The 72089-nt window shown below is 50.1% G+C and overlaps 1 protein-coding gene across 1 annotated transcript; it reads right to left on the bottom strand.

The window, feature by feature from the left end:
- Positions 1-16342: 16342 nt before the first annotated feature.
- On the bottom strand, positions 16343-49803 carry LOC138677419 (insulin receptor substrate 1-like). Its single transcript, XM_069767524.1, has 5 exons — positions 49648-49803; positions 46245-46653; positions 40177-40469; positions 38202-40020; positions 16343-17515 (listed from the first exon to the last, which is right to left on the bottom strand). The coding sequence occupies exons 2-5, from the start codon at positions 46567-46569 to the stop codon at positions 17508-17510; spliced, it is 2445 nt and encodes an 814-aa protein (XP_069623625.1). The 5' UTR covers positions 46570-46653; positions 49648-49803; the 3' UTR covers positions 16343-17507.
- Between the last annotated feature and the right edge of the window lie 22286 nt (positions 49804-72089).

Below are 72089 nucleotides of genomic sequence, written 5' to 3' on the forward strand. Positions count from 1 at the left end.
CAGATGGCAGCACTGTCTGATCTCTGCCTATAGATGTACGTTCTGCTGTGTCACCACCAGATGGCAGCACTGTCTGATCTCTGCCTATAGGTGTGTGTTCTGCTGTGTCACCACCAGATGGCAGCACTGTCTGATCTCTGCCTATAGATGTATATGTTCTGCTGTGTCACCACCAGATGGCAGCACTGTCTGATCTCTGCCTATAGATGTGTGTTCTGCTGTGTCACCACCAGATGGCAGCACTGTCTGATCTCTGCCTATAGATGTATGTTCTGCTGTGTCACCACCAGATGGCAGCACTGTCTGATCTCTGCCTATAGATGTACGTTCTGCTGTGTCACCACCAGATGGCAGCACTGTCTGATTTCTGCCTATAGATGTATATGTTCTGCTGTGTCACCACCAGATGGCAGCACTGTCTGATCTCTGCCTATAGATGTGTGATCTGCTGTGTCACCACCAGATGGCAGCACTGTCTGATCTCTGCCTATAGATGTATGTTCTGCTGTGTCACCACCAGATGGCAGCACTGTCTGATCTCTGCCTATAGATGTGTGATCTGCTGTGTCACCACCAGATGGCAGCACTGTCTGATCTCTGCCTATAGATGTGTGATCTGCTGTGTCACCACCAGATGGCAGCACTGTCTGATCTCTGCCTATAGATGTACGTTCTGCTGTGTCACCACCAGATGGCAGCACTGTCTGATCTCTGCCTATAGGTGTGTGTTCTGCTGTGTCACCACCAGATGGCAGCACTGTCTGATCTCTGCCTATAGATGTGTGATCTGCTGTGTCACCACCAGATGGCAGAACTGTCTGATCTCTGCCTATAGATGTATGTTCTGCTGTGTCACCACCAGATGGCAGCACTGTCTGATCTCTGCCTATAGATGTGTGATCTGCTGTGTCACCACCAGATGGCAGCACTGTCTGATCTCTGCCTATAGATGTACGTTCTGCTGTGTCACCACCAGATGGCAGCACTGTCTGATCTCTGCCTATAGGTGTGTGTTCTGCTGTGTCACCACCAGATAGCAGCACTGTCTGATCTCTGCCTATAGATGTGTGTTCTGCTGTGTCACCACCAGATGGCAGCACTGTCTGATCTCTGCCTATAGATGTATATGTTCTGCTGTGTCACCACCAGATGGCAGCACTGTCTGATCTCTGCCTATAGATGTACGTTCTGCTGTGTCACCACCAGATGGCAGCACTGTCTGATTTCTGCCTATAGATGTGTGTTCTGCTGTGTCACCACCAGATGGCAGCACTGTCTGATTTCTTCCTATAGATGTGCGTTCTGCTGTGTCACCACCAGATGGCAGCACTGTCTGATCTCTGCCTATAGATGTGTGATCTGCTGTGTCACCACCAGATGGCAGCACTGTCTGATCTCTGCCTATAGATGTATGATCTGCTGTGTCACCACCAGATGGCAGCACTGTCTGATCTCTGCCTATAGATGTGTGTTCTGCTGTGTCACCACCAGATGGCAGCACTGTCTGATTGCTGGGTCTCCTGCAGATGTCTTCCTGTGACTACACGGACTACGACTCCCCAGAAGATAATGAGGAGGATGGGAGTGATCCCCTTGGAGACTTTAGGTGAGATGTCACGTGACCATTGTATTGGTCAGTAATAAGTAGGGGGTCATCCCCTTATTTTCAGTGCTGAACCCCCAGTTCTTGTCTCAGCCCTGCAGATGATCCCTTAGATTCTCCCTATCAGCAGCTGGCGCCGTGTGACTCGTCCGTCCTCCGCTCCGTGCACTCAGGTAAGAATCTGCAGACGATCACAAGTCGTTGCTGTCATATACTGACTAATTGGTTGCCATTCTTTACACTGCAGCTCTGTTAGTCTGGTATTAGTGACTGCAGATTAGCTGCATTGAAGAATCTCACGTCCTCTTCCTGTCTCATTGGTCGCTCTGCTGTTCCTTATCTCCCCCATACTTTACACTGCAGCTCTGCTTCTTTACACTAGATAATGTGGCAGAGGACCAGCAGGAAGGCAAAATGATTATGTAACAAAAAAAAGTCAGAGGGGAGGGGCCTCAGTAAGGGGGAGGAGCTTCTGTATTGCGAGGAATATTGGGTAAGTGAAGTTTAAGCAATGAGAAGCCTCAATACAGAATAGAAGTTTCAGTATGAAGGAGCGGCGCTGATAAGGAGCCTCAGTGGGGGAGGAGTCTCAATATAGAGGAGGAGCAATAATAAGCAGGCGGAGTCTCAGTGATGAGGTGGAGTCTTCTCAATAAGAGGAGGAGCTTCAGTAAGAAGGCGGAGTCTCAGTATGGAAGAGGAGCAATGATAAACAGGTTGTAAGACTCACTTGGTGAGGTGGACTCACAAAGCCACAGGTCAGCATGGACACGCGGACCCAGAGTGTTGGCCCAGGAGGCTGGAAGGCACATTGAACAATAGAGAGCGGCCAACGGACTATCCTGGACAGCAGACAGACAGCGAGGCAGAACTCTCCACAGAACCAAGAGGGCAGGAGAGGAAAACAGAAAGTCTGAGACAACACAAAGATGTAACAGTCTGTGATGCTTACAGCAAACGACGCGTTGACCTCAGCACAAGCCGATTATAGAATCCACAGCAGATTGTGACACAGTGATAAGTCTGCAGCTAACAATTGGTGACCAGAAGCAGATGTCCGCACTCGCTCTCCCCGGGGGCTCCCGTGTGGTGTTGTGACACCGGCGCCCAATCAGCGCTCGTGTGACTGTCTCCGCCGTCTGACATTTTGAACATGAAGAGGAAGTCCAGGCTACAGCTAACCCCCTGCTTCCTCTTCCTGCTCAAAAACGAAAAGGCAAATCAAGGCAATTATCTTGATGGGAGTTGGACAAGTTTCTTAGATATTGCTCCATTGACTGATTGATGTCCTGTCTTCCCATTACTTTGGGGTCGATACGCTGAGAAATCTAAAGATTGTTTTTTAATTCTTGCTGAGGGCTCTCCAGAGACAGAAACAAATTACACACTGTGGTCAGAGACTATACAAGCTGGGAGACAGGAGAACCCGAAATTTACTTGAAAAATATTTGACCCAAATGTGGAGTAGATGGAACAAACAAGACATCTTGGAGATACTATGACCCAGTAGTAGTTAACCCTAGTGCCTTAAGAAGATCTCTAGCAAAATCCATAGAAATTTCAGCTCAGGGCTCTCATGTAGGAAGGAACTAAAGAGGCGCTTGAGGGCTTAAACTGCCCACACTGAGGGCTGAAACTGCCCACACTGAGGGCAAAATTGAATTATGTCAAGTCTCCATTTAGGCCACCAGCAGAAGTGAGCAAGGAGTTTGGAAAGAATAATGGGCCCAACATAAGACTTGCATGTGAAGTGCCTTTGAAAGTAGAGAACTTCCTTTTGGTGGCGAAATCGAAGCAAGGATCTTTGCAAGTAACATGCGAGGGTGCAGCTCCAATGGCATCACAAGGAGCAAAGAATCTGGATAGGGCACCAGCCCTGCATATTCTCTCCGCAGGACAGTACATGAGGATGAAGTCAAACCGTAAGAAGTGGAATGACCATTGAGAGTGGCATGGATTTGGCCTATGGCCTGACTGAAGAAGACATTCCAGAATTTTGTGGTTGGTATAGATGTCATGGGGAGCTTAGCTCCTTCAAGAAGATTTTGTCATTCCTCAAGCTATTTTTTTGCTACGTGCTCATGGTCAACAATGGAATAATTCCATTCCACTGGATAAAATTTCTTGGGCAAGAATCCAAATGGATGATTTCTTAGTGTTGGAGCAGTTCTCTCACAAAATTCCCCCAGTTCAATAGCAGATGTATGTATCGTCAGGCATTAACATTCCAGATGGTGAAGGACAGGATGTCACGGCGTCAACTCGCATGCCTCCTCAGGACCCATCCTCTTTATCACCCTATGCCTCAAAACTACTGGAACAACGCGTCCATCTTGAACTGTCCTCCCATCTATCTTCCTGCTCCCTCATCAACCGCTTACAATCTGGCTTCCGGTCACACCGCTCCACTGAAACTGCCCTTACTAAGGTCACCAATGACCTTTTAACCGCCAAGAGCAAGTGACACTACTCTATCCTCCTCCTCCTCGACCTGTCCACTGCCTTTGACACAGTGGACCATTCCCTACTATTACAGACCCTCTCATCCCTTGGCATCACAGACTTGGCCCTATCCTGGATCTCATCATACCTAACAGACTGGACATTCAGCGTCTCCCACTCACACACCACCTCCTCACCTCGCCCCCTATCTGTCGGAGTCCCACAAGGTTCAGTCCTAGGGCCCTTGCTCTTCTCCATTTACACCTTTGGCCTGGGACAGCTCATAGAATCTCACGGCTTTCAGTATCATCTCTATGCTGACGACACACAGATCTACATCTCTGGACCAGATATTACCACCCTTCTAACCATAATCCCCCAATGTCTGTCCACTATTTCATCCTTCTTCTCTGCTAGATTTCTGAAACCTAACATGGACAAAACAGAATTCATCATCTTTCCCCCATCTCATGCGACCCCCCCAACGAACCTATCCATTACAGTAAACGGCTGCCCACTCTCCCCAGTCCCACAAGCTCGCTGTCTCGGGGTAATCCTTGACACTGATCTCTCCTTCAAACCACATATCCAAGCCCTTTCCACTTCCTGTTGACTTTAACTCAAAAATATTTCACAGATCCGTTCATTCCTGAAACAAGAATCTAAAAAACCCTAGTCCATGCCCTCATCATCTCCCACCTCGACTACTGTAACCTCCTGCTCTGTGGCCTCCCCGTGAACACTCTCACACCCTCCAATCTATTCTAAACTCAGCTGCCCGACTAATCCACCTGTCCTCCCGCTATTCCCCGGCCTCTCCCCTCTGTCAATCCCTTCACTGGCTCCCCATTACCCAGAGACTCCAGTACAAAACCCTAACCATGAGGTACAAAGCCATCCACAACCTGTCTCCTCCATACATCTGTGACCTCGTCTCCCGGTACTTACCTACCCGCAACCTCCGATCCTCACAAGATCTCCTACTCTACTCCCCTCTTATCTCCTCTTCCCACAATCGTATACAAGATTTCTCTCGCGCATCCCCCCTACTCTGGAACCCACTACCACAACACATCAGACTCTCACCTACCATCGAAACCTTCAAAAAGAACCTGAAGACCCACCTCTTCAGACAAGCCTACAACCTGCAGTAACCACTAGTGATGAGCGAGTGTACTCGTTGCTCGGGTTTTCCGGAGCACGCTCGGGTGATCTCCGAGTATTTGTTAGTGTTCGGAGATTTAGTTTTCATCGCCTCAGCTGAATGATTTACAGCCACTAGCCAGCCTGATTACATGTGGGGATTCCCTAGCAACCAGGCAACCCCCACATGTACTCATGGTGGTTAGTAGCTGTAAACGAAATCTCCAAACTCTAACAAATACTCGGAGATCACCCAAGCAACGAGTACACTTGCTCATCACTAGTAACCACCGATCCACCAAACCACTGCACGACCACCTACTGTATTCTCACCCATCCCTTGTAGATTGTGAGCCCTCGCGGGCAGGGTCCTCTCTCCTCCTGTACCAGTTATGACTTGTATTATGATTATTGTACTTGTTTTTATTATGTATACCCCTCCTCACATGTAAAGCGCCATGGAACGAATGGCGCTATAATAAATAATATTTGGTCCTGCTGCGTTTGCTGTCTGAACCCGTGTCTCTGTTTTCCCGTTCCCGTCTTGACTCAGTGCTTCCCTTTATTGTGCAGACTCCCTGGTTTGACTTGGCTTGTATCCTGACCTGTTTCTGTCTTTTGGCTTATCCGCTCCTGACCGTTACGGACTCCCTGGCTTGTCTCTGACCGCGAGTTTGCTTATTCCTTTGGTACTGCCCTACAGTCTAGGATTTGACCCGGCTTGTTTGGTGGCCTCACGTCTGCTCTGCTTAGGTACAGACTGGGTTCCTATTTACTGCCATCTAGTGAAGCCTGCAGCTACCTGCATTGCAGCAACATAATGAGCACATTGCCTAATAACAATATGTGATGCTGGAAGCAAACAATGGGAAGCCAGAACAGATGCAAGTGATGGAAATGACAGGAGTCTGAAGATGATAACAGAAGCAGGATAGTGGTGCACCCGATCAGCAACATCTTACAGCGTGAATACTCAGAAACAGGGTATTAGGCATAGTCTGGTAGGAGGGGCCTTTACAAGGGGGAGGGGCTTGTATACAGCCACTAGTGACAGTACGGTGTAGCCCCTGATCCCACTCAGGGCGGAGCATCCACAGACTGTACATAAGCGTGTGGGCTGTCGTGTGGCCGTGACTTTGGTCATTTATAAGCTATTGATGACTACGCAGACTGGTGATGAGGAGGATGGTGGTGGTAGTAATTGACGTTTCCTCCTTCCAGAGCTCGCCTCGGCCCCGCCGTTCCCCCTGACGTCTCGAGTTCTTTTTCACCCCTCATTTGAGGCTTATTACGCTGCTGTCGCCGTTCACCAAAACCTGGAGACTCCGGAGATGCGGCTGAGGCGGGAGGAAGGTAACAACTCTCATCATTCTCGCACCCACAGAACTCACACTCTCCACTCACCTGGCGCCCCCGTATTCTGCTGAAATGTCTTAAAGGGCCGGCGCAGCCCTGTGTAAAGAACATGTGATTAGCGGTTCTGTAACCCTGTAACAGCGGCTCGGGGCTGAGAACCGCTCCTGATCCCGAACATCTCACAGCTGAGTGTTTGTTACAATGTCAGCGGAGTCACAACTATTACCTGCACTGATACATTGTAACAAACCCTTTGGTGTCCGAGTGCCGGATCTTTGCTTGCATCCCTGGAGAACTACAATCACCATCATCCTCTCTCCACCAGGATTCACCGCAAATCCAGGAGATTATTTCTACACAGATCCCGTCCTGGCCCCCGGTCACCGAGTGTATAACTGCCTGCCGCCGGCAAGTCACAGTGTAAGTGTCACCCTGCAGGGGGCGGGGTCACAGCTCCATTATATCTATCACCCTGCAGGGGGCGGGGTCACAGCTCCATTATATCTATCACCCTGCAGGTGGCGGGGTCACAGCTCCATTATATCTATCACCCTGCAAGGGGCGGGGTCACAGCTCCATTATATCTGTATCACCCTGCAAGGGGCGGGGTCACAGCTCCATTATATCTGTATCACCCTGCAAGGGGCGGGGTCACAGCTCCATTATATCTGTATCACCCTGCAAGGGGCGGGGTCACAGCACCCCCTCCTATCTGTATCACCCTGCAAGGGGCGGGGTCACAGCTCCATTATATCTGTATCACCCTACAAGGGGCGGGGTCACAGCTCCATTATATCTGTATCACCCTGCAAGGGGCGGGGTCACAGCTCCATTATATCTGTATCACCCTGCAAGGGGCGGGGTCACAGCTCCATTATATCTGTATCACCCTACAAGGGGCGGGGTCACAGCTCCATTATATCTGTATCACCCTGCAAGGGGCGGGGTCACAGCTCCATTATATCTGTATCACCCTGCAAGGGGCGGGGTCACAGCTCCATTATATCTGTATCACCCTGCAAGGGGCGGGGTCACAGCTCCATTATATCTGTATCACCCTGCAAGGGGCGGGGTCACAGCACCATTATATCTGTATCACCCTGCAAGGGGCGGGGTCACAGCTCCATTATATCTGTATCACCCTGCAAGGGGCGGGGTCACAGCTCCATTATATCTATCACCCTCCAAGGGGCGGGGTCACAGCTCCATTATATCTATCACCCTCCAAGGGGCGGGGTCACAGCTCCTTCCTATCTGTATCACCCTGCAAGGGGCGGGGTCACAGCTCCATTATATCTGTATCACCCTGCAAGGGGCGGGGTCACAGCTCCATTATATCTGTATCACCCTGCAAGGGGCGGGGTCACAGCTCCATTATATCTGTATCACCCTGCAGGGGGCGGGGTCACAGCTCCATTATATCTGTATCACCCTGCAAGGGGCGGGGTCACAGCTCCATTATATCTGTATCACCCTGTAAGGGGCGGGGTCACAGCTCCATTACATCTGTATCACCCTGCAAGGGGCGGGGTCACAGCTCCATTACATCTGTATCACCCTGCAAGGGGCGGGGTCACAGCTCCATTATATCTGTATCACCCTGCAAGGGGCGGGGTCACAGCTCCATTATATCTGTATCACCCTGCAAGGGGCGGGGTCACAGCTCCATTATATCTGTATCACCCTGCAAGGGGCGGGGTCACAGCTCCATTATATCTGTATCACCCTGCAGGGGGCGGGGTCACAGCTCCATTATATCTGTATCACCCTGCAAGGGGCGGGGTCACAGCTCCATTATATCTGTATCACCCTGCAAGGGGCGGGGTCACAGCTCCATTATATCTATCACCCTCCAAGGGGCGGGGTCACAGCTCCTTCCTATCTGTATCACCCTGCAAGGGGCGGGGTCACAGCTCCATTATATCTGTATCACCCTGCAAGGGGCGGGGTCACAGCTCCATTATATCTGTATCACCCTGCAAGGGGCGGGGTCACAGCTCCATTATATATTTCACCCTACAAGGGGCGGGGTCACAGCACCATTATATCTGTTTTACCCTGCAGGGGGCGGGGTCACAGCTCCACTATATCGGTATCACCCTGCAGGGGGCGGGGTCACAGCTCCATTACATCTGTATCACCCTGCAAGGGGCGGGGTCACAGCTCCATTATATGTTTCACCCTACAAGGGGCGGGGTCACAGCACCATTATATCTATATCACCCTGCAGGGGGCGGGGTCACAGCTCCACTATATCTGTATCACCCTGCAGGGGGTGGGGTCACAGCTCCATTATTTCTGTATCACCCTGCAGGGGGCGGGGTCACAGCTCCATTATATCTGTATCACCCTGCAGTGGGCAGGGTCACAGCTCCATTATATCTGTATCAGCCTGCAAGGGGCGGGGTCACAGCTCCATTATATCTGTATCACCCTGCAAGGGGCGGAGTCACAGCTCCATTATATCTGTATCACACTGCAGGGGGCGGGGTCACAGCTCCATTATTTCTGTATCACCCTGCAGGGGGCGGGGTCACAGCTCCATTATATCTGTATCACCCTGCAAGGGGCGGGGTCACAGCTCCATTATATCTGTATCACCCTGCAAGGGGCGGGGTCACAGCTCCATTATATCTGTATCACCCTGTAGGGAGCGGGGGTCACAGCTCCAGCCTCTCTGTGTCGCCCTGCAGGGGGTAGGGTCACAGCTCCTTCCTATCACCCTGTAGGGGGCGGGGTCACAGCTCCATTATATCTATATGACCCTGCAGGGGGCAGGGTCACAGCACCCCCTCCTATCTGTATTACCCTGCAGGGGGCGGGGTCACAGCTCCATTATATCTGTATCACCCTGCAGGGGGCGGGGTCACAGCTCCATTATATCTGTATCACCCTGCAGGGGGCGGGGTCACAGCTCCATTATATCTGTATCACCCTGCAGGGGGCGGGGTCACAGCTCCATTACATCTGTATCACCCTGCAAGGGGCGGGGTCACAGCTCCATTATATGTTTCACCCTACAAGGGGCGGGGTCACAGCACCATTATATCTGTATCACCCTGCAAGGGGCGGGGTCACAGCTCCATTATATCTATATCACCCTGCAGGGGGCGGGGTCACAGCTCCATTATATCTGTATCACCCTGCAGGGGGCGGGGTCACAGCTCCATTATTTCTGTATCACCCTGCAGGGGGCGGGGTCACAGCTCCATTATATATGTATCACCCTGCAGTGGGCGGGGTCACAGCTCCATTATATCTGTATCAGCCTGCAAGGGGCGGGGTCACAGCTCCATTATATCTGTATCACCCTGCAAGGGGCGGGGTCACAGCTCCATTATATCTGTATCACCCTGTAGGGAGCGGGGGTCACAGCTCCAGCCTCTCTGTGTCGCCCTGCAGGGGGTAGGGTCACAGCTCTTTCCTATCACCCTGTAGGGGGCGGGGTCACAGCTCCATTATATCTATATGACCCTGCAGGGGGCAGGGTCACAGCACCCCCTCCTATCTGTATTACCCTGCAGGGGGCGGGGTCACAGCTCCATTATATCTGTATCACCCTGCAGGGGGCGGGGTCACAGCTCCATTATATCTATCACCCTCCAAGGGGCGGGGTCACAGCTCCATTATATCTGTATCACCCTACAAGGGGCGGGGTCACAGCACCCCCTCCTATCTGTATCACCCTGCAAGGGGCGGGGTCACAGCTCCATTATATCTGTATCACCCTGCAAGGGGCGGGGTCACAGCTCCATTATATCTGTATCACCCTGCAAGGGGCGGGGTCACAGCTCCATTATATCTGTATCACCCTGCAAGGGGCGGGGTCACAGCTCCATTATATCTGTATCACCCTGCAGGGGGTGGGGTCACAGCTCCAGCCTCTCTGTGTCGCCCTGCAGGGGGTGGGGTCACAGCTCCTTCTTATCACCCTGTAGGGGGTGGGGTCACAGCTCCATTATATCTATATGACCCTGCAGGGGGCGGGGTCACAGCACCCCCTCCTATCTGTATTACCCTGCAGGGGGCGGGGTCACAGCTCCATTATATCTGTATCACCCTGCAAGGGGCGGAGTCACAGCTCCATTGTATCTGTATCACCCTGCAAGGGGCGGGGTCACAGCTCCATTATATCTGTATCACCCTGCAAGGGGCGGGGTCACAGCACCATTATATCTGTATCACCCTGCAAGGGGCGGGGTCACAGCTCCATTATATCTGTATCACCCTGCAAGGGGCGGGGTCACAGCTCCATTACATCTGTATCACCCTGTAAGGGGCGGAGTCACAGCTCCATTACATCTGTATCACCCTGCAATGGGCGGGGTCACAGCTCCATTACATCTGTATCACCCTGCAAGGGGCGGGGTCACAGCTCCATTACATCTGTATCACCCTGCAAGGGGCGGGGTCACAGCTCCATTATATGTTTCACCCTACAAGGGGCGGGGTCACAGCTCCATTATATCTGTATCAACCTGCAAGGGGCGGGGTCACAGCTCCATTATATCTGTATCACCCTGCAAGGGGCGGGGTCACAGCTCCATTATTTCTGTATCACCCTGCAGGGGGTGGGGTCACAGCTCCATTATATCTGTATCACCCTGCAGGGGGCGGGGTCACAGCTCCATTATATCTGTATCACCCTGCAAGGGGCGGGGTCACAGCTCCATTATATCTGTATCACCCTGCAGGGGGCGGGGTCACAGCTCCATTATATCTGTATCACCCTGCAAGGGGCGGGGTCACAGCTCCATTATATCTGTATCACCCTGTAAGGGGCGGGGTCACAGCTCCATTATATCTGTATCACCCTGCAAGAGGCGGGGTCACAGCTCCATTATATCTGTATCACCCTGCAAGGGGGCGGGGTCACAGCTCCATTATATCTGTATCACCCTGCAAGGGGCGGGGTCACAGCTCCATTATTTCTGTATCACCCTGCAGGGGGTAGGGTCACAGCTCCACTATATCTGTATCACCCTGCAAGGGGCGGGGTCACAGCTCCATTATATCTGTATCACTCTGCAAGGGGCGGGGTCACAGCTCCATTATATCTGTATCACCCTGCAAGGGGCGGGGTCACAGCTCCATTATTTCTGTATCACCCTGCAAGGGGCAGGGTCACAGCTCCATTATATCTGTATCACCCTGCAAGGGGCGGGGTCACAGCTCCACTATATCTGTATCACCCTGCAAGGGGCGGGGTCACAGCTCCATTATATCTGTATCACCCTGCAAGGGGCAGGGTCACAGCTCCATTATATCTGTATCACCCTGCAAGGGGCGGGGTCACAGCTCCATTATATCTGTATCACCCTGCAGGGGGCGGGGTCACAGCTCCACTATATCTGTATCACCCTGCAAGGGGCGGGGTCACAGCTCCATTATATCTGTATCACCCTGCAAGGGGCAGGGTCACAGCTCCATTATATCTGTATCACCCTGCAAGGGGCGGGGTCACAGCTCCATTATTTCTGTATCACCCTGCAGGGGGCGGGGTCACAGCTCCACTATATCTGTATCACCCTGCAGGGGGCGGGGTCACAGCTCCACTATATCTGTATCACCCTGCAAGGGGCGGGGTCACAGCTCCATTATATCTGTATCACCCTGCAAGGGGCGGGGTCACAGCTCCATTATATCTGTATCACCCTGCAAGGGGCGGGGTCACAGCTCCATTATATCTGTATCACCCTGCAAGGGGCGGGGTCACAGCTCCATTATATCTGTATCACCCTGCAGGGGGCGGGGTCACAGCTCCACTATATCTGTATCACCCTGCAAGGGGCGGGGTCACAGCTCCATTATATCTGTATCACCCTGCAGGGGGTAGGGTCACAGCTCCATTATATCTGTATCACCCTACAAGGGGCGGGGTCACAGCTCCATTATATCTGTATCACCCTGCAAGGGGCGGGGTCACAGCTCCATTATATCTATCACCCTCCAAGGGGCGGGGTCACAGCTCCATTATATCTGTATCACCCTGCAGGGGGCGGGGTCACAGCTCCATTATATCTGTATCACCCTGCAAGGAGCGGGTTCACAGCTCCATTATATCTGTATCACCCTGCAGGGGGCGGGGTCACAGCTCCATTATATCTGTATCACCCTGCAGGGGGCGGGGTCACAGCTCCATTATATCTGTATCACCCTGCAAGGGGCGGGGTCACAGCTCCATTATATATTTCACCCTACAAGGGGCGGGGTCACAGCACCATTATATCTGTTTTACCCTGCAGGGGGCGGGGTCACAGCTCCACTATATCGGTATCACCCTGCAGGGGGCGGGGTCACAGCTCCATTATTTCTGTATCACCCTGCAGGGGGCGGGGTCACAGCTACATTACATCTGTATCACCCTGCAAGGGGCGGGGTCACAGCTCCATTATATGTTTCACCCTACAAGGGGCGGGGTCACAGCACCATTATATCTATATCACCCTGCAGGGGGCGGGGTCACAGCTCCACTATATCTGTATCACCCTGCAGGGGGCGGGGTCACAGCTCCATTATTTCTGTATCACCCTGCAGGGGGCGGGGTCACAGCTCCACTATATCGGTATCACCCTGCAGGGGGCGGGGTCACAGCTCCATTATTTCTGTATCACCCTGCAGGGGGCGGGGTCACAGCTCCATTATATCTGTATCACCCTGCAGGGGGCGGGGTCACAGCTCCATTACATCTGTTTCACCCTGCAGGGGGCGGGGTCACAGCTCCATTATATGTTTCACCCTACAAGGGGCGGGGTCACAGCACCATTATATCTATATCACCCTGCAGGGGGCGGGGTCACAGCTCCACTATATCTGTATCACCCTGCAGGGGGCGGGGTCACAGCTCCATTATTTCTGTATCACCCTGCAGGGGGCGGGGTCACAGCTCCATTATATCTGTATCACCCTACAGGGGGCGGGGTCACAGCTCCATTATATCTGTATCAGCCTGCAGGGGGCAGGGTCACAGCACCCCCTCCTATCTGTATTACCCTGCAGGGGGCGGGGTCACAGCTCCATTATATCTGTATCACCCTGCAGGGGGCGGGGTCACAGCTCCATTATATCTATCACCCTCCAAGGGGCAGGGTTACAGCTCCTTCCTGTCTGTATCACCCTGCAAGGGGCGGGGTCACAGCTCCATTATATCTATCACCCTGCAAGGGGCGGGGTCACAGCTCCATTATATCTGTATCACCCTGCAAGGGGCGGGGTCACAGCTCCATTATATCTGTATCACCCTGCAAGGGGCGGGGTCACAGCTCCATTATATCTGTATCACCCTGCAAGGGGCGGGGTCACAGCTCCATTATATCTGTATCACCCTGCAAGGGGCGGGGTCACAGCTCCATTATATCTGTATCACCCTGCAGGGGGCGGGGTCACAGCTCCAGCCTCTCTGTGTCGCCCTGCAGGGGGTGGGGTCACAGCTCCTTCTTATCACCCTGTAGGGGGCGGGGTCACAGCTCCATTATATCTATATGACCCTGCAAGGGGCGGAGTCACAGCTCCATTGTATCTGTATCACCCTGCAAGGGGCGGGGTCACAGCTCCATTATATCTGTATCACCCTGCAAGGGGCGGGGTCACAGCACCATTATATCTGTATCACCCTGCAAGGGGTGGGGTCACAGCTCCATTATATCTGTATCACCCTGCAAGGGGCGGGGTCACAGCTCCATTATATCTGTATCACCCTGCAAGGGGCGGGGTCACAGCTCCATTATATCTGTATCAACCTGCAAGGGGCGGGGTCACAGCTCCATTACATCTGTATCACCCTGCAAGGGGCGGGGTCACAGCTCCATTACATCTGTATCACCCTGCAAGGGGCGGGGTCACAGCTCCATTACATCTGTATCACCCTGCAAGGGGGCGGGGTCACAGCTCTATTATATCTGTATCACCCTGCAAGGGGCGGGGTCACAGCTCCATTATTTCTGTATCACACTGCAGGGGGTAGGGTCACAGCTCCATTATATCTGTATCACTCTGCAAGGGGCGGGGTCACAGCTCCATTATTTCTGTATCACCCTGCAAGGGGCGGGGTCACAGCTCCATTATATCTGTATCACTCTGCAAGGGGCGGGGTCACAGCTCCATTATATCTGTATCACCCTGCAGGGGGTAGGGTCACAGCTCCATTATATCTGTATCACTCTGCAAGGGGCGGGGTCACAGCTCCATTATATCTGTATCACCCTGCAGGGGGTAGGGTCACAGCTCCATTATATCTGTATCACACTGCAGGGGGCGGGGTCACAGCTCCATTATATCTGTATCACCCTGCAAGGGGCAGGGTCACAGCTCCATTATTTCTGTATCACCCTGCAAGGGGCGGGGTCACAGCTCCATTATATCTGTATCACTCTGCAAGGGGCGGGGTCACAGCTCCATTATATCTGTATCACCCTGCAAGGGGCGGGGTCACAGCTCCACTATATCTGTATCACCCTGCAAGGGGCGGGGTCACAGCTCCATTATATCTGTATCACCCTGCAAGGGGCGGGGTCACAGCTCCATTATATCTGTATCACCCTGCAAGGGGCGGGGTCACAGCTCCATTATATCTGTATCACCCTGCAAGGGGCGGGGTCACAGCTCCATTATATCTGTATCACCCTGCAAGGGGCGGGGTCACAGCTCCATTATATCTGTATCACCCTGCAAGGGGCGGGGTCACAGCTCCATTATATCTGTATCACCCTGTAAGGGGCAGGGTCACAGCTCCATTATTTCTGTATCACCCTGTAGGGAGCGGGGGTCACAGCTCCATTATTTCTGTATCACCCTGTAGGGAGCGGGGGTCACAGCTCCATTATATCTGTATGACCCTGCAGGGGGCGGGGTCACAGCACCCTCCTCTCTATCACCCTGCAAGGGGTGGGGTCACAGCTCCATTATAGCTGTATCACCCTGTTGGGGGTGGGGTCACAGCTCCATCCTCTCTGTATCGCCCTGCAGGGGGCGGAGCCGGCTATAGACTGACTGTGTTTTCTGGTTACAGGTGTTCAGCTGTTTCCGACTCCAGACTCCGCCGCCTATCATGTCTTCCTGTGTGTTTCCCTCTGCTGATGAGGACGATCTCTGTGACGAAGAAGTAGATCTGGGGGAAGTTGTGGCCGGACCCTCGCTGCACTCTGAGGACAGAGTGGTCCCACAGTGTCTCCCTTCCCCAGTGTGGGGGTCCCCTCTGAGAACTACTGCCGTCTCTTCCCCAGAATCGGGGTCTCCGCTCAGGACTCCTGCGGTCTCTTCCCCAGTATCGGGGTCTCCGCTCAGGACTCCTGTGGTCCCTTCCCCAGTATTGGGGTCTCCTGTGGTCCCTTCCCCAGTATCGGGGTCTCCTGCGGCCCCTTCCCCCGTCCTGTACTCTGCATCAGAGCTGCAGGCGGCGTCCGGTCTGTTGTGGTTATCATCCCCGCCCCCCATTACATAAGCTCCACCCACTTGTACATATTGAATATCCGTTATCTTTGTGCCCCCCGTGGGGCCTCTGCTGGGTGAGGGCCGCAGACACGAGATGCCGGTGTGTGAAGCAGTATGAGGGCACGGCGTGGCGCCCCTGCAGGCCGTGGCAGAAGGTTGTTCCTCAGGAGCAGGAGAAAAAAAATGCAAATAAGGAAAACAAATAAATGTTATTTTCTTATTAGAAACAGCCGTGCGGTGATTTGCTGTGTGGGGTCCGGGCCGACCACAGCCCCACCCGGCACCCGCAGTGCCCACCCTGCGCTCATTACTGAGGACAATATGGCGGCACATGCCGCGGAGCGACGCACAGAAGACGCGGACGCCGGCTGCGTTCAGACACTTTATTATTAGCTTATACATTGCAGTTTTCCTGTGAGTCGGGCAGCGGACATTTTGTTTTCAGCCTGTCCTGAAGGCGGACGCTTAGGCGTTGCCATGGAGATCATCTACAAACAAACACAGGACAACAAGCTTCGGGCGAGCGAGCTTTCTCATTGGCTCAGATTCTTGGAATGTTCCATTTAAACCCAAAATAAGGGGGGGGAGTGAGACCAGCTGATGTGACGGCCCCCGGGGCGGAGGCAGGAATAGAGGCCGATATTAGCGGTGTCCCCCCCATTATTAGACATGGTACAGCTTTACTCCCTGATATATCGCGGCCTCCGTAACATAATAAAACTCCAGCTTATAATACTCTACGTATAATCTCTATATATTACATCATCTCTATAAACTTCTAATCATAGATTTCATTATTTCCCAAAACAGACAGAACAAACAGGTCCGCCACACACGCGCTACCGGCGGCCATTTTGTAGATGAAGGCGCCATTGAGTCAAGTCACTCGTACCTGGCGGTAACGTCATCAGTACCTGGTAAAGCACCTGGCGGCTTCCCCTCACAAAATGGCCGCCACCCTGTGCGCTGTCTCCCCGACGGCGGCAGAAGTACCACAAACAATGAGGTTTTGTCAGATTTTGGCGTTTGGTGAAAACACTGTAGATCTGGGATTGGTTCCACGCGTCTGACTCCGCCCCCAGCGCAGAAACCAGAGAGCAGCCATTTTGTGGCCTTAGATACGTCGTACCTATGGAGTCTTGAGTGTTTTTGGCGCCCAGACGCCATTTTGTCATCACCGAGAGCATAAGGCAGCCATTGTGGCAGTGAAGCAGTAGACAAGGTTTTTTTTTACTTTTTCCCCCTTTAAGAACATAAAATGGCTTCCTCGGCCGTGCACCATTTCCTGATCGTCTGGTCATGTCAGGGGTTAATGTGCTCAGAAACGCCGCTGACCTTGATGCCGACGGTGTCTGGTCGCCGTCCCGGTTGCTATGGCGACTGTTCTGTGTTTTCGGTGAAAGGCACATGAATATTAGATTTCCGTCCAGTCCTGAAATTTGTGCGAGACGCGAGAAGTCGACAAAGTGCAATTAGTAACGGACATTGTGCGGCCCGGCGAGCGCCGGCGGCTGCGTCATCATCTCGCCGCCATTCAACATTCTGTGGAAAGTAAGAACAAAGACAAAATAAAAAAGCAGAATTATTTTAATCGGTAATAGGCTCTGACGGATGCAGCAAAGTCCAGCAGACCTCCCCTTTAACAGGCTTAAAGGAGAGCAGCACAATAGAGGTCAGCAGGGCGGGGCTTGTGACATCTGCTCCGCCTCCCTGACCCCTCCCAATCCTCACCCGCCATCATCGATACTTGGGGTAGTGATCGGCCAGAAATAACTTCACCCAAAACTGCTTGTGGAGATTTCGGCGGCGATGCCCTTTTACACGGTGACGTGGCGGCGGGTGGGGGAGACTCCATCTGTTCAGGATGTAAATGTCATGGGGGACACGAGGGGCCAGTCACTGCCGGAGGCCTCTGAACTCGCAGCTGCCGCAGACAGAAATATTCCCGACACCATGAAAGTGACTCCACAGCTCGTGTGCGAGCGACACAACATGGACGCCAACATACACCGAGTGACAAGAATAGCAGCATAAAGCCGTCAACCGACCGCAAGCGAAAAGTCACAGCCGGGAAACCGCGCAAAAGCTGCACGGAAACATCAAACGCGGATCCGTATCGGCAACGTGTCAACCGATGTAGCAGAGCCGATACCGGTGAACTATAGGTCATGTCTGTATGTAAAGTGGTAGCTACCTGCAGTCCTATGTAAGGCCACAAACTGATAAATCTGAGTACAGATCATATGGTAAATGTCACCTGCAGTCCTATGTGACACCACAGATAACACAGTGATGACACAGTGATGACACAGTGATATCTCTCTGAGTACAGATAATGTAGATGTCACCTGCAGTCCTATGTAACACGATGTTGCATCATCACAGCTAGTACTAAGTGTTAGCCGAGCTCTGCTATGTCTGTAGTCGCTGTACACTGCGCAGGGGTAATCACTGGGAGCAATGGAAGATAATTACATCACACCATGAGCGCTGTCATGGAGTCTGATGACTGATGAGCGCAGGGGGCGCAAAGCCACAAAGAAAGCAGAGTAACGGGGTCATGAAAACCCTCCAGATAATTACAGGAGTTTCCCTGCCCCCAATTCCCGACTGACCAGAAGTGAAAACAGAGACATCACCAGAACTTCTAGACACTGAAAAAACTTGCAATAAATCCAAATATATCCTCCAATGCTGTAAAACAGCGCTACACTACACCTCCATCCTGTCCTGTATCTACTATTCCTGTACTGTACACACAGCTCTACACTACACCTCCATCCTGTCCTGTATCTACTATTCCTGTACTGTACACAGCTCTACACTACACCTCCATCCTGTCCTGTATCTACTATTCCTGTACTGTACACACAGCTCTACACTACACCTCCATCCTGTCCTGTATCTACTATTCCTGTACTGTACACACAGCTCTACACTACATCTCCATCCTGTCCTGTATCTACTATTCCTGTACTGTACACACAGCTCTACACTACACCTCCATCCTGTCCTGTATCTACTATTCCTGTACTGTACGCACAGCTCTACACTACACCTCCATCCTGTCCTGTATCTACTATTCCTATACTGTACACAGCTCTACACTACACCTCCATCCTGTCCTGTATCTACTATTCCTGTACTGTACACAGCTCTACACTACACCTCCATCCTGCCCTGTATCTACTATTCCTGTACTGTACACAGCTCTACACTACACCTCCATCCTGTCCTGTATCTACTATTCCTGTACTGTACACACAGCTCTACCCTACACCTCCATCCTGTCCTGTATCTACTATTCCTGTACTGTACACAGCTCTACACTACACCTCCATCCTGTCCTGTATCTACTATTCCTGTACTGTACACACAGCTCTACACTACACCTCCATCCTGTCCTGTATCTACTATTCCTGTACTGTACACACAGCTCTACACTACACCTCCATCCTGTCCTGTATCTACTATTCCTGTACCGTACACAGTTCTACACTACACCTCCATCCTGTCCTGTATCTACTATTCCTGTACTGTACACACAGCTCTACACTACACCTCCATCCTGTCCTGTATCTACTATTCCTGTACTGTACACACAGCTCTACACTACACCTCCATCCTGTCCTGTATCTACTATTCCTGTACTGTACACACAGCTCTACACTACACCTCCATCCTGTCCTGTATCTACTATTCCTGTACTGTACACACGGCTCTACACTACACCTCCATCCTGTCCTGTATCTACTATTCCTGTACTGTACATACAGCTCTACACTACACCTCCATCCTGTCCTGTATCTTCTATTCCTGTACTGTACACACAGCTCTACACTACACCTCCATCCTGTCCTGTATCTACTATTCCTGTACTGTACACACAGCTCTACACTACACCTCCATCCTGTCCTGTATCTACTATTCCTGTACCGTACACAGTTCTACACTACACCTCCATCCTGTCCTGTATCTACTATTCCTGTACTGTACACACAGCTCTACACTACACCTCCATCCTGTCCTGTATCTACTATTCCTGTACCGTACACAGTTCTACACTACACCTCCATCCTGTCCTGTATCTACTATTCCTGTACTGTACACACAGCTCTACACTACACCTCCATCCTGTCCTGTATCTACTATTCCTGTACTGTACACACAGCTCTACACTACACCTCCATCCTGTCCTGTATCTACTATTCCTGTACTGTACACACAGCTCTACACTACACCTCCATCCTGTCCTGTATCTACTATTCCTGTACTGTACACACGGCTCTACACTACACCTCCATCCTGTCCTGTATCTACTATTCCTGTACTGTACATACAGCTCTACACTACACCTCCATCCTGTCCTGTATCTACTATTCCTGTACTGTACACACAGCTCTACACTACACCTCCATCCTGTCCTGTATCTACTATTCCTGTACTGTACACAGCTCTACACTACACCTCCATCCTGTCCTGTATCTACTATTCCTGTACTGTACACACAGCTCTACCCTACACCTCCATCCTGTCCTGTATCTACTATTCCTGTACTGTATACACAGCTCTACACTACACCTCCATCCTGTCCTGTATCTACTATTCCTGTACCGTACACAGTTCTACACTACACCTCCATCCTGTCCTGTATCTACTATTCCTATACCGTACACAGTTATACACTACACCTCCATCCTGTCCTGTATCTACTATTCCTGTACTGTACACAGCTCTACACTACACCTCCATCCTGTCCTGTATCTACTATTCCTGTACTGTACACACAGCTCTACACTACACCTCCATCCTGTCCTGTATCTACTATTCCTGTACTGTATACACAGCTCTACACTACACCTCCATCCTGTCCTGTATCTACTATTGCTGTACTGTACACACAGCTCTACACTACACCTCCATCCTGTCCTGTATCTACTATTCCTGTACTGTACACAGCTCTACACTACACCTCCATCCTGTCCTGTATCTACTATTCCTGTACTGTACACAGCTCTACACTACACCTCCATCCTGTGCTGTATCTACTATTCCTGTACTGTACACAGCTCTACACTACACCTCCATCCTGTCCTGTATCTACTATTCCTGTACTGTACACACAGCTCTACACTACACCTCCATCCTGTCCTGTATCTACTATTCCTGTACTGTACACACAGCTCTACACTACACCTCCATCCTGTCCTGTATCTATTCCTGTACTGTACACAGCTCTACACTACACCTCCACCCTGCCCTGTATCTACTATTCCTGTACTGTACACACGGCTCTACACTACACCTCCATCCTGTCCTGTATCTACTATTCCTGTACTGTACACACAGCTCTACACTACACCTCCATCCTGTCCAGTATCTACTATTCCTGTACAGTGCACACAGCTCTACACAACACCTCCATCCTGTCCTGTATCTACTATTCCTGTACTGTACACAGCTCTACACTACACCTCCATCCTGTCCTGTATCTACTATTCCTGTACTGTACACAGCTCTACACTACACCTCCATCCTGTCCAGTATCTACTATTCCTGTACTGTACACACAGCTCTACACTACACCTCCATCCTGTCCCGTACCTACTATTCCTGTACTGTACACAGCTCTACACTACACCTCCATCCTGTCCCGTATCTACTATTCCTGTACTGTACACACAGCTCTACACTACACCTCCATCCTGTCCTGTATCTACTATTCCTGTACTGTACACAGCTCTACACTACACCTCCATCCTGTCCTGTATCTACTATTCCTGTACTGTACACACAGCTCTACACTACACCTCCATCCTGTCCTGTATCTACTATTCCTGTACTGTACACAGCTCTACACTACACCTCCATCCTGTCCTGTATCTACTATTCCTGTACTGTACACAGCTCTACACTACACCTCCATCCTGTCCAGTATCTACTATTCCTATACTGTACACACAGCTCTACACTACACCTCCATCCTGCCCTGTATCTACTATTCCTGTACTGTACACAGCTCTACACTACACCTCCATCCTGCCCTGTATCTACTATTCCTGTACTGTACACAGCTCTACACTACACCTCCATCCTGCCCTGTATCTACTATTCCTGTACTGTACACAGCTCTATACTACACCTCCATCCTGTCCTGTATCTACTATTCCTGTACTGTACACACAGCTCTACACTACACCTCCATCCTGTCCTGTATCTACTATTCCTGTACTGTACACAGCTCTACACTACTCCTCCATCCTGTCCTGTATCTACTATTCCTGTACTGTACACACAGCTCTACACTACACCTCCATCCTGTCCTGTATCTACTATTCCTGTACTGTACACAGCTCTACACTACACCTCCATCCTGTCCTGTATCTACTATTCCTGTACTGTACACAGCTCTACACTACACCTCCATCCTGTCCTGTATCTACTATTCCTGTACTGTACACACAGCTCTACACTACACCTCCATCCTGTCCAGTATCTACTATTCCTATACTGTACACACAGCTCTACACTACACCTCCATCCTGCCCTGTATCTACTATTCCTGTACTGTACACACAGCTCTACACTACACCTCCATCCTGTCCTGTATCTATTCCTGTACTGTACACAGCTCTACACTACACCTCCACCCTGCCCTGTATCTACTATTCCTGTACTGTACACACGGCTCTACACTACACCTCCATCCTGTCCTGTATCTACTATTCCTGTACTGTACACACAGCTCTACACTACACCTCCATCCTGTCCAGTATCTACTATTCCTGTACAGTGCACACAGCTCTACACAACACCTCCATCCTGTCCTGTATCTACTATTCCTGTACTGTACACAGCTCTACACTACACCTCCATCCTGTCCTGTATCTACTATTCCTGTACTGTACACAGCTCTACACTACACCTCCATCCTGTCCAGTATCTACTATTCCTGTACTGTACACACAGCTCTACACTACACCTCCATCCTGTCCCGTATCTACTATTCCTGTACTGTACACAGCTCTACACTACACCTCCATCCTGTCCCGTATCTACTATTCCTGTACTGTACACACAGCTCTACACTACACCTCCATCCTGTCCTGTATCTACTATTCCTGTACTGTACACAGCTCTACACTACACCTCCATCCTGTCCTGTATCTACTATTCCTGTACTGTACACACAGCTCTACACTACACCTCCATCCTGTCCTGTATCTACTATTCCTGTACTGTACACAGCTCTACACTACACCTCCATCCTGTCCTGTATCTACTATTCCTGTACTGTACACAGCTCTACACTACACCTCCATCCTGTCCAGTATCTACTATTCCTATACTGTACACACAGCTCTACACTACACCTCCATCCTGCCCTGTATCTACTATTCCTGTACTGTACACAGCTCTATACTACACCTCCATCCTGTCCTGTATCTACTATTCCTGTACTGTACACACAGCTCTACACTACACCTCCATCCTGTCCTGTATCTACTATTCCTGTACTGTACACAGCTCTACACTACACCTCCATCCTGTCCTGTATCTACTATTCCTGTACTGTACACAGCTCTACACTACACCTCCATCCTGCCCTGTATCTACTATTCCTGTACTGTACACACAGCTCTACACTACACCTCCATCCTGTCCTGTATCTACTATTCCTGTACAGTACACACAGCTCTACACTACACCTCCATCCTGTCCTGTATCTACTATTCCTGTACAGTACACACAGCTCTACACTACACCTCCATCCTGTCCTGTATCTACTATTCCTGTACTGTACACACAGCTCTACACTACACCTCCATCCTGTCCAGTATCTACTATTCCTGTACTGTACACAGCTCTACACTACACCTCCATCCTGTCCAGTATCTACTATTCCTGTACTGTACACAGCTCTACACTACACCTCCATCCTGTCCTGTATCTACTATTCCTGTACTGTACACAGCTCTACACTACACCTCCATCCTGTCCCGTATCTACTATTCCTGTACTGTACACAGCTCTACACTACACCTCCATCCTGTCCCGTATCTACTATTCCTGTACTGTACACAGCTCTACACTACACCTCCATCCTGTCCCGTATCTACTATTCCTGTACTGTACACAGCTCTACACTACACCTCCATCCTGTCCCGTATCTACTATTCCTGTACTGTACACACAGCTCTACACTACACCTCCATCCTGTCCCGTATCTACTATTCCTGTACTGTACACAGCTCTACACTACACCTCCATCCTGTCCCGTATCTACTATTCCTGTACTGTACACAGCTCTACACTACACCTCCATCCTGTCCTGTATCTACTATTCCTGTACTGTACACACAGCTCTACACTACACCTCCATCCTGTCCTGTATCTACTATTCCTGTACTGTACATACAGCTCTACACTACACCTCCATCCTGTCCCGTATCTACTATTCCTGTCCTGTACACAGCTCTACACTACACCTCCATCCTGTCCCGTATCTACTATTCCTGTACTGTACACAGCTCTACACTACACCTCCATCCTGTCCCGTATCTACTATTCCTGTACTGTACACAGCTCTACACTACACCTCCATCCTGTCCCGTATCTACTATTCCTGTACTGTACACACAGCTCTACACTACACCTCCATCCTGTCCCGTATCTACTATTCCTGTACTGTACACAGCTCTACACTACACCTCCATCCTGTCCCGTATCTACTATTCCTGTACTGTACACAGCTCTACACTACACCTCCATCCTGTCCTGTATCTACTATTCCTGTACTGTACACACAGCTCTACACTACACCTCCATCCTGTCCCGTATCTACTATTCCTGTACTGTACATACAGCTCTACACTACACCTCCATCCTGTCCCGTATCTACTATTCCTGTCCTGTACACAGCTCTACACTACACCTCCATCCTGTCCCGTATCTACTATTCCTGTACTGTACACAGCTCTACACTACACCTCCATCCTGTCCCGTATCTACTATTCCTGTACTGTACATACAGCTCTACACTACACCTCCATCCTGTCCCGTATCTACTATTCCTGTCCTGTACACAGCTCTACACTACACCTCCATCCTGTCCTGTATCTACTATTCCTGTACTGTGCACAGCTCTACACTACACCTCCATCCTGTCCCGTATCTACTATTCCTGTCCTGTACACAGTTCTACACTACACCTCCATCCTGTCCCGTATCTACTATTCCTGTACTGTACACACAGCTCTACACTACACCTCCATCCTGTCCCGTATCTACTATTCCTGTACTGTACACAGCTCTACACTACACCTCTATCCTGTCCTGTATCTACTATTCCTGTACTGTACACACAGCTCTACACTACACCTCCATCCTGTCATGTATCTACTATTCCTGTACTGTACACAGCTCTACACTACACCTCCATCCTGTCCTGTATCTACTATTCCTGTACTGTACACACAGCTCTACACTACACCTCCATCCTATCCTGTATCTACTATTCCTGTACTGTGCACAGCTCTACACTACACCTCCATCCTGTCCCGTATCTACTATTCCTGTACTATACACACAGCTCTACACTACACCTCCATCCTGTCCTGTATCTACTATTCCTGTACTGTACACACAGCTCTACAATACACCTCCATCCGGTCCTGTATCTACTATTCCTGTACTGTACACAGCTCTACACTACACCTCCAGACTGTATCTACTATTCCTGTACTATACACACAGCTCTACACTACACCTCCATCCTGTCCCGTATCTACTATTCCTGTACTGTACACAGTTCTACACTACACCTCCATCCTGTCCCGTATCTACTATTCCTGTACTGTGCACAGCTCTACACTACACCTCCATCCTGTCCCGTATCTACTATTCCTGTACTGTACATACAGCTCTACACTACACCTCCATCCTGTCCTGTATCTACTATTCCTGTACTGTACACAGCTCTACACTACACCTCCATCCTGTCCTGTATCTACTATTCCTGTACTGTACACAGCTCTACACTACACCTCCATCCTGTCCTGTATCTACTATTCCTGTCCTGTACACAGTTCTACACTACACCTCCATCCTGTCCTATATCTACTATTCCTGTCCTGTACACAGCTCTCCACACCTCCATCCTGTCCCGTATCTACTATTCCTGTACTGTGCACAGCTCTACACTACACCTCCATCCTGTCCCGTATCTACTATTCCTGTCCTGTACACAGTTCTACACTACACCTCCATCCTGTCCTGTATCTACTATTCCTGTCCTGTACACAGTTCTACACTACACCTCCATCCTGTCCTGTATCTACTATTCCTGTACTGTACATACAGCTCTACACTACACCTCCATCCTGTCCTATATCTACTATTCCTGTCCTGTACACAGCTCTACACACCTCCATCCTGTCCCGTATCTACTATTCCTGTACTGTGCACAGCTCTACACTACACCTCCATCCTGTCCTGTATCTACTATTCCTGTACTGTACATACAGCTCTACACTACACCTCCATCCTGTCCTGTATCTACTATTCCTGTACTGTACACACAGCTCTACATTACACCTCTATCCTGTCCTGTATCTACTATTCCTGTACTGTACACACAGCTCTACACTACATCTCCATCCTGTCCTGTATCTACTATTCCTGTACTGTACACAGCTCTACACTACACCTCCATCCTGTCCCGTATCTACTATTCCTGTACTGTACACAGCTCTACACTACACCTCCATCCTGTCCCGTATCTACTATTCCTGTACCGTACACACAGCTCTACACTACACCTCCATCCTGTCCCGTATCTACTATTCCTGTACCGTACACACAGCTCTACACTACACCTCCATCCTGTCCCGTGTCTACTATTCCTGTACCGTACACACAGCTCTACACTACACCTCCATCCTGTCCCGTATCTACTATTCCTGTACCGTACACACAGCTCTACACTACACCTCCATCCTGTCCCGTATCTACTATTCCTGTACCGTACACACAGCTCTACACTACACCTCCATCCTGTCCTGTATCTACTATTCCTGTACTGTACACAGCTCTACGCTACACCTCCATCCTGTCCCGTATCTACTATTCCTGTACACACAGCTCTACACTACACCTCCATCCTGTCCTGTATCTACTATTCCTGTCCTGTACACAGCTCTACACTACACCTCCATCCTGTCCCGTATCTACTATTCCTGTCCTGTACACAGCTCTACACACCTCCATCCTGTCCCGTATCTACTATTCCTGTACTGTACACACAGCTCTACACTACACCTCCATCCTGTCCTGTATCTACTATTCCTGTACTGTACACAGCTCTACACTACACCTCCATCCTGTCCTGTATCTACTATTCCTGTACACACAGCTCTACACTACACCTCCATCCTGTCCCGTATCTACTATTCCTGTCCTGTACACAGCTCTACACTACACCTCCATCCTGTCCCGTATCTACTATTCCTGTCCTGTACACAGCTCTACACTACACCTCCATCCTGTCCTGTATCTACTATTCCTGTACTGTACACACAGCTCTACACTACACCTCTGTCACGATATGGTATGAAATATCACATAAGTTTAGTTGCTCGTCAGCCCATGAGGTGGGCTAAACCCCCCCCTTCACTAGCTGACTCTACTTGTTTCTCTCTGGGCTACGGACTGTATGCTAGAAGGGGTTTTTATTGCTCTGGGGTCGTAAATTCCAGGCTCAGAGGAAAGTCCCTCACCCCTCCCACATTCTCTAGTTCAAACTGGAAAAGTGGCTCCAAGATTCAGGAAAGATTCTTTGTTTAGTTTTTGTTAGATATTAGGCAAACGATTTAAGCTAGGAACATGAAAATATATATTCGTAGTCTCACTCGGTGTATCTACACCTCCCATGAAACTCGGGTTTCTAACTCCGTCTGGTAAAGAAGTAGGGTTTTCTCTGTAAATATGTATCCCAGATAGGACATATTTGATCTCATTAGAATGCTCACGTTAATCCGAGATGAATGATAGGTTTGGTCTGACTCTGACACGTTTTGTAGTGAAGTTATAGAAATTAGAGAGAATAGTTTAAAGTTTAGGCAGAATGTAGAGAGAGGAGGGTCTGGATAAGCCAGCCTTTCTGTGATGTCACAGCCTTAATGTTTTCAGTGTCTGGCAGGCTCTGAGGAGGCACTTGCTGCTTGATTTCTTGTCTTGTCCTGGAAGAGCCCTGCTCACGTCCAACTGAGCTGGGACGTATGGGAAAAACTGCCCTAGCCTGGTTGCCTGTCATGCTTTGAACATGTAAGTGTTGCTTTTTCTCATTTATTCCCTTTATGTTATAATTACCCTTGTACATATTTGCAATTGTCTCATTTGTAACTTCTTTATAAAATATTTTTGATAAAGCACTGCCTAATTAATTTCAATGGAATATACTATTATATATTAGTTCGTTCATCCATGCTCTAAACTTACCCAGTCTTCTGAAGTGAAATACGCTACTGTTATTGTTGTGTTGGGTTAGCTTCGGACCCGTTTAATCGAAGCTGGTGGCAGTGATACCGATAGTGTGCAGACTTTTGGGTGATGCTGAAGCGACTGCGGGGTTAATAATTATTGTTCCTGCCTGAGTGGGAGTAGTTATCGCGTCGCTGCAGCGTGCCCAATAGCCAGTACATAGCAGGCAGCCTTTCTGGCGACTAATTACCCAGGGTGCAGTACCTAATCTGACCTGAGAGTAAGGGGGCGCCAGAGAACTGCAAGTGTTAAGTGGAACTGTAAGCGGGATATACATAAATCCCTGCAGTTTTTGGTATATTGAATGCAGTGGGATACCTAGAATAAGCCCCTGCTGTAAGCTAAGAGGTCAATAGCCTTGTGTGTGGTTTTTCATCACATCGTGGAGTGGAGGGATAACTAAGATAAGCCCCCCTGCACATGTGATAGCCGTCTGTTGGCCTAAAGTCACCTCAATCCGTGACGTAGGGGTGACAGTCACGGTGTGAATCCTGACCCATTGGTGACAGCGGTCAGGGGAATCGTGACAATTGGTGGCAAGGCGGTGGGATATCTTAGAGCATTAGTGATTTGGTTTGAGTAATCATTCCTCTCACTAAAAACTTGCAGAAAGTTCTTGCGAGGACTCTGCGCAAATAAGTTTGGAGAACGAACTCAGTGCTTTTTAGTTGTGAGACAATTGTGTACTGGTAATTATCCCTTCCCTTTCTCTTCATTTTTCTATCCTATCTTTTATTTGGCAACCATGGTTGTGCTGGGAGAAACCTTCTATGAGCAGCAGACCAGAGACACCCTTGTCGCCTTATGCAAGTCACAGCACATTGACTTTGCAAGCAAAAACAAAGCCCAACTGGTCGCAGATCTGGTGCAATGGGAAGCCGCTCGAGACCAATCTCAGAGCTCAGAGGCCGCAGAAGCCAGCACCAGCGAACATGGTGCTGCAGCAGAGGTCCAACCACTGAATGCTGGCCCTGTTAGCAATCCGGGCGAATTGGACCCCCACCTGCAGGCGGCCTTGAAAGAATTCCCCACTGACGACCATGAGGGACGTCGGCACCTGATTCAGCAATACCGGCAAGAGGCCCGAGCTGAGCGAGAGGCCCGAGCTGAGCGAGAGGCTCAGGCCCAGCGAGCCGAGCGGGAGGCTGAGAGAGCCGAGCGCCAAGCCCAGCGAGCTCATGAACTGGAGATGCTCCGGCAGGGGGGGATGCCCTCCACCGCCCAGAGACGTGAGCCCAGCAGCGCTCAGATACCTAAGCCCCGGCCCGATCAGTTCCCTGTTATGGAGAAGGATGGGGACTTGGACACTTTTCTGCGGGCCTTTGAGAAAGCCTGCAGGCAGTACCAGCTGCCTACAGATGAATGGGCACGATACCTGACACCAGGGCTGAGAGGTAAAGCTCTGGAGGCGTTTGCTGCCCTCCCTCAAGAACAAGATGGTGACTATGAGGCCATCAAAAAGGCTCTGATAGCCAAGTACCAGCTTACACCCGAGGTGTACCGTAGAAAGTTCCGGACCCTCCAACGTGGCCCACACGACAGTTACAGTGATGTGGTGCATAGACTGGGGACCCACTTTGACCAGTGGACCCAAGGACTGTCACTGACCACCTTTGCACAGCTGCGAGACCTGATGATCAAAGACCAGTTCTTTCATCTTTGCCCAGCTGAGGTGCGACAGTTCGTGATGGACAGAGAACCCAAAGACGTGACGAAAGCAGCGCAGATTGCCGATGCCTATGAGGCCAACCGTAGATCGGAAGCCAGTCACCACCAGCTGGAGAGGGGGTAAGCCTGCAACCAACGCCAGTACCCCTGCCAGCCAGCACACCAGAGGTCCTGGCCCTGTGGCCAACAACACCAGACCTACCACCGAACCTCGCCAGTGTTACTACTGCAAGCGGCCTGGGCATATCAGTACCTTCTGTCCAGACAGGCCGAAGAACCCCCCAGCCAAGGCCCCAGGGCCTAATGCAGCAGTTCTTTTGGTGGGTGGTGTGGTTGGGAGGGTGTGTGACAACGTACAGCCCGTTACTGTGGGGGGCCATGTTGCTACAGGCCTCAAGGACACCGGGGCTGAACGAACCCTCATCCGACCCGAACTGGCGGCCCCTGAAGAAATCATTCCGGGGAAAACCCTAACTGTCACTGGGATTGGGGGCATCAGCTGTCCCTTACCGATGGCCCGGGTTTTTATTGATTGGGGTGCTGGGAGCGGGGTGAAGGAAGTGGGGCTGTCTGATAATTTGCCCACTGATGTTTTGTTGGGGACTGATTTGGGGAGGATGTTTGCATACTACGTTCCTGACACCCCTCCCCAATCTACTATTGCGGGTAAAGTTAACCCTGATGATGATGATGGGAAATCGCATGTGTTACCTGACCATGCTTTATCTTGTAATGATGCATCTAATAACCATTTTTTCCCTAGGATTGATGGTGAAAATGTTGTACCTGTGCCAGCTGAACCTGATAACGATTCTTCTGTGAAGGTTAATGTGTCCATAGGTACAGGCGTGCCCAGCCACGTCGCTCTGCGGAGTGAGACGGCTGAGGAACCCCTAACAGGGGCAAGTGTCGGTGCTACCGGAAATGGGGAGATGCATGGGAACCGTGAGGAAGGTGATGCCATGAAAGTGACCAGTGCCACCGAGGAAGGTAACTGGCCCATAAGTAGCACTGCCCCTGGAGTGTTGGGGGTGGATGGGGAGGTAGAGCCCATAGCAGCGCCGGCTGATGGGTCTTTAGAAACCCCCGGGGAGACAGCCTACGTAGCTGCTGTCACCCGCAGTCAGAGTGCCCGGAACGCAGATAACTGTCGGCCTTCCGGACCCTCCTCAGTCATTACTGTGACTGAACCAGAGGTGGACCCAGAGCAGGTCCAAGAGGGTTCCCGTGGGGAAGGGACCCTGACATCGCTTCTGGCTTCCCTTAGCCAGGAGTTTCAGGCCGCTCTGCACACAGATGCGAGCCTAGAGAGTTTGAGACAACTCGCCGAGACGCCCACCTCCGAGACTGATAAGGAGAGGGTGTTCTGGGAACGAGGAAGGTTATACCGGGAGACAGTACCCGGAGAATCACAAAAGGAGTGGTTGAGGGAAAGACAGTTGGTCGTCCCCCAGCAATTCCGGGTGAGTTGTTGCGGATTGCCCATGAGATCCCGCTAGCTGGACACTTGGGGATCAGCAAAACTAAGGCCCGGCTGTCTCAACACTTCTATTGGCCTAAGATGGGGACAGATGTGTCAACCTACTGCCGCTCCTGTATCACTTGTCAAAGAGTGGGGAAGGCGGGGCCTGCTCTTAAGGCTCCCCTGATCCCTTTGCCAGTGATAGAGGAGCCTTTCCAGAGGATCGCAGTGGACATTGTGGGCCCGCTGGCCGTCCCCAGCAGCTCTGGAAAGCAATACATCCTTACTGTGGTAGACTACGCTACTCGGTACCCAGAGGCAGTAGCTCTGTCGTCAACTAGGGCAGATAAGGTGGCGGATGCCCTGTTGGCCATCTATTCACGTGTAGGATTTCCCAGGGAAATGCTTACTGATCAAGGGACCCAATTTATGTCTCGCCTAATGGAGGCTCTCTGTAAGAGAATGCAGGTGAAGCACCTGGTATCGAGTGCGTATCACCCACAGACCAATGGCTTGTGTGAACGCTTCAATGGTACCCTCAAACAGATGCTACGCATGCTGGTTGAGACTCAAGGGCGCGACTGGGAGCGGTACCTCCCACACCTGCTGTTCGCTTACCGAGAAGTTCCGCAGGCCTCGACGGGGTTCTCCCCCTTCGAGCTCCTGTACGGCAGGCGAGTCCGGGGACCCCTTGGGTTGGTAAGAGAATCCTGGGAAGAGGAGCCGAACCCTTCTGAAGTGTCCATAGTGGAGTATGTCATGCGGTTCCGTGACAAGATGCAGACCTTGACGCAGTTGGTGCATGACAACATGACGCAGGCTCAGGCTGACCAGAAGCACTGGTACGACCAGAACGCCCGGGAGCGGACCTACCACGTGGGTCAAAAGGTGTGGGTGCTGGTCCCCGTACCAACCGATAAGCTTCAGGCAGCCTGGGAGGGCCCGTTCGTCGTCCACCAACAGCTCAACCCGGTCACTTACGTAGTCACGCTTGACCACGCTCGGGGTAGGCGAAAGGCCTTTTACGTCAACATGATGAAGGCTCATCACGAACGTGAACCTTTCGTCCTACCGGTCTGCAGCTTGCCCGAAGACGGTCAGGAGGACACCCTCCTGGACTTGCTGGCCCAAGCCAAGGCCAATGGGTCCATCGAGGATGTGGAGGTAAGCGCCTCGTTAACTGAACCCCAGCGGGTGCAGTTGCAAACCACACTGGAACCCTTCCGGGTCGTATTCTCCAACCGACCTGGGAGGACTGAGTTAGCAGTCCACGAGGTGGACACCGGGAATCACGCCCCACTACGGCGAACACCCTATCGAATCTCTGACCAGGTGCAGCAGACTATGCGCCAAGAGATCGATGAGATGTTACAGCTGGGGGTGATTCGACGGTCAAAGAGCGCGTGGGCATCACCTGTAGTTCTCGTGCCAAAGAAGGACCGGACCACCCGGTTCTGCGTGGACTACAGGGGGCTCAACGCCATCACAGCCTCGGATGCGCACCCAATGCCGCGCATCGAGGAGCTGCTTGAGAAGTTAGCTGGCGCCAAATACCTGACAATAATGGATTTGAGTAGAGGATACTGGCAGATTCCCCTGAGCCCCGAGGCGCAGGAGAAGTCCGCCTTTATCACGCCCTTCGGACTGTACGAGTCCACGGTCATGCCCTTCGGCATGAAGAATGCCCCTGCCACTTTCCAGCGGATGGTCAACCTCCTGCTTCAGGGACTGGAGACGTACGCCGTGGCGTACTTGGATGACATTGCCATCTTCAGTCCCTCCTGGAAGGAACACCTGCCGCATCTCGAGGAGGTGCTCAGGCGAATTCACCAAGCAGGACTGACTATCAAGCCGGGAAAGTGTCAGATGGGCATGAGGGAGGTTCACTACCTGGGGCACCGGGTAGGTGGGAACACCCTGAAGCCAGAGCCTGACAAAGTGGGAGTGATCGTGAACTGGCCCACTCCCGTGACCAAGAAACAGGTGATGTCCTTCTTGGGCACTGCAGGGTACTATAGGCGCTTCGTAAAGCACTATAGTAGCCTGGCAAAACCTTTGACGGACCTCACCAGGAAGAAGCTACCTCACATTGTCAACTGGACAGATGGCTGTGAGGGGGCCTTCCAGGCATTGAAAACTGCACTGTGCAACGCCCCTGTGTTGAAAGCAGTCGACAGCAGTCGACCGTTCTTGGTGCAGACCGACGCCAGCGAGTTTGGCCTTGGTGCTGTACTCAGCCAGGTTGCCTCGGAGGACCAAGAGCACCCCGTGTTATACCTGAGCCGCAAACTTTTGCCGAGGGAAGTGGCCTACTCCACCATCGAGAAGGAGTGCCTGGCCATAGTCTGGGCCCTGCAGCGCTTGCAGCCCTACTTGTACGGTCACACCTTCACTGTGGTGACCGACCACAACCCTCTGCGCTGGCTAAATGCCATGTGTGGAACCAACGGCAGGTTGCTACGCTGGAGCCTTGCCCTTCAGCAGTTTGACTTCACCATTGAACATAAAATGGGCAAAGAGCATGGGAATGCAGATGGACTCTCCCGCCAGGGTGAACCTACTGAGGTGCCCATGGAGGCATACCGTGGGGTACTGTCTCCCTAGCGCACACCAAAAGGGGGAGGTGTCACGATATGGTATGAAATATCACATAAGTTTAGTTGCTCGTCAGCTCATGAGGTGGGCTAAACCCCCCTTCACTAGCTGACTCTACTTGGTTCTCTCTGGGCTATGGACTGTATGCTAGAAGAGGGTTTTATTGCTCTGGGGTCGTAAATTCCAGGCTCAGAGGAAAGTCCCTCACCCCTCCCACATTCTCTAGTTCAAACTGGAAAAGTGGCTCCAAGATTCAGGAAAGATTCTTTGTTTAGTTTTTGTTAGATATTAGGCAAACGATTTAAGCTAGGAACATGAAAATATATATTCGTAGTCTCACTCGGTGTATCTACACCTCCCATGAAACTCAGGTTTCTAACTCCGTCTGGTAAAGAAGTAGGGTTTTCTCTGTAAATATGTATCCCAGATAGGACATATTTGATCTCATTAGAATGCTCACGTTAATCCGAGATGAATGATAGGTTTGGTCTGACTCTGACACGTTTTGTAGTGAAGTTATAGAAATTAGAGAGAATAGTTTAAAGTTTAGGCAGAATGTAGAGAGAGGAGGGTCTGGATAAGCCAGCCTTTCTGTGATGTCACAGCCTTAATGTTTTAAGTGTCTGGCAGGCTCTGAGGAGGCACTTGCTGCTTGATTTCTTGCCTTGTCCTGGAAGAGCCCTGCTCACGTCCAAATGAGCTGGGACGTATGGGAAAAACTGCCCTAGCCTGGTTGCCTGTCATGCTTTGAACATGTAAGTGTTGCTTTTTCTCATTTATTCCCTTTATGTTATAATTACCCTTGTACATATTTGCAATTGTCTCATTTGTAACTTCTTTATAAAATATTTTTGATAAAGCACTGCCTAATTAATTTCAATGGAATATACTATTATATATTAGTTCGTTCATCCATGCTCTAAACTTACCCAGTCTTCTGAAGTGAAATACGCTACTGTTATTGTTGTGTTGGGTTAGCTTCGGACCCGTTTAATCGAAGCTGGTGGCAGTGATACCGATAGTGTGCAGACTTTTGGGTGATGCTGAAGCGGCTGCGGGGTTAATAATTATTGTTCCTGCCTGAGTGGGAGTAGTTATCGCGTCGCTGCAGCGTGCCCAATAGCCAGTACATAGCAGGCAGCCTTTCTGGCGACTAATTACCCAGGGTGCAATACCTAATCTGACCTGAGTGTAAGGGGGCGCCAGAGAACTGCAAGTGTTAAGTGGAACTGTAAGCGGGATATACATAAATCCCTGCAGTTTTTGGTATATTGAAAGCAGTGGGATACCTAGAATAAGCCACTGCTGTAAGCTAAGAGGTCAATAGCCTTGTGTGTGGTTTTTCATCACATCGTGGAGTGGAGGGATAACTAAGATAAGCCCCCCTGCACATGTGATAGCCGTCTGTTGGCCTAAAGTCACCTCAATCCGTGACGTAGGGGTGACGGTCACGGTGTGAATCCTGACCCATTGGTGACAGCGGTCAGGGGAATCGTGACAACCTCCATCCTGTCCTGTATCTACTATTCCTGTACTGTGCACAGCTCTACACTACACCTCCATCCTGTCCCGTATCTACTATTCCTGTACTGTACATACAGCTCTACACTACACCTCCATCCTGTCCTGTATCTACTATTCCTGTACTGTACACACAGCTCTACACTACACCTCCATCCTGTCCCGTATCTACTATTCCTGTACTGTGCACAGCTCTACACTACACCTCCATCCTGTCCCGTATCTACTATTCCTGTACTGTACATACAGCTCTACACTACACCTCCATCCTGTCCTGTATCTACTATTCCTGTACTGTACACAGCTCTACACTACACCTCCATCCTGTCCCGTATCTACTATTCCTGTACTGTACATACAGCTCTACACTACACCTCCATCCTGTCCTGTATCTACTATTCCTGTACTGTACACAGCTCTACACTACACCTCCATCCTGTCCCGTATCTACTATTCCTGTACTGTACATACAGCTCTACACTACACCTCCATCCTGTCCTGTATCTACTATTCCTGTACTGTACACAGCTCTACACTACACCTCCATCCTGTCCTGTATCTACTATTCCTGTACTGTACACAGATCTACGCTACACCTCCATCCTGTCCTGTATCTACTATTCCTGTACTGTACACAGCTCTACGCTACACCTCCATCCTGTCCTGTATCTACTATTCCTGTACTGTACACAGCTCTACACTACACCTCCATCCTGCCCTATATCTACTATTCCTGTACACAGCTCTACGCTACACCTCCATCCTGTCCTGTATCTACTATTCCTGTACTGTACACAGCTCTACGCTACACCTCCATCCTGTCCTGTATCTACTATTCCTGTACTGTACACAGCTCTACGCTACACCTCCATCCTGTCCTGTATCTACTATTCCTGTACTGTACACAGCTCTACGCTACACCTCCATCCTGTCCTGTATCTACTATTCCTGTACTGTACGCACAGCTCTACGCTACACCTCCATCCTGTCCTGTATCTACTATTCCTGTACTGTACACAGCTCTACACTACACCTCCATCCTGCCCTATATCTACTATTCCTGTACACAGCTCTACGCTACATCTCCATCCTGTCCTGTATCTACTATTCCTGTACTGTACACAGCTCTACACTACACCTCCATCCTGTCCTGTATCTACTATTCCTGTACTGTACACACAGCTCTACACTACACCTCCATCCTGTCCTGTATCTACTATTCCTGTACTGTACACACAGCTCTACACTACACCTCCATCCTGTCCTGTATCTACTATTCCTGTACTGTACACACAGCTCTACACTACACCTCCATCCTGTCCTGTATCTACTATTCCTGTACTGTACACACAGCTCTACACTACACCTCCATCCTGTCCTGTATCTACTATTCGTGTACTGTACACAGATCTACACTACACCTCCATCCTGTCCTGTATCTACTATTCCTGTACTGTACACAGCTCTACACTACACCTCCATCCTGTCCTGTATCTACTATTCCTGCACTGTACACACAGCTCTACACTACACCTCCATCCTGTCCTGTATCTACTATTCCTGTACTGTACACACAGCTCTACACTACACCTCCATCCTGTCCTGTATCTACTATTCCTGTACTGTACACATAGCCCTACACTACACCTCCATCCTGTCCTGTATCTACTATTTCTGTACTGTACACACAGCTCTACACTACACCTCCATCCTGTCCTGTATCTACTATTCCTGTACTGTACACAGCTCTACACTACACCTCCATCCTGTCCCGTATCTACTAGTCATGTACTGTACACACAGCTCTACACTACCCCTCCATCCTGTCCTGTATCTACTATTCCTGTACTGTACGCACAGCTCTACACTACACCTCCATCCTGTCCCGTATCTACTAGTCATGTACTGTACACAGCTCTACACTACACCTCCATCCTGTCCTGTATCTACTATTCCTGTACTGTACACAGCTCTACACTACACCTCCATCCTGTCCTGTATCTACTATTCCTGTACTGTACACACAGCTCTACACTACACCTCCATCCTGTCCTGTATCTACTATTCCTGTACTGTACACACAGCTCTACACTACACCTCCATCCTGTCCTGTATCTACTATTCCTGTACTGTACACACAGCTCTACACTACACCTCCATCCTGTCCAGTATCTACTATTCCTGTACTGTACACAGCTCTACACTACACCTCCATCCTGTCCTGTATCTACTATTCCTGTACTGTACACACAGCTCTACACTACACCTCCATCCTGTCCTGTATCTACTATTCCTGTACTGTACGCACAGCTCTACACTACACCTCCATCCTGTATCTACTATTCCTGTACTGTACACACAGCTCTACACTACACCTCCATGCTGTCCCGTATCTACTATTCCTGTACTGTACACAGCTCTACACTACACCTGTATCAATACCTGTTTCATCTCTACTGCTTCTCCTCAGTTCACCGGACATCTGGAAGTCTATGCTTGCGTAGGTGTTGATGCATGGACTTGACGTCACGTTTCCAGTCTTCGCTGGTGGCAGTACGTTGGTCCCCAGTAGAGCAGCAGAGGGAGCATTAGTGCCAACATCTTTCGCCAGGTCCAGGTCTATGTAATTTAGTCCAGACTCCTCCACTGGAGGACGACTACCATTGAGTGAAGTAAGAGAAGCCCCATCAGAGCAATGCCTAATCCTGGCCGGAGTCTCAGTTCTCATGAGTTTCATCCATTCTGCACCGTTGTAGATGTTACACCCAGACACTGCGGTGAGTAGCCCTTTCAGGCCCATGTCCTCGGAGCTTGATCGGGCCACCACCATTTTCTCCACATGGTCAGTGGTGGACTCCCCTGGGACTGTCACATTGGCATTATAGATATCTGTAGGGTCTATGGGTTGGAAAGTCTTCTCATTGGTGCTGGCCAACCAGTAACTCTCTTCTGTGGAGTTTTTCTCTACAATTGGCAGCATCCATGGATTTTTCTCCACTGCGGATTTGGATAACTTTCCTTCTAGGCTTTCTGTAGTGGGCCTCTTTTCTGGTCTACCCACCTTTTTGACATGAGAGAGCAGAGTCTCTGGCTCGAATGCCATTTGTGTGTATTCTCCATTTGGCACATGGTTGTAGCTGTGTGTGTCCATAGCAATGTACTCTGCTTGATTAGAGTCACTCGTCCTGGACATCTTCTCTGGTTTAGCCCTGTAATGGATGCTGACATACTCTCCAGGACTGGGCGGTCTACGGTAATGTCCAGGGAGTGTGCTGGCTCGCCATGTGTCTACTGACATGCTGAGTGGTCTCCGACTCCTGCTACTAGCCGCTTCCTCCAGGCTGTCAGAAGAGGACGAGTGATGAGACGGGGACACAGAATCTAACTTATAAGAGCGGGGCAGTGATCTATACGAGGCTGGGATCCTGGTGGGTCGGTGGTTAGAGGAATTCAGGTTTTCTTGTGGTGGTGGTGGCGTACTAGATGCGGAGCGGCTCATTGGCCACATGTTCATGTAATCTGACACTTGACTATCAGCACTGCCTACTGACATGTCACCAGATGGTGGCCAGCTTGTCATCTCTGGGGAACAGCTCCCGAGGGGCGACATCATGACGTAGCCAGCCATTTCTATAGGTGCTGGTGGTGAAATGCTGTTAGGGGTCATGGGCATGTAATCTTGGGAGGACCTGCTGCCGGGTAACATGGGCATGTAGCCTGCCTCTTGGCGCGGTTCACATTTCCCCATCATGGCATAGTTGTCATCATTTTCTAACTTAGCGATTCGTCCTCCATTGTCCTCAGATAGTGGTGATACAAGGTCTAACGTTTGAGGTCTCCTCTGTAGTTGCCCCATGGAGATGTAATTGGTTTCATTCAATGGTGATGGCAGCAGAAACGTTGGTGCCTCAAATCCCGGGCTCGAGCCATACTCGTCTGATGAAGCTGAACCATAATCGGCAGAGGGATGACTGGTCTCACCCCTAGGACGTTTCTCTTCCTTTTCTTCCGGGGATTGTGGACTCTGATCTCGGGGTTTTGAAGCTGGGGAGCAGTCGACTGAAACCTCCATTCTAGATCTTCGGGGCAGACCAACCTGGCTGGGAGGAGGGGGGTTGGGTAAGTGACGCCGGCAAGGAACAGTGATAGGGGTGGAGGACAGGGACTGACTCTTAGTACGAGGTCGAAACTCTTCACTCAGAGACTTCATGGCTTCTAAGATCGTCTCATGCATGTTCTGTGCAATAACAGAGTCATCCACCTGGAAAATAAGAGAGGCGTAAGCAAACACCATCAAAAAGAACTCAAAACCACTCCATCAATTTGGGGAATTGGAGATCTTGAGACAACTTGTATCATTATATAAGATGCCCCATATCTAGCTCTTTCAAAGTCAGTCATGGAGGAACGCCCTCACCTGCATCCACAACTCTCCTGGGCCAGTGACCGCCGATCTTCCCACCTCCACGAAAAAGTAGTTGTCAGAGTGGCCGCAGCGGCGAACGTTCATGAGCTGGAGGGTGACGGAAGGGGTATCACATCGCAGCCGCAAGAGGCTAAGGGTGCGCTCTGTCAAGCACAGGCGGTACACTCCGGACAGGTTACGTGTCTGGCCTAGGCCCCGGGGGCGCAAGCTCACCTGCCAGACCTCACGGAAAGGTGGACCTGGCCAGGTGGCACCCTCTTCAGAGGGAGTGGAGAGGGCACGAGCTGTGGAGAGAGACCATGAAGCATGAGCAGAATATTCAGAGTACTGTGTGTCTGATAGTACCACACACACCACGTTACATCACCGGCCTTTATAAACATGAGCAAAACCTTCTGTAATACAGTGTGTCTGATGGTACCACACGCACCACCGGCCATTATAGAAATGAGGAGAACCTTGTGTAATACAGTGTGTCTGATGGCCAGTCGTGTGTTTGGTACCATCAGACACACTGTATTACACAAGGTTCTCCTCATTTCTATAATGGCCAGTCGTGCGTTTGGTACCATTATAGACATAAGGAGAACGTTGTGTATTAGTGTGTCTGATGGTAGCACACACACCACCGGCCATTATAGACATAAGGAGAACCTTGTGTAATAGTGTGTCTGATGGTAGCACACACACCACCGGCCATTATAGACATAAGGAGAACCTTGTGTAATAGTGTGTCTTATGGTAGCACACACACCACCGGCCATTATAGACATGAGGAGAACCTTGTGTAATACAGTGTGTCTGATGATACCACATGTACCACCGGCCATTATAGAAATGAGGAGAATCTTGTGTAATAGTGTGTCTGATGGTAGCACATGTACCACCGGCCATTAGAGACATGACGAGAACCTTGTGCAATACAGTGTGTCTGATGGCCAGTCGTGCGTTTGGTACCATCAGACACACTGTATTACACAAGGTTCTCCTTATGTCTATAATGGCCAGTCGTGCGTTTGGTACCATTATAGACATAAGGAGAACCTTGTGTATTAGTGTGTCTGATGGTACCACATGTACCACCGGCCATTATAGACATGAGGAGAACCTTGTGTAAGACAGTGTGTCTGATGGTACGAAACGCACGATTGGCCATTATAGACATGAGGAGAACCTTGTGTAATACAGTGTGTCTGATGATACCACATGTACCACCGGCCATTAGGAGAACCTTGTGTATCACAGAATACAACCAATCAGAGCTCACTTTTCATTTCCGATCGTTCTCTAGTAAAATGAAAGCTGTGTTTTGATTGGTTGCTATGGGCCACACTGACAGTCTTCCTTTTGATAGTTTCATACGTTCCAGAAAGTGATTCATTCTGCAGATTATTCCCCCACAGACTTCTCTAGATCTGCAGAGCATCACTCAGCCCCTTCTACCTCCTCATGCAGACAACTCAAAGCTCCGCAGGAAGTGAGCGGTTAAGAGAGTGACGCTCTGCAATAGAAACAAGCATTCTGACGACAAGATCACCATGGATACGCATCTTTGGTAGATGCAATGCTAGTTACCATGACAACCAGGAGTCAGGAATTGGGCCTAAGGATTGTCAGCTTCTCAGGACAGTGACATGTACAGTAATGGAGCCATAAAATGAGACGTGGACCCCCAACATGAAGGTCTAGAGAGCAGGAGACCCATAGCTGCAAGTATATTATGGGCCTGACATACCCACTGGACCAAGAAGGGCAGAACTTGTGGTAGGGGCGGATACAAGGATGGGCGGAGTCAGGAAAGTTCCACCATTTGGGATTCAAATTATTTGGAGTTACAGTATAATACCCAAAGTCGGAGGAGACGGGTGGGAGAATAATATAATAGAATCACCCTGCTGGACCAGAGCACGACCGTGGCACTGACCCAACATGATCATCAATCAGTGATGAGCGAGTATACTCATTGCTCGGGTTTTCCAGAGCACGCTCGGGTGTCCTCCGAGTATTTGTGACTGATCGGAGATTTAGTTTTCCTTGCTGCAGCTGGATGATTTACAGCTACTAGACAGCTTGATTACATGTGGGGATTCCCTAGCAACCAGGCAACCCCCACATGTACTCAGGCTGGCTAGCAGCCATAAATCACCCAACTGCAGCAAGGAAAACTAAATCTCGGAGCAGTCAAATACTCAGACCACCAGAGCATGCTCTGGAAAACCCGAGCAATGAGTATACTCGCTCATCACTATCAATGATTCCTCAGCCCCGCACCACCATGACCCGTATACACACAGTCCAAACCCCACTAAACCATGACCCATATACACACACAGTCCGGACCCTGCTACACCGTGACCTGCATACACACAGTCCAGGCAAAGCTACACCGTGAAATGTATACACACAGTCCAGCCAAGCTACACCGTGACCTGTATACAAGGTCCCGACCTTGCTACACCATGAACTGTATACACACAGTCCAGATCTCACTTTAATCTGGCATGTATACCATCACAATCCAGACACTGACTTATATACACAGTCCAGACCCTGCTGCACTGTGACCTGTATACAAACAGTCAAGACCTTGCAAACACCATGAACTATATACACAGTCCAGACATTATTACACCATGACCTGTACACACACAGTCCAGATCCTAAACCCTGCTCTCTCATGACTATATACATGCACAATCCAGACATCGCTACACCGTGTCATGTATACACACAGTCCAGATACTGCTATACCATGAAATGTATATACACAACCTAGACCCTGCTACACCGTGAGCCATGTACACACAAGTCCAGACACTGCTATACAATGAACTGTATATACACAGAACAGTCCAGACCTTGCTACACCGTGACCTGTATACACACAGTCCAGACCTTGCTACACCATGACCTGTATACACACAGTCCAGACCTTGCTACACCGTGACCTGTATACACACAGTCCAGACCTTGCTACACCGTGACCTGTATACACAGTCCAGACCTTGCTACACCATGACCTGTATACAGTCCATGCACCGCTACACCATGACCTGTATACACGCAGTCCATGCACTGCTACACCATGACCTGTATACACGCAGTCCATGCACGGCTACACCATGACCTGTATACACGCAGTCCATGCACGGCTACACCATGACCTGTATACACGCAGTCCATGCACCGCTACACCATGACTTGTATACACGCAGTCCATGCACCGCTACACCATGACCTGTATACACCATGACTTGTGTAACACAATACAGCCAATCAGAGCTCACTTTTCATTTCCGATCGTTCTCTAGTAAAATGAAAGCTGTGTTTTGATTGGTTGCTATGGGCCACACTGACAGTCTTCCTTTTGATAGTTTCATACGTTCCAGAAAGTGATTCATTCTGCAGATTATTCCCCCACAGACTTCTCTAGATCTGCAGAGCATCACTCTGTCCCTTTTACCTCCTCAAGCAGAAAAATCAAAGCTCCGCAGGAAGTGAGCGGTTAAGAGAGTGACGCTCTGCAATAGAAACAAGCATTCTGACGACAAGATCACCATGGATACGCATCTTTGGTAGATGCTGTGCTGGTTACCATGACAACCCGGAGTCAGGAATTGGGCCTAAGGATTGTCAGCTTCTCAGGACAGTGACATGTACAGTATTGGAGCCATAAAATGAGACGTGGATCCCCAACATGAAGGCCTAGAGAGCAGGAGACCCATAGCTGCAAGTATATTATGGGCCTGACATACCCACTGGACCAAGAAGGGCAGAACTTGTAGTAGGGCGGGGCTTATACAAGGATGGGCGGAGTCAGGAAAGTTCCACCATTTGGGATTCAAATTATTTGGAGTTACAGTATAATACCCAAAGTCAGAGGAGACGGGTGAGAGAATAATATAATAGAATCACCCTGCTGGACCAGAGCACGACCGTGGCACTGACCCAACATGATCACCAAAGATACCCCAACCTCCTCAGCCCCGCACCACCAAGACCTGTATACACACAGTCCAAGCCCACTAAACCATGACCCATACACACACAGTCCGGACCCTGCTACACCATGACCTGCATACACGCAGTCCAGCCACTGCTACACCATGACCTGCATACACACAGTCCGGACCCTGCTACACCGTGACCTGTATAAACAGTCCAGCCACTGCTACACCGTGACCTGCATACACACAGTCCGGACCCTGCTACACCGTGACCTGCATACACACAGTCCAGCCACTGCTACACCGTGACCTGCATACACGCAGTCCAGCCACTGCTACACCATGACCTGCATACACACAGTCCGGACCCTGCTACACCGTGACCTGTATACACAGTCCAGCCACTGCTACACCGTGACCTGCATACACGCAGTCCAGCCACTGCTACACCGTGACCTGCATACACACAGTCCGGACCCTGCTACACCGTGACCTGCATACACACAGTCCAGCCACTGCTACACCGTGACCTGCATACACGCAGTCCAGCCACTGCTACACCGTGACCTGCATACACACAGTCCGGACCCTGCTACACCGTGACCTTGATACACACAGTCCAGCCACCGCTACACCGTGACCTTCATACACACAGTCCAGCCACCGCTACACCGTGACCTGCATACACACAGTCCAGCCACCGCTACACCGTGACCTGTATGCACAGTCCAGCCACCACTACACCGTGACCTGCATACACGCAGTCCAGCCACCACTACACCGTGACCTGCATACACGCAGTCCAGCCACTGCTACACCGTGACCTGCATACACACAGTCCGGACCCTGCTACACCGTGACCTTCATACACACAGTCCAGCCACCGCTACACCGTGACCTGCATACACACAATCCAGCCACCACTACACCGTGACCTGTATGCACAGTCCAGCACCACTACACCGTGACCTGCATACACGCAGTCCAGCCACCACTACACCGTGACCTGCATACACAGTCCAGCCACTGCTACACCGAGACCAGTATACACACAGTCCAAACCCCACTAAACCATGACCCATATACACACAGTCCGGACCCTGCTACACCGTGACTTGCCTACACACAGTCCAGCCACCACTACACCATAACCTGTATACACAGTCCAGCCACCACTACACCATAACCTGTATACACACAGTCCAGCCACCACTACACCATAACCTGTATACACACAGTCCAGCCACCACTACACCATAACCTGTATACACACAGTCCAGACACCACTACACCATAACCTGTATACACACAGTCCAGACACCACTACACCATAACCTGTATACACACAGTCCAGACACTACTACACCATAACTTGTATACACACAGTCCAGACACCACTACACCATAACCTGTATACACACAGTCCAGCCACCACTACACCATAACCTGTATACACACAGTCCAGACACCACTACACCATAACCTGTATACACACAGTCCAGACACCACTACACCATAACCTGTATACACACAGTCCAGACACCACTACACCATAACCTGTATACACACAGTCCAGACACCACTACACCATAACCTGTATACACACAGTCCAGACACCACTACACCATAACCTGTATACACACAGTCCAGACACCACTACACCATAACCTGTATACACACAGTCCAGACACCACTACACCATGACTTGTATACACACAGTCCAGCCACCACTACACCATAACCTGTATACACACAGTCCAGACACCACTACACCATAACCTGTATACACACAGTCCAGCCACCACTAATTGTAAACACATAGTCCGTACACTGCTACACCATGACTTTTATATACATACAGTTCAGACCCAACTACTCCATGACCCATACACACATATTACAGACACTGCTACACCATGACCTGTATACACCGTGACTTGTATACACACAGGCCAGACATTACTACACCATGACCTATTTATAGTGTTGTACATGTGGGTGGGTTATTTCCCTCATGTCTGGGGTGGGAGTCGCTTGTGGATCAGCAGTCTTGCTGGGTAGACATGTAGACCTCTACCCCGTACATGTAGGACCGCCAGTTGTTGTCTTTACCTTGGGCTTGTAGTTCTTGTATGGCTTCGTACCAGGCATTCTGCTCGTCTTCTCCATCGGCCGACACGCTCCATCCTCCGTCCCGTGTATACAGCACCAGGAGGTGTCTCCTCTTAGCATCCGCTCTCTTGTTAACACCAAATGCCTCTTCTAGGACAACTGTCCCCCGTGGCCCCCCGGATCCGTCCCCCAGCCGAAACTTCTTCTCATTCTCATAGTATTCCATACGGGCCGGGCCTCGAGACCCAGGGCCACGCAACACGAAAAATCTCCTGCGCATTGACTTCTGCTTGCGCAAGTAGCCGCACTTCTTCACGTCGTCCATGGTTGATTTTTGGTATTATTTTTTCTGTTACATGTCCTCAAAAAAAATAAATAAATCCAATTCCTTAACCTGTGCTATAAAGTCCTAAAAAAAAAAAAAAAAGCACCGATTTCTTTAAAGTTTTTTTTCCAGATTCTGTAAAGTTTAATTTTTACAAAAAATATATATAATTTGGTGTTTATTTAAGGACTAGAAAAAAAAAGTATGTTCCAGAAAATCAGTAAAATCGTCCGGGAGCCTGTTAGTTTTGGCTCCGTCCCTGAAAACTGTACGTCCCTAATATTCCACCAGTGGCCCCTGCTACACAGCCCGGCGTCTGTCCTGAATCCGAGTATTATGCTAAAGCCAGGGGCCCACACAGAAGAAAAAAAAGAAAAAAAAAAAAATTAAGTGCGGTTTGTTTTTCAAGTCACAAGAAAAGTATTTGCACAATTTATCCAAAAATATTTGTTTTTGTTTTTTTTTTTTACATTAATCAAACTCAATTTTGACTATTTTTGTTTTTCTACTGTGCACAAAATCTAAAAAAAAAAAAAAAACAAAGTCCAGCAACAAGTCCGGCCTGGGGGTGCAGAGTGTCTGAGGCTACACCCCATAAATCAGACCGGCAGTGAAAGAGTCCCTCAGACAATGATCACTTTAATTCAGAGTCGTGTTCCAAGAAAAAGTCATTTATGGAACGTAAGGGAACAAGCGCGCTGCTGTCTCCAAAATTCCCAGAAAAAGAAAAAAAATAAACTATATAGAATTCTAAGCAGCTTTAACAAATATATAGATTTATAAAAAAAAATGCAAAAAAAATATAGTGCAAAAATAAGAATTCTGATTATCTTTTTTTTTTTATATATATTGGACACGTGCAAATAATGAAGCAAAAATGAAAATGTGTCGGTGTCAGAAGCGGTTAATGATTGACTGCTCCAACAGCCGGGAGAAGGCACGACAGAAAATCGGGGCGAGAAGTCGCCGGCTCGTCTTTGGAGAAGGAAACGACACGTGAAAAATCTTTGGAAATACTGAAATAATTTGCACAGTGATTGGGAGATTCCACCTGAGAGGGGGAGGGGAAAACAAACTCAGAAATAGGTCACCGCCACTTTAAATTTGAAAAAAAAAAAAAAAACTTGCAGATTCAGCATAAAATATTCTTTGCAAGTAAGGCGATGTATAAATGCAATTGTGCCGACGACCATCTGTCCAGTCCCCACGACGGCGGCCGCCCCAAGAATCAACCAAAAAGAGAAGAAAAAAAAAAAAAAAAAAAACGAAACTACTCCGCGTCAGGCAGGAGAGAATACCAATTATTGGGCAGAAAGCTAAAAAGAGGCAAAAAAAAAAAAAAATCACATTCAAGTTTTAAAAACCAAAAGCTTCACCCTCAGAAGTCAGCGGCGCCCCGTGAAGTGAGGTGGTGCGCCCCGTGAAGTGCGGCGCCAGCTGCTGCCCAGTGTCAGGCAGCCTCACCCCAGAAGTCAGCGGCGCCCCGTGAGGTGCAGCGCCCCCAGAAGTCAGCGGTGCCCCGTGAGGTGGTGCGCCCCCAGAAGTCAGCGGTGCCCCGTGAGGTGCAGCGCCCCCAGAAGTCAGCGGTGCCCCGTGAGGTGCAGCGCCCCCAGAAGTCAGCGGTGCCCCGTGAGGTGCAGCGCCCCCAGAAGTCAGCGGTGCCCCGTGAGGTGGTGCGCCCCCAGAAGTCAGCGGCGCCCCGTGAGGTGGTGCGCCCCCAGAAGTCAGCGGTGCCCCGTGAGGTGAGGTGGTGCGCCCCGTGAAGTGCGGCGCCAGCTGCTGCCCAGTGTCAGGCAGCCTCACCCCAGAAGTCAGCGGCGCCCCGTGAGGTAGTGCGCCCCCAGAAGTCAGCGGTGCCCCGTGAGGTGGTGCGCCCCCCAGAAGTCAGCGGCGCCCCGTGAGGTGGTGCGCCCCCAGAAGTCAGCGGCGCCCCGTGAGGTGGTGCGCCCCCAGAAGTCAGCGGCGCCCCGTGAGGTGGTGCGCCCCCAGAAGTCAGCGGCGCCCCGTGAGGTGGTGCTCCCCCAGAAGTCAGCGGCGCCCCGTGAGGTGCAGCGCCCCCAGAAGTCAGCGGCGCCCCGTGAGGTGCAGCGCCCCCAGAAGTCAGCGGTGCCCCGTGAGGTGGTGCTCCCCCAGAAGTCAGCGGTGCCCCGTGAGGTGGTGCGCCCCCCAGAAGTCAGCGGTGCCCCGTGAGGTGGTGCGCCCCCCAGAAGTCAGCGGCGCCCCGTGAGGTGGTGCGCCCCCCAGAAGTCAGCGGCGCCCCGTGAGGTGGTGCGCCCCCCAGAAGTCAGCGGCGCCCCGTGAGGTGGTGCGCCCCCCAGAAGTCAGCGGTGCCCCGTGAGGTGGTGCGCCCCCCAGAAGTCAGCGGCGCCCCGTGAGGTGGTGCGCCCCCAGAAGTCAGCGGTGCCCCGTGAGGTGGTGCGCCCCCCAGAAGTCAGCGGCGCCCCGTGAGGTGGTGCGCCCCCCAGAAGTCAGTAGCACCTAGTGAGCTGAGGTGGTGCGCCCCCCAGAAGTCAGTAGCACCTAGTGAGCTGAGGTGGTGCGCCCCCCAGAAGTCAGTAGCACCTAGTGAGCTGAGGTGGTGCGCCCCCCAGAAGTCAGTAGCACCTAGTGAGCTGAGGTGGTGCGCCCCCCAGAAGTCAGTAGCACCTAGTGAGCTGAGGTGGTGCGCCCCCCAGAAGTCAGTAGCACCTAGTGAGCTGAGGTGGTGCGCCCCCCAGAAGTCAGTAGCACCTAGTGAGCTGAGGTGGTGCGCCCCCCAGAAGTCAGTAGCACCTAGTGAGCTGAGGTGGTGCGCCCCCCAGAAGTCAGTAGCACCTAGTGAGCTGAGGTGGTGCGCCCCGTCAAGAGCGGCGCCCCAGTGAGATGAGGTTGTTCCCCCCTGAGGTGCGGTGCCAGCTGCTGCCCCCCGTCAGGCGGCCTCACCCCCACATGCACAGCACGTGTCCTTGCAGGGGGCGCTGCCTGTCAGACCCCGGGCAGGGCGCATGGCTGCCGCACTGGTGTCCTTTGGGCCGGATCAGCAGGCAGAGCTGTCAGTGCCGCCGTCCATGTGTCCTGCACATAGTGGGGAGGGCGTACCTGGCTCCTAGCAGGGCAGGCGGCTGCTTCCATGCGGGGGCTCAGTGTTCAGGCTGCCCTCGGGGGGCTGCATCTTCGGGGCAGGCTGGGGGGCAGCAGACTCTGCAGCAGCAGCTGAACTCCGCTTGTTTTGTGCAATGTTCCCCTCCCATGGTCAGACAGCAGCTGGGTGACAGCAGGGTCCTAGAGCCGCCGCTCCCTCCAGCCTGTGTGTGTATATATATATGTATACAGGGGCTTCCACAAGTCTTCACCCCCTTTGGCATTTTTCGGGTTTTGCTTCCTCACATCCTGGAATTTCACTGATTAATTATGTGTTTGCATCACTTCATGTAAAGAACTTGCTGTGGACATTGTTTTTCTTCATTGTGCAGAACTATTCCCCCCTAAAGTCAGTACTGTGTGGAGCCTCATTTTGCAGCAATTTCCGCAGTAAGTCGCTTTGGATAAATCTCCATGGCTACGCGCCCACGGTCAGGAATCAGCAGCGCCTTGGCCGCATCACATGTCCGCTCCGTCTACAGCGCTGCCGGCAATCACCGCATCCTGTACATTGTGCAGCTGACATTCAGGGGCTACGGAAAGTATTCAGACCCCTTTACATTTTTCACTTTTTGTTTCATTGCAGCCATTTGGTAAATTCAATAAAGTTCATTTTTTCTCATTAATGTTCACTCTGCCCCATCTTCACTGAAAACCCCCCAGAAATGTAGTTATTTTTGCAAATTTACTAAAAAATAAAAACTGAAAAATCACATGGCCATAAGTCTTCAGCCCCTTTGCCATACCTCCCAATTTTTGAAGATGGGAAAGAGGGACACAGTTTGCGGCGCGAAACGCGCGTCGTGTCAAATTTTAGGCCACGCCTCTGACCACACCCATTCATAACTAGTCACACCCATATCCACGTCCCAACCACACCCATTTAGCACTGCTGATCACACTGTTTCATATACAATAATTATAAACAAAAAATATGGCCACACAGTGCTCCATACTGTATAATGGCCCCACATGATGCTCCATACTGTATAATGGCCCCACATGATGCTCCATACTGTATAATGGCCACACATGATGCTCCATACTGTATAATGGCCCCACATGATGCTCCATACTGTATAATGGCCACACATGATGCTCCATACTGTATAATGGCCCCACATGATGCTCCATACTGTATAATGGCCACACATGATGCTCCATACTGTATAATAGCCACACATGATGCTCCATACTGTATAATGGCCCCACATGATGCTCCATACTGTATAATGGCCCCACATGATGCTCCATACTGTATAATAGCCACACATGATGCTCCATACTGTATAATGGCCCCACATGATGCTCCATACTGTATAATGACCACACATGATGCTCCATACTGTATAATGGCCCCACATGATGCTCCATACTGTATAATGGCCCCACATGATGCTCCATACTGTATAATGGCCACACATGATTCTCCATACTGTATAATAGCCACACATGATGCTCCATACTGTATAATGGCTGTTATGTTTGCTAATGACAGGTGTTATGAAGGCAATCCAGAAACACAGTGTGCTTAGCGATCAGAGCGCACACAGTGATCTGACAAATACCCAAAAATACAAGAACGAGCTCTGAGACGTGGAAACTCTGTAGACTGCACACCTGATCCTATCCTAAACACAACTAAAAGCGGCTGTGGATTGCGCCTAACAACTACCTAGGCAACTCGGCACAGCCTAAGAAACTAGCTAGCCTGAAGATAGAAAAATAGGCCTGACTTGCCCCAGAGAAATTCCCCAAAGGAAAAGGCAGCCCCCCACATATAATGACTGTGAGTAAGATGAAAAGACAAAACGTAGGGATGAAATAGATTCAGCAAAGTGGGGCCCGATATTCTAGGACAGAGCGAGGACAGTAAAGCGAACTTTGCAGTCTACAAAAAACCCTAAAGCAAAACCACGCAAAGGGGGCAAAAAAAACCCACCGTGCCGAACTAACGGCACGGCGGTACACCCTTTGCGTCTCAGAGCTTCCAGCAAAACAAAAGACAAGCTGGACAGAAAAAAAGCAACAAAAAAACAAAAAGCACTTAGCTATACAGAGCAGCAGGTCACAGGAACAATCAGGAGAAGCTCAGATCCAACACTGAAACATTGACAAGGAGCAAGGATAGCAGCATCAGGCGGAGTTAAGTAATGAAGCAGTTAACGAGCTCACCAGAACACCTGAGGGAGGAAGCTCAGAAGCTGCAGTACCACTTGTGACCACAGGAGTGAATTCAGCCACAGAATTCACAACAGTACCCCCCCCTTGAGGAGGGGTCACCGAACCCTCACCAGAGCCCCCAGGCCGACCGGGATGAGCCGCATGAAAGGCACGAACAAGATCGGAAGCATGAACATCAGAGGCAAAAACCCAGGAATTATCTTCCTGAGCATAACCCTTCCATTTAACCAGATACTGGAGTTTCCGTCTAGAAACACGAGAATCCAAAATCTTCTCCACAATATACTCCAATTCCCCCTCCACCAAAACCGGGGCAGGAGGCTCAACAGATGGAACCATAGGTGCCACGTATCTCCGCAACAACGACCTATGGAATACATTATGTATGGAAAAGGAGTCTGGGAGGGTCAAATGAAAAGACACAGGATTGAGAACCTCAGAAATCCTATACGGACCAATAAAACGAGGTTTAAATTTAGGAGAGGAAACCTTCATAGGAATATGACGAGAAGATAACCAAACCAGATCCCCAACACGAAGTCGGGGACCCACACGGCGTCTGCGATTAGCGAAAAGTTGAGCTTTCTCCTGGGACAAGATCAAATTGTCCACTACCTGAGTCCAGATCTGCTGCAACCTATCCACCACAGAATCCACACCAGGACAGTCCGAAGACTCAACCTGTCCTGAAGAGAAACGAGGATGGAACCCAGAATTGCAGAAAAATGGAGAAACCAAGGTAGCCGAGCTGGCCCGATTATTAAGGGCGAACTCAGCCAACGGCAAAAAGGACACCCAATCATCCTGGTCTGCAGAAACAAAACATCTCAGATATGTTTCCAAGGTCTGATTGGTTCGTTCGGTCTGGCCATTAGTCTGAGGATGGAAAGCCGAGGAAAAGGATAGGTCAATGCCCATCCTACCACAAAAGGCTCGCCAAAACCTTGAAACAAACTGGGAACCTCTGTCAGAAACAATATTCTCAGGAATGCCATGCAACCGAACCACATGCTGAAAGAACAAAGGTACCAAATCAGAGGAGGAAGGCAATTTAGCCAAGGGCACCAGATGGACCATTTTAGAAAAGCGATCACAGACCACCCAAATGACTGACATCTTTTGAGAAACGGGAAGGTCAGAAATGAAATCCATCGAAATATGTGTCCAAGGCCTCTTTGGGACCGGCAAGGGCAAAAGCAACCCACTGGCACGAGAACAGCAGGGCTTAGCCCTAGCACAAATCCCACAGGACTGCACAAAAGTACGTACATCCCGTGACAGAGATGGCCACCAGAAGGATCTAGCCACTAACTCTCTGGTACCAAAGATTCCAGGATGACCAGGCAACACCGAACAATGAAGTTCAGAGATAAGTTTATTAGTCCACCTATCAGGGACGAACAGTTTCTCTGCTGGACAACGATCAGGTTTATTCGCCTGAAATTTTTGCAGCACCCGCCGCAAATCAGGGGAGATGGCAGACACAATGACTCCTTCCTTGAGGATACCCGCTGGCTCAGATAAACCCGGAGAGTCGGGCACAAAACTCCTAGACAGAGCATCCGCCTTCACATTTTTAGAGCCCGGAAGGTACGAAATCACAAAGTCGAAGCGGGCAAAAAATAACGACCAACGGGCCTGTCTAGGATTCAAGCGCTTGGCAGACTCGAGATAAGTCAAGTTCTTATGATCAGTCAATACCACCACGCGATGCTTAGCTCCTTCAAGCCAATGACGCCACTCCTCGAATGCCCACTTCATGGCCAGCAACTCACGATTGCCCACATCATAATTACGCTCAGCGGGCGAAAACTTCCTGGAAAAGAAAGCACATGGTTTCATCACTGAGCAATCAGAACCTCTCTGTGACAAAACCGCCCCTGCTCCAATCTCAGAAGCATCAACCTCGACCTGGAACGGAAGAGAAACATCTGGCTGACACAACACAGGGGCAGAACAAAAACGACGCTTCAACTCCTGAAAAGCTTCCACAGCAGCAGAAGACCAATTAACCAAATCAGCACCCTTCTTGGTCAAATCGGTCAATGGTTTGGCAATGCTAGAAAAATTACAGATGAAGCGACGATAAAAATTAGCAAAGCCCAGGAACTTTTGCAGACTTTTCAGAGATGTCGGCTGAATCCAATCCTGGATGGCTTGGACCTTAACTGGATCCATCTCGATAGTAGAAGGGGTAAAGATGAACCCCAAAAATGAAACTTTCTGCACACCGAAGAGACACTTTGATCCCTTCACAAACAAAGAGTTAGCACGCAGGACCTGAAAAACCATTCTGACTTGCTTCACATGAGACTCCCAATCATCTGAGAAGATCAAAATGTCATCCAAGTAAACAATCAGGAATTTATCCAGATACTCACGGAAGATGTCATGCATAAAAGACTGAAACACAGATGGAGCATTGGCAAGTCCGAATGGCATCACTAGATACTCAAAATGACCCTCGGGCGTATTGAATGCAGTTTTCCATTCATCTCCTTGCCTGATTCTCACCAGATTATACGCACCACGAAGATCTATCTTAGTGAACCAACTAGCCCCCTTAATCCGAGCAAACAAGTCAGATAACAATGGCAAGGGATACTGAAATTTAACAGTGATCTTATTAAGAAGGCGGTAATCAATACACGGTCTCAGCGAGCCATCCTTCTTGGCTACAAAGAAGAACCCTGCTCCCAGTGGTGATGACGATGGGCGAATATGTCCCTTCTCCAGGGATTCCTTCACATAACTGCGCATAGCGGCGTGTTCGGGCACGGATAAATTAAATAATCGACCTTTAGGGAATTTACTACCAGGAATCAAATTGATAGCACAATCACAATCCCTATGCGGAGGTAGAGCATCGGACTTGGGCTCTTCAAATACATCCTGATAATCAGACAAGAACTCTGGGACCTCAGAAGGGGTGGATGACGAAATCGACAAAAATGGAACATCACCATGTACCCCCTGACAACCCCAGCTGGATACCGACATGGAATTCCAATCCAATACTGGATTATGGGTTTGTAGCCATGGCAACCCCAACACGACCACATCATGCAGATTATGCAACACCAGAAAGCGAATAACTTCCTGATGTGCAGGAGCCATGCACATGGTCAGCTGGGCCCAGTACTGAGGTTTATTCTTGGCCAAAGGTGTAGCATCAATTCCTCTCAATGGAATAGGACACCGCAAAGGCTCCAAGAAAAACCCACAACGTTTAGCATAATCCAAATCCATCAGATTCAGGGCAGCACCCGAATCCACAAACGCCATGACAGAAAACGACGACAAAGAGCATATCAAGGTAATGGACAGAAGGAATTTGGACTGTACAGTACCAATGACGGCAGACCTAGCGGACCGCTTAGTGCGCTTAGGACAATCAGAAATAGCATGAGTGGAATCACCACAGTAGAAACACAGACCATTCAGACGTCTGTATTCCTGCCATTCAACTCTAGTCATAGTCCTATCGCACTGCATAGGCTCAGGTTTAACCTCAGGCAGTACCGCCAAATGGTGCACAGATTTACGCTCGCGCAAGCGTCGACCGATCTGAATGGCCAAAGACAAAGACTCATTCAAACCAGCAGGCATAGGAAATCCCACCATGACATCCTTAAGAGCCTCAGAGAGACCCTTTCTGAACAAAGCTGCCAGCGCAGATTCATTCCACTGAGTGAATACTGACCATTTCCTAAATTTCTGACAATATACTTCTATATCATCCTGACCCTGGCACAAAGCCAGCAAATTTTTCTCAGCCTGATCCACTGAATTAGGCTCATCGTACAGCAATCCGAGCGCCAGGAAAAACGCATCGACACTACTCAATGCAGGGTCTCCTGGCGCAAGAGAAAATGCCCAGTCTTGAGGGTCGCCGCGCAAAAAAGAAATAATAATCAAAACCTGTTGAATAGGATTACCAGAAGAATGAGGTTTCAAGGCCAGAAATAGCTTACAATTATTTTTGAAACTTAGAAACTTAGTTCTATCTCCAAAAAACAAATCAGGAATAGGAATTCTTGGTTCTAACATAGATTTCTGATCAATAGTATCTTGAATTTTTTGTACATTTATAACGAGATTATCCATTGAAGAGCACAGACCCTGAATATCCATGTCCACACCTGTGTCCAGAATCACCCAAATGTCTAGGGGAAAAAAAAAAAAAGTGAACACAGAGCAGAAAAAAAAAAAAAAAAAAATGATGTCAGAACTTTTTCTTTCCCTCTATTGAGAATCATTAGTTTGGCTCCTTGTACTGTTATGTTTGCTAATGACAGGTGTTATGAAGGCAATCCAGAAACACAGTGTGCTTAGCGATCAGAGCGCACACAGTGATCTGACAAATACCCAAAAATACAAGAACGAGCTCTGAGACGTGGAAACTCTGTAGACTGCACACCTGATCCTATCCTAAACACAACTAAAAGCGGCTGTGGATTGCGCCTAACAACTACCTAGGCAACTCGGCACAGCCTAAGAAACTAGCTAGCCTGAAGATAGAAAAATAGGCCTGACTTGCCCCAGAGAAATTCCCCAAAGGAAAAGGCAGCCCCCCACATATAATGACTGTGAGTAAGATGAAAAGACAAAACGTAGGGATGAAATAGATTCAGCAAAGTGGGGCCCGATATTCTAGGACAGAGCGAGGACAGTAAAGCGAACTTTGCAGTCTACAAAAAACCCTAAAGCAAAACCACGCAAAGGGGGCAAAAAAAACCCACCGTGCCGAACTAACGGCACGGCGGTACACCCTTTGCGTCTCAGAGCTTCCAGCAAAACAAAAGACAAGCTGGACAGAAAAAAAGCAACAAAAAAACAAAAAGCACTTAGCTATACAGAGCAGCAGGTCACAGGAACAATCAGGAGAAGCTCAGATCCAACACTGAAACATTGACAAGGAGCAAGGATAGCAGCATCAGGCGGAGTTAAGTAATGAAGCAGTTAACGAGCTCACCAGAACACCTGAGGGAGGAAGCTCAGAAGCTGCAGTACCACTTGTGACCACAGGAGTGAATTCAGCCACAGAATTCACAACAAATGGCCCCACATGATGCTCCATACTGTATAATGGCCCCACATGATGCTCCATACTGTATAATGGCCACACATGATGCTCCATACTGTATAATAGCCACACATGATGCTCCATACTGTATAATGACCGCACATGATGCTCAATACCGTATAATGGCCGCACATGATGCTCCATACTGTATAATGGCCCCACATGATGCTCAATACCGTATAATGGCCACACATGATGCTCCATACTGTATAATGGCCCCACATGATGCTCCATACTGTATAATGACCGCACATGATGCTCCATGCTGTATAATGACCTCACATGATGCTCTATACTGTATAATGGCCACACATGATGCTCTATACTGTATAATGGCCACACACGATGCTCCATACTGTATAATGGCCACACACGATGCTCCATACTGTATAATTGCCACACACGATGCTCCATACTGTATAATTGCCGCACATGATGCTCCATACTGTATAATTGCCGCACATGATGCTCCATACTGTATAATGGCCACACATGATGCTCCATACTGTATAATGACCGCACATGATGCTCCATACTGTATAATGACCGCACATGATGCTCCATACTGTATAATGGCCACACATGATGCTCCATACTGTATAATGACCGCACATGATGCTCCATACTGTATAATGGCCACACATGATGTTCCATCCTGTATAATGACCGCACATGATGCTCCATACTGTATAATGACCGCACATGATGCTCCATACTGTATAATGACCGCATATGATGCTCCATACTGTATAATGGCCAAACATGATGCTCAATACTGTATAACGGCCACACATGATGCTCCATACTGTATAATGGTCACACATGATGCTCAATACTGTATAATGGCCACACATGATGCTCCATACTGTATAATGGTCACACATGATGCTCAATACTGTATAATGGCCACACATGATGCTCCATACTGTATAATGACCACACATGATGCTCCATACTGTATAATGTCCTCTATCACTGGCAAAGGGATCAGGGGAGCCTTAATAGCAGGCCCCGCCTTCCCCACTCTTTGACAAGTGATACAGGAGCGGCAGTAGTTTGACACATCTGTCCCCATCTTAGGCCAATAGAAGTGTTGAGACAGCCGGGCCTTAGTTTTGCTGATCCCCAAGTGTCCAGCTAGCGGGATCTCAGGGGCAATCCGCAACAACTCACCCCGGAATTGCTGCGGGACGACCAGCTGTCTTTCCCTCAACCACTCCTTTTGCGATTCTCCGGGTACTGTCTCCCGGTATAACCTTCCTCGTTCCCAGAACACCCTCTCCTTATCAGTCACGGAGGTGGGTGTCTCGGCGAGTTGTCTCAAGCTCTCTAGGCTCACATGTGCGTGCAGAGCGGCCTGAAACTCCTGGCTAGGAGAAGCCAAAAGCAATGTCAGGGTCCCTTCCTCACGGGAACCCTCTTGGACCTGCTCTGGGTCCACCTCTGGTTCAGTCACACTGATGACTGAGGAGGGTCCGGAAGGCCGACAGTTATCTGCGTGTCGGGCACTCTGACTGCGGATGACAGCAGCTACGTAGGCTGTCTCCCCGGGGGTTTCTACAGACCCATCAGCCGGCGCTGCTATGGGCTCTACCTCCCCATCCACCCCCAACACTCCAGGGCCAGTTACCTTCCTCGGTGGCACTGGTCACTTTCAAGGCATCACCTTCCTCACGGTTCCCATGCATCTCCCCATTTCCTGTAGCACCGACACTTGCCCCTGTTAGGGGTTCCTCAGCCGTCTCACTCCGCAAAGCGACGTGGCTGAGCACGCCTGTACCTATGGACACCTTAACCTTCACAGAAAAATCATTATCAGGTTCATTACCCGGGCCATTGGTAAGGGACAGCTGATGCCCCCAATCCCAGTGACAGTTAGGGTTTTCTCCAGAATGATTTCTTCAGGGGCCGCCAGTTCGGGTCGGATGAGGGTTCGTTCAGCCCCGGTGTCCTTAAGGCCTGTAGCAACATGGCCTCCCACCATGACGTGCTGTACGTTGTCACACACCCTCCCAACCACACCACCCACCAAAAGAACTGCTGCATTAGGCCCTGGCTGGGGTGTTCTTCTGCTTGGTTGGGCAGGAGAGACTGATATGACCAGTCTGATGGCAGGTGTAACACGCGCGAGGTTCGGTGGTAGGTCTGGTGCTGTTGGCCACAGGGCCAGGACCTCGGGTGTGTTGGCTGGCAGGGGTACTGGCGTTGGTTGCAGGCTTACCCCCTCTCCAGCTGGTGGTGACTGGCTTCCGCACTTCCGATCTACGGTTGGCCTCATAGGCATCGGCAATCTGCGCTGCTTTCGTCACGTCTTTGGGTTCTCTGTCCATCACGAACTGTCGCACCTCAGCTGGGCAAAGATGAAAGAACTGGTCTTTGATCATCAGGTCTCGCAGCTGTGCAAAGGTGGTCACTGATAGTCCTTGGGTCCACTGGTCAAAGCGGGTCCCCAGTCCATGCACCACATCACTGTAACTGTCGTGTGGGCCACGTTGGAGGGTCCGGAACTTTCTACGGTACACCTCGGGTGCAAGCTGGTACTTGGTTATCAGAGCCTGCTTGATGGCCTCATAGTCTCCATCTTGTTCTTGAGGGAGGGCAGCAAACGCCTCCAGATCTTTGCCTCTCAGCCCTGGTGTCAGGTATCGGGCCCATTCATCTGTAGGCAGCCGGTACTGTCTGCAGGCTTTCTCAAAGGCCCGCAGAAAAGTGTCCAAGTCTCCGTCCTTCTCCATAACAGGAAAGTGATCGGGCCGGGGCTTAGGTATCTGAGCGCTGCTGGGCTCGCGGCTCTGGGCGGTGGAAGGCATCCCCCCCTGCCGGAGCATCTCCAGTTCATGTGCTCGCTGGGCTTGGCGCTCGGCTCTCTCAGCCTCCCGCTCGGCTGTCTCAGCCTCCCGCTCGGCTCGCTCGGCTTCTCGCTCAGCTCGCTCCTGGTATTACTGGATCAGCTGCAGACGTCTCTCTAGGTCATCTGCGGAGCATTGATGCAGAGCCAGCTGCAAGAGGAGGTCTGCGCCCCCCTGGTTGCCAGTAGGGCCCGTATTCAGTGGTTGGACCTCTGCTGCAGCACCATGTTCGCTTGTGCTGGCTTCTGCGGCCTCTGGGCTCTGTGCCTGGCTTGGTCTGCTTCAAATTGCACCAGTTCAGCGACCATTTGAGTCTTGGTCTTATGAATTCAGCAGGAAGAAAAAAAAAAAGAAACCAGAACGTATCGTTCCTAATCACGTCTAACCACTTGTCACGATTCCCCTGACCGCTGTCACCAATGGGTCAGGAGTCACACCGTGACCGTCACCCCTACGTCACGGATCAGGGTGACTTTAGGCCAACAGACGGCTATCACATGTGCAGGGGGGCTTATCTTAGTTATCCCTCCACTGCTAACAATGTGATGAAAAACCACACACAAGGCTATTGACCTCTTAGTTTACAGCAGGGGCTTATTCTAGGTATCCCACTGCTTTTCTATATACCACGAACTGCAGGGATTTATGTATATCCCGCTTACAGTTCCACTTAACACTTGCAGCTCTCTGGCGCCCCCCCTTACTCTCAGGTCAGATTAGGTACTGCACCCTGGGTAATTAGTCGCCAGAAAGGCTGCCTGCTATGTACTGGCTATTGGGCACGCTGCAGCGACGCGATAACTACTCCCACACAGGCAGGAACAATAATTATCAAACCCGCAGTTGCTTCAGCATAATCCAACAGTCAGCGCACTTTCGCTGCCACCAGCTTCGATTAAACGGGTCCGAAGCTAACCCAACTCAACAGTAACAGTAGCGAATTTTCCCTTCAAGAGACTTAGGGTACAGTTTAGAGCAGGAGAACGAACTAATATATAATAGTATATCCCATTCAAAATAACTAGGCAGTGCGTTATCAAAAATAGTTTATAAAGATGTTATACATGAGACAATTGCAAATATGTACAAGGGTAATTATAACATAAAGGGAATAAATGAGAAAAGATAACACTCACATATTAAAAGCATTGCAGGCATCCAGGCTAGTGCAGTTTCCATACATCCCAGTCCATGGGATGTACCAGCTCTTCCAGGACAATAGGACAAAGTAGTCCAGAAGGAGAAATCAGCAAAAAGTGACTCCTCAGAGCCTGCCAGACACTTAAAACATTAAGGCTGTGACATCACAGAAAGGCTGGCTTATCCAGACCCTCCTCTCTCTACATTCTGCCTAAACTTTAAACTATTCTCTCTGATTTCTATAACTTCACTACAAAACATGTCAGCGTCCTAAAAAACCCATCAATCATCTCGGATTAACGTGAGCATTCTAATGAGATCAAATATGTCCTATCTGGGATACATATTTACAGAGAAAACCCTACTTCTTTACCAGATGGAGTTAGAAACTCGTGTTTCGCGGGTTGTGTAGATACACCGAGTGAGAATAAAAATATATATTTTCGTATTTCTAGCTTAAATCGTTTGCCTAATATCTAACAAAAACTAAACAAAGAATCTTTCCTGAATCTTGGAGCCACTTTTCCAGTTTGAACTAGAGAATGTGGGAGGGGTGAGGGACTTTCCTCTGAGCCTGGAATTTACGACCCCAGAGCAATAAAACCTCTCTTCCCCCATACTCTCAGAGAAGGAAAGCCAGGAATTTGCAGCTACAAACTGTTGCTCCAAGAAGGGGGGCTTAGCCCACACAGGCTAGAGAACTACTTATGATATTTCATACCATATCGTGACACCTCCCCCTTTTGGTGTGCGCTAGGGAGGCAGGACCTGATGGTTCTCCTCCATGCGCACCTCAGCAGGTTCACCCTGGTGGGCCAACCCATCACCATTGCCATGATCTGGCTCCATGGTGCCTTCGCCTACCCGGTTTCCCAGGTAGTGAACCTCCCTCATGCCCATCTGACACTTTCCCGGCTTGATAGTCAGTCCTGCTTGGTGAATTCGCCTGAGCACCTCCTCGAGATGCTGCAGGTGTTCCTTCCAGGAGGGACTGAAGATGGCAATGTCATCCAAGTACGCCACGGCGTACGTCTCCAGTCCCTGAAGCAGGAGGTTGACCATCCGCTGGAAAGTGGCAGGGGCATTCTTCATGCCGAAGGGCATGACCGTGGACTCGTACAGTCCAAAGGGTGTGATAAAGGCGGACTTTTCCTGCGCCTCGGGGCTCAGGGGAATCTGCCAGTATCCTCGACTCAGATCCATTATTGTTAGGTAATCTGCGCCAGCTAACTTCTCAAGCAGCTCCTCCATGCGCGGCATTGGGTGCGCATCCGAGGCTGTGATGGCGTTGAGCCCCCTGTAGTCCACGCAGAACCGGGTGGTCCGGTCCTTCTTTGGCACGAGAACTACAGGTGATGCCCACGCGCTCTTTGACCGTCGAATCACCCCCAGCTGTAACATCTCATCGATCTCTTGGCGCATAGTCTGCTGCACCTGGTCAGAGATTCGATAGGGTGTTCGCCGTAGTGGGGCGTGATTCCCGGTGTCCACCTCGTGGACTGCTAACTCAGTCCTCCCAGGTCGGTTGGAGAATACGACCCGGAAGGGTTCCAGTGTGGTTTGCAACTGCACCCGCTGGGGTTCAGTTAACAAGGCGCTTACCTCCACATCCTCGATGGACCCATTGGCCTTGGCTTGGGCCAGCAAGTCCAGGAGGGTGTCTTCCTCACCGTCTTCGGGCAAGCTGCAGACCGGTAGAACGAAAGGTTCACGTTCGTGATGAGCCTTCATCATGTTGACGTGAAAGGCCTTTCGCCTACCCCGAGCGTGGTCAAGCGTGACCACGTAAGTGACCGGGTTGAGCTGTTGGTGGACGACGTACGGGCCCTCCCAGGCTGCCTGAAGCTTATCCGTTGGAACGGGGACCAGCACCTACACCTTTTGACCCACGTGGTAGGTCCGCTCCCGGGCGTTCTGGTCGTACCAGTGCTTCTGATCAGCCTGAGCCTGCGTCATGTTGTCATGCACCAACTGCGTCAAGGTCTGCATCTTGTCACGGAAGCGCATGACATACTCCACTATGGACACTTCAGAAGGGTTCGGCTCCTCTTCCCAGGATTCTCTTACCAACCCAAGGGGTCCCCGAACTCGCCTGCCATACAGGAGCTCGAAGGGGGAGAACCCCGTCGAGGCCTGCGGAACCTCTCGGTAAGCGAACAACAGGTGTGGGAGGTACCGCTCCCAGTCGCGCCCTTGAGTCTCAACCAGCATGCGTAGCATCTGTTTGAGGGTACCATTGAAGCGTTCACACAAGCCATTGGTCTGTGGGTGATACGCACTCGATACCAGGTGCTTCACCTGCATTCTCTTACAGAGAGCCTCCATTAGGCGAGACATAAATTGGGTCCCTTGATCAGTAAGCATTTCCCTGGGAAACCCTACACGTCAAAAGATGGCTAACAGGGCATCCGCCACCTTATCTGCCCTAGTTGACGACAGAGCTACTGCCTCTGGGTACCGGGTAGCGTAGTCTACCACAGTAAGGATGTATTGCTTTCCAGAGCTGCTGGGGACGGCCAGCGGGCCCACAATGTCCACCGCGATCCTCTGGAAAGGCTCCTCTATCACTGGCAAAGGGATCAGGGGAGCCTTAATAGCAGGCCCCGCTTTCCCCACTCTTTGACAAGTGATACAGGAGCGGCAGTAGTTTGACACATCTGTCCCCATCTTAGGCCAATAGAAGTGTTGAGACAGCCGGGCCTTAGTTTTGCTGATCCCCAAGTGTCCAGCTAGCGGGATCTCATGGGCAATCCGCAACAACTCACCCCGGAATTGCTGCGGGACGACCAGCTGTCTTTCCCTCAACCACTCCTTTTGTGATTCTCCGGGTACTGTCTCCCGGTACAAGCTTCCTCGTTCCCAGAACACCTTCTCCTTATCAGTCTCGGAGAAGGGCGTCCCGGCGAGTTGTCTCAAACTCTCTAGGCTCGCATCTGTGTGCAGAGCGGCCTGAAACTCCTGGCTAGGGGAAGCCAGAAGCGATGTCAAGGTCCCTTCCCCACGGGAACCCTCTTGGACCTGCTCTGGGTCCACCTCTGGTTCAGTCACAGTAATGACTGAGGAGGGTCCGGAAGGCCGACAGTTATCTGCGTTCCGGGCACTCTGACTGCGGGTGACAGCAGCTACATAGGCTGTCTCCCCGGGGGTTTCTACAGGCCCATCAGCCGGCGCTGCTATGGGCTCTGCCTCCCCATCCACCCCCAACACTCCAGGGGCAGTGCTACTTATGGGCCAGTTACCTTCCTCGGTGGCACTGGTCACTTTCATGGCGTCACCTTCCTCACGGTTCCCATGCATCTCCCCATTTCCTGTAGCACCGACACTTGCCCCTGTTAGGGGTTCCTCAGCCGTCTCACTCCGCAGAGCGACGTGGCTGGGCACGCCTGTACCTATGGACACATTAACCTTCACAGAAAAATCATTATCAGGTTCAGCTGGCACAGGCACAACATTTTCACCATCAATCCTAGGAAAAAAATGGTTATTAGATGCATCATTACAAGATAAAGCATGGTCAGGTAACACATGCGATCTCCTATCATCATCATCATCAGGGTTGACTTTACCCTCATTAGTAGATTGGGAAGGGGTGTCAGGAACGTAGTATGCAACCAGTCTCCCCAAATCAGTCCCCAACAACACATCAGTGGGCAAATTATCAGACAGCCCCACTTCCTTCACCCCGCTCCCAGCACCCCAATCAATAAAAACCCGGGCCATTGGTAAGGGACAGCTGATGCCCCCAATCCCAGTGACAGTTAGGGTTTTCCCCGGAATGATTTCTTCAGGGGCCGCCAGTTCGGGTCGGATGAGGGTTCGCTCAGCCCCGGTGTCCTTGAGGCCTGTAGCAACATGGCCTCCCACCGTGACGTGCTGTACGTTGTCACACACCCTCCCAACCACACCCCCCACCAAAAGAACTGCTGCATTAGGCCCTGGGGCCTTGGCTGGGGTGTTCTTCTGCTTGGTTGGGCAGGAGGGACTGATATGACCAGTCTGATGGCAGGTGTAACACTTGCGAGGTTCGGTGGTAGGTCTGGTGCTGTTGGCCACGGGGACAGGACCTCTGGTGTGTTGGCTGGCAGGGGTACTGGCGTTGGTTGCAGGCTTACCCCCTCTCCAGCTGGTGGTGACTGGCTTCCGCACTTCCGATCTACGGTTGGCCTCATAGGCATCGGCAATCTGCGCTGCTTTCGTCACGTCTTTGGGTTCTCTGTCCATCACGAACTGTCGTACCTCAGCTGGGCAAAGATGAAAGAACTGGTCTTTGATCATCAGGTCTCGCAGCTGTGCAAAGGTGGTCACTGACAGTCCTTGGGTCCACTGGTCAAAGTGGGTCCCCAGTCCATGCACCACATCACTGTAACTGTCGTGTGGGCCACGTTGGAGGGTCCGGAACTTTCTACGGTACACCTCGGGTGTAAGCTGGTACTTGGCTATCAGGGCCTGCTTGATGGCCTCATAGTCTCCATCTTGTTCTTGAGGGAGGGCAGCAAACGCCTCCAGAGCTTTACCTTTCAGCCCTGGTGTCAGGTATCGGGCCCATTCATCTGTAGGCAGCCGGTACTGTCTGCAGGCTTTCTCAAAGGCCCGCAGAAAAGTGTCCAAATCTCCGTCCTTCTCCATAACAGGAAAGTGATCAGGCCGGGGCTTCGGTGTCTGAGCGCTGCTAGGCTCACGGTTGGTCTGAGACAACCCCTGCATTTGCAGTCGGGCTAACTGCAGCTGGTACTCCCGCTCAGCTTGCCGCTCGGCTCGCTGGGCCTGGGCCTCTCTCTCAGCTCGGGCCTCTCTCTCAGCTCGGGCCTCCTGCCGGTATTGCTGAATCAGCTGCCGACGTCCCTCATGGTCGTCAATGGGGAATTCTTTCAAGGCCGCCTGCAGGTGGGGGTACAATTCGCCCGGATTGCTAACAGGGCCAGCATTCAGTGGTTGGACCTCTGCTGCAGCACCATGTTCGCTTGTGCTGGCTTCTGCGGCCTCTGAGCTCTGAGATTGGTCTCGAGCGGCTTCCCATTGCACCAGATCTGCGACCAGTTGGGCTTTGTTTTTGCCCGCAAAGTCAATGTGCTGTGACTTGCATAAGGCGACAAGGGTGTCTCTGGTCTGCTGCTCATAAAAGGTTTCTCCCAGCACAACCATGGTTGCCAAATAAAAGATAGGATAGAAAAACGAAGAGAAAGGGAAGGGATAATTACCAGTACGCAATTGTCTCACAACTAAAAAGCACTGAGTTCGTTCTCCAAACTTATTTGCGCAGAGTCCTCGCAAGAACTTTCTGCAAGTTTTTAGTGAGAGGAATGATTACTCAAACCAAATCACTAATGCTCTAAGATATCCCACCGCCTTGCCACCAATTTGTCACGATTCCCCTGACCGCTGTCACCAATGGGTCAGGAGTCACACCGTGACCGTCACCCCTACGTCACGGATCAGGGTGACTTTAGGCCAACAGACGGCTATCACATGTGCAGGGGGGCTTATCTTAGTTATCCCTCCACTGCTAACAATGTGATGAAAAACCACACACAAGGCTATTGACCTCTTAGTTTACAGCAGGGGCTTATTCTAGGTATCCCACTGCTTTTCTATATACCACGAACTGCAGGGATTTATGTATATCCCGCTTACAGTTCCACTTAACACTTGCAGCTCTCTGGCGCCCCCCCTTACTCTCAGGTCAGATTAGGTACTGCACCCTGGGTAATTAGTCGCCAGAAAGGCTGCCTGCTATGTACTGGCTATTGGGCACGCTGCAGCGACGCGATAACTACTCCCACACAGGCAGGAACAATAATTATCAAACCCGCAGTTGCTTCAGCATAATCCAACAGTCAGCGCACTTTCGCTGCCACCAGCTTCGATTAAACGGGTCCGAAGCTAACCCAACTCAACAGTAACAGTAGCGAATTTTCCCTTCAAGAGACTTAGGGTACAGTTTAGAGCAGGAGAACGAACTAATATATAATAGTATATCCCATTCAAAATAACTAGGCAGTGCGTTATCAAAAATAGTTTATAAAGATGTTATACATGAGACAATTGCAAATATGTACAAGGGTAATTATAACATAAAGGGAATAAATGAGAAAAGATAACACTCACATATTAAAAGCATTGCAGGCATCCAGGCTAGTGCAGTTTCCATACATCCCAGTCCATGGGATGTACCAGCTCTTCCAGGACAATAGGACAAAGTAGTCCAGAAGGAGAAATCAGCAAAAAGTGACTCCTCAGAGCCTGCCAGACACTTAAAACATTAAGGCTGTGACATCACAGAAAGGCTGGCTTATCCAGACCCTCCTCTCTCTACATTCTGCCTAAACTTTAAACTATTCTCTCTGATTTCTATAACTTCACTACAAAACATGTCAGCGTCCTAAAAAAAACATCAATCATCTCGGATTAACGTGAGCATTCTAATGAGATCAAATATGTCCTATCTGGGATACATATTTACAGAGAAAACCCTACTTCTTTACCAGATGGAGTTAGAAACTCGTGTTTCGCGGGTTGTGTAGATACACCGAGTGAGAATAAAAATATATATTTTCGTATTTCTAGCTTAAATCGTTTGCCTAATATCTAACAAAAACTAAACAAAGAATCTTTCCTGAATCTTGGAGCCACTTTTCCAGTTTGAACTAGAGAATGTGGGAGGGGTGAGGGACTTTCCTCTGAGCCTGGAATTTACGACCCCAGAGCAATAAAACCTCTCTTCCCCCATACTCTCAGAGAAGGAAAGCCAGGAATTTGCAGCTACAAACTGTTGCTCCAAGAAGGGGGGGCTTAGCCCACACAGGCTAGAGAACTACTTATGATATTTCATACCATATCGTGACACCACTTTTAACTAACAACCCAGCATAGCCAGCCACTAGACTCTAAAACTTAACATTTAATATGTATACCTCTAAAATTATGTGTACTTTAAAAACAATTTGGTGCTCATGTTTAACCGTGCACTAGACAAGAAAAATGGCATGATCTCACCCAGTTGCTGTCTCTCTTCTTGCTATATATTCTTGTGCTTATTGAGAGCACGGCGTGGGACGGAGACCAATAAACCTTTTCCAATGGGGGGGAGAAAAAAGATATAGGTAGGGGGGGAAGGGTTTGAAGCTATCTTCCCTGTCGTGCCCCGTGTATAAGACTCCCGCCCTGACAAGGGCAGTCCCCAAGTTTGAGCCTAGTTAGTGAAGCCCTTTAGTTAGTATAACCACCCTGGATAATGTGTCCTCTTTCTCTTCCCAACGCGTTTCTCTCCCCGTTACGGGGCTGCACGTGATGCTCCGTGCTGTATAATGGCCACACATGATGCTCCATACTGTATAATGACCACACATGATGCTCCATACTGTATTATGACTGCACATGAAGCTCCATACTGTATAATGACTGCACATGAAGCTCCATACTGTATAATGGCCACACCTGATGCTCCATACTGTATAATGACCGCACATGATGCTCCATACTGTATAATGGCCACACATGATGCTTAATACTGTATAATGACTGCACATGATGCTCCATATTGTATAATGGCCACACATGATGCTCCATACTGTATAATGGCCACACATGATGCTCCATACTGTATAATGACTGCACATGATGCTCCATACTGTATAATGACCGCACATGATGCTCCATACTGTATAATGACTGCACATGATGCTCCATATTGTATAATGGCCACACATGATGCTCCATACTGTATAATGACCGCACATGATGCTCCATACTGTATAATGACCGCACATGATGCTCAATACTGTATAATGACAGCACATGATGCTCCATACTGTATAATGACTGCACATGATGCTCCATACTGTATAATGGCCACACATGATGCTCCATACTGTATAAGGACCATATATGATGCTCCATACTGTATATTGCTGTATATTGGCCGCACATGATACTTTGTACCGTATAATGGCCACATATACTGTAGCTAGTCCTACACACGCGGCTTTGCTCCGTACACTTTTCACACACTGCTCCGCTCCGTACACACGCACTCCGCTCCATACACCTCATACACACACGGCTCCGCTCCATACACCTCATACACACACGGCTCTGCTCCATACACCTCATACACACACGGCTCCACTCCATACACCTCGTACACACGCGGCTCCGCTCCATACACCTCATACACATTCAGCTCCACTCCATACGCCTCGTACACATTCAACTCCGCTCCATACAACTCATACACATTCAGCTCCGCTCCATACACCTCATACACATTCAGCTCCGCTCCATACACCTCGTACACATTCAGCTCCGCTCCATACACCTCGTACACATTCAGCTCCGCTCCATACACCTTGTACACATTCAGCTCCGCTCCATACACCTCATACACATTCTGCTCCGCTCCATACACCTCATACACACACGGCTCCACTCCATACACCTCATACACACACGGCTCCACTCCATACACCTCATACACACACAGCTCCGCTCCATACACCTCATACACATTCAGCTCCGCTCCATGCACCCCATACACATTCAGCTCCGCTCCATACACCTCATACACATTCAGCTCCGCTCCATACACCTCATACACACACGGCTCCGCTCCATACACCTCATACACACATGGCTCCGCTCCATACACCTCATACACACACGGCTCCGCTCCATACACCTCATACACACACGGCTCTGCTCCATATACCTCATACACACACGGCTCCGCTCCATACAACTCATACACATTCAGCTCCGCTCCATACACCTCATACACATTCAGCTCCGCTCCATACACCTCATACACATTCAGCTCCGCTCCATACACCTCATACACACACGGCTCCGCTCCATACACCTCATACACACACGGCTCCGCTCCATACACCTCATACACACACGGCTCTGCTCCATATACCTCATACACACACGGCTCCGCTCCGTACACCTCGTACCCACATGGCTCTGTTACATCCACACTGTAAACACCTCCTGACCCCACACAAGGCAGCTTGCTTACCTCATCCAGTAGCAGCAAGGCAAGTTGGCAACCAGCACAGCCGAGTCCTGCAATCCACAGAGGTCCCGATCATGTGACACCTGACTCCTCCCCTTGTGACCTCACAGGTCCTGTGTGTTATGATCTGGTGGCCTTGGAGCAGCATGAGACGTACTCAGAAGAAGGTGGTCCCTGTACTGACCGCAAACCCTGAACCTAGCAGTGCAACTAGAAGTAGCCGTGGGGGGTACCTAACACTCCCCAGACCCCTCGGCACAGCCAAAGATCTAACTACCCCTAAAGACAGAAACAGGAAACCTATCTTGCCTCAGAGAAAATCCCCAAAGGATAGATAGCCCCCCACAAATATTGACTGTGAGAGGAGAGGGAAATAACATACGCAGATATGAAATCAGATTTTAGCATAGGAGGCCATACTAGCTAAAAAGAAAGAATAGAACAGAGTACTATGCGGTCAGTATGAAACACTAGAAAATATCCACCGCAGAAAATACGGATCACCACATCTGACTAAAGACATGGGGGGTATATCTGCATCTCCAGAGAAATAGCTAGGCTGCAAAAAATCCTTCACAGACCAAGCTGGACAAGACAAAAACATGAAAATGCACAGAACTATAAGGTCCACTGCAGGTGGACAGCAAAAACAAAGCCAGGACTTATCTTTGTAGAAAAACACAGCAAACTGGAGAGACCAGCAGGGAAGTGAATCCTTCAAGAACAATGGACAACTGGCACTGACTAAAGGATCCAGCAAAGCTATATACCCCAGTCAGTCTTGCAATTAGTAGACACACCTGTCCACTCCTGCAGTCCAGGCACAACTGCATTACCCTCTACAGCCACCGGAGGGAGCCCAAAAGCTGAATTCACAACAGTACCCCCCCTTGAGGAGGGGTCACCGAACCCTCACCAGAGCCCCCAGGCCGATCAGGATGAGCCTGATGAAAGGCACGAACCAAATCATTGGCATGGACATCAGAGGCGAAAACCCAAGAATTATCCTCCTGGCCATAACCCTTCCACTTGACAAGGTACTGAAGCTTCCGCCTCGAAAAACGGGAATCCAAAATCTTCTCAACAACATATTCCAACTCCCCATCGACCAATACCGGGGCCGGAGGATCAACAGAGGGAACAACGGGCTCCACATATTTCCGCAACAAAGATCTATGGAAGACATTATGGATAGCAAAAGAGGCCGGAAGTGCCAGACGAAAAGACACCGGATTAATAATCTCAGAAATCCTATAAGGACCAATAAATCGAGGCTTAAACTTAGGGGAAGAAACCTTCATAGGAACATGACGGGAAGATAACCAAACCAGATCACCAACCCGAAGCCGGGAACCAACACACCGACGACGGTTAGCAAAACGCTGAGCCTCCTCCTGAGACAGCACCAAATTGTCCACCACATAAGCCCAAATCTGCTGCAACCTGTCGACCACAGAATCCACACCAGGAAGGTCAGAAGGCTCAACCTGCCCAGAAGAAAAACGAGGATGAAAACCAAAATTACAAAAAAAAAGGCGAAACCAAAGTAGCCGAACTAGCCCGATTATTAAGGGCAAACTCGGCCAATGGCAAAAAAGCCACCCAATCATCCTGATCAGCAGACACAAAGCATCTCAAATAGGTCTCCAAGGTCTGATTAGTTCGCTCAGTCGGGCCATTTGTCTGAGGATGAAATGCAGAGGAAAAAGACAAATCAATGCCCAGCTTGGCACAAAAGGCCCGCCAAAACCTAGAAACAAACTGGGAACCTCTGTCGGACACAATATTCTCCGGAATACCATGCAAACGTACCACATGCTGAAAAAACAACGGAACCAAATCAGAAGACGAAGGCAATTTAGGCAAGGGCACCAAATGAACCATCTAAACCAGGGATTCAAGCTTCAGGAGGCTAATTTGCATATTCCAGGTGCCTTCTGGGAGAAGCGAAGTCTCCCTAAGCTAGAAGATCGTTGGGTACAGCCGGGACCAGCTGCTTCGAAAGCATCACCAAACCAGGGATTCAAGCTTCAGGAGGCTAATTTGCATATTCCAGGTGCCTTCTGGGAGAAGCGAAGACTCCCTAAGCTAGAAGATCGTTGGGTACAGCCGGGACCAGCTGCTTCGA

The sequence above is a fragment of the Ranitomeya imitator genome, chromosome 4 (genome assembly GCF_032444005.1).
Source record: "Ranitomeya imitator isolate aRanImi1 chromosome 4, aRanImi1.pri, whole genome shotgun sequence".
Lineage (NCBI taxonomy): Eukaryota > Metazoa > Chordata > Amphibia > Anura > Dendrobatidae > Ranitomeya > Ranitomeya imitator.

What these genes read in the sequence shown, in the direction of transcription:
- LOC138677419 (XM_069767524.1), bottom strand. Translation starts at nt 46,569, where the DNA reads ATGGACGACGTGAAGAAGTGCGGCTACTTGCGCAAGCAGAAGTCAATG. An exon ending in ACAAGAACTACAAGCCCAAG is followed by an intron (nt 40,470 to 46,244) that starts GTAAAGACAACA and finishes CTCTCTCCACAG; the next exon opens with CTCGTGCCCTCTCCACTCCC. An exon ending in CAGGAGAGTTGTGGATGCAG is followed by an intron (nt 40,021 to 40,176) that starts GTGAGGGCGTTC and finishes CTTATTTTCCAG; the next exon opens with GTGGATGACTCTGTTATTGC.